The 71789-nt window shown below is 29.8% G+C and overlaps 5 protein-coding genes, 2 long non-coding RNA genes and 1 pseudogene across 10 annotated transcripts; 2 read left to right on the top strand and 6 right to left on the bottom strand.

Annotated features, from left to right (window-relative positions):
- Positions 1 to 4557: 4557 nt before the first annotated feature.
- Positions 4558 to 7017, bottom strand: LOC130944739 (probable WRKY transcription factor 11). Its single transcript, XM_057873235.1, has 3 exons — positions 6174 to 7017; positions 5197 to 5322; positions 4558 to 5106 (listed from the first exon to the last, which is right to left on the bottom strand). Exons 1-3 carry the CDS (start codon positions 6893 to 6895, stop codon positions 4926 to 4928), a joined length of 1029 nt encoding a protein of 342 aa, XP_057729218.1. The 5' UTR covers positions 6896 to 7017; the 3' UTR covers positions 4558 to 4925.
- A 28204-nt stretch (positions 7018 to 35221) lies between these two features.
- On the bottom strand, positions 35222 to 37104 carry LOC130943855 (probable sarcosine oxidase). The gene is made up of 2 exons (XM_057871904.1): positions 36997 to 37104; positions 35222 to 36741 (listed from the first exon to the last, which is right to left on the bottom strand). The coding sequence occupies exon 2, from the start codon at positions 36728 to 36730 to the stop codon at positions 35531 to 35533; it is 1200 nt and encodes a 399-aa protein (XP_057727887.1). The 5' UTR covers positions 36731 to 36741; positions 36997 to 37104; the 3' UTR covers positions 35222 to 35530.
- Positions 37105 to 38063: 959 nt separating this feature from the next.
- Positions 38064 to 40003, top strand: LOC130943924 (molybdopterin synthase catalytic subunit). 3 transcript variants are annotated; one of them, XM_057872015.1, is made up of 3 exons: positions 38086 to 38260; positions 38360 to 38400; positions 38903 to 40003. In XM_057872015.1, exon 3 carries the CDS (start codon positions 39089 to 39091, stop codon positions 39656 to 39658), a length of 570 nt encoding a protein of 189 aa, XP_057727998.1. In that variant the 5' UTR covers positions 38086 to 38260; positions 38360 to 38400; positions 38903 to 39088; the 3' UTR covers positions 39659 to 40003. The 3 variants fall into 3 exon arrangements, with proteins under 3 accessions (XP_057727997.1, XP_057727998.1, XP_057727996.1); XM_057872013.1 differs by having other exon boundaries at positions 38342 to 38400; XM_057872014.1 differs by lacking the exon at positions 38360 to 38400 and having other exon boundaries at positions 38064 to 38260; positions 38903 to 39998.
- An 805-nt stretch (positions 40004 to 40808) lies between these two features.
- LOC130943296 (probable aminotransferase TAT2) lies at positions 40809 to 51516 on the bottom strand. Its single transcript, XM_057871107.1, has 7 exons — positions 51260 to 51516; positions 43564 to 43903; positions 42962 to 43180; positions 42556 to 42615; positions 41438 to 41593; positions 41227 to 41320; positions 40809 to 41001 (listed from the first exon to the last, which is right to left on the bottom strand). The coding sequence occupies exons 1-7, from the start codon at positions 51514 to 51516 to the stop codon at positions 40883 to 40885; spliced, it is 1245 nt and encodes a 414-aa protein (XP_057727090.1). The 3' UTR covers positions 40809 to 40882.
- A 1162-nt stretch (positions 51517 to 52678) lies between these two features.
- On the bottom strand, positions 52679 to 53706 carry LOC130943337 (uncharacterized). The gene is made up of 3 exons (XR_009071779.1): positions 53509 to 53706; positions 52919 to 53012; positions 52679 to 52791 (listed from the first exon to the last, which is right to left on the bottom strand). It is a non-coding gene; the product is annotated as an uncharacterized LOC130943337 (long non-coding RNA).
- A 288-nt stretch (positions 53707 to 53994) lies between these two features.
- Positions 53995 to 55792, top strand: LOC130946511 (molybdopterin synthase catalytic subunit-like; annotated as a pseudogene).
- Positions 55793 to 56001: 209 nt separating this feature from the next.
- On the bottom strand, positions 56002 to 59720 carry LOC130943552 (uncharacterized). 2 transcript variants are annotated; one of them, XR_009071840.1, is made up of 4 exons: positions 59476 to 59720; positions 59072 to 59135; positions 56443 to 56536; positions 56002 to 56203 (listed from the first exon to the last, which is right to left on the bottom strand). It is a non-coding gene; the product is annotated as an uncharacterized LOC130943552 (long non-coding RNA). The 2 variants fall into 2 exon arrangements; XR_009071839.1 differs by lacking the exon at positions 59476 to 59720 and having other exon boundaries at positions 59072 to 59159.
- Positions 59721 to 67027: 7307 nt separating this feature from the next.
- LOC130945157 (probable xyloglucan glycosyltransferase 5) lies at positions 67028 to 71016 on the bottom strand. The gene is made up of 5 exons (XM_057873852.1): positions 69968 to 71016; positions 69102 to 69410; positions 68711 to 69001; positions 68222 to 68335; positions 67028 to 68096 (listed from the first exon to the last, which is right to left on the bottom strand). Exons 1-5 carry the CDS (start codon positions 70706 to 70708, stop codon positions 67452 to 67454), a joined length of 2100 nt encoding a protein of 699 aa, XP_057729835.1. The 5' UTR covers positions 70709 to 71016; the 3' UTR covers positions 67028 to 67451.
- Positions 71017 to 71789: the final 773 nt, after the last annotated feature.

Here is a 71789-nt window from a genome sequence, read left to right as displayed (position 1 = left end):
AACTCTACAAAATAGCAATGGATATGAAATTTGAACTCACTTAAAATAGACTGATAGATCTTTAAAATCCTTTTGAAAGAAACTCAAAATTTCAAACAAATCGAAAGTTATAGCAGTTGGAAGTTGGTATTGCAGAATCAAAAAAACCGGAAAATTCTGCAGCAACCACTAAACTTCAAAAATTCATATCTTCCAAACCACTTGGCCAAATTTCCTAAAATTTTTATGGAGTAATCTTAACTCATTGAAGTTTGATAGAAAAATAGGTTGGCTCCAAAATCATGTTCGGATTTCTCCCAAAGGGAAAAAGAGAAAAAGGATCTTATTGTCGTTCGTTGTGTCAATCATTGTATCTTAAACTTGAATGTTCGAAAGTTTTTGTAGTGGCTTATTCTTCTAGTTGCTCGGTAGTTTATTTTCCTTTAACTATAGCTGAGGAGGTCGCAAGAAAAGATGATTTATCCATTTTTGTGTAATAGAGGAAATAAATTAGGATTTTGAGAGAAGTTTGTTTAAGGAAATTGGAAAAGAAGAAATGTATAAAATAAAGCATTTAAGATAAAGTAGAAACTTACCAGGATAAGTGAAGAAATATGAAGAAGTTGGGAGTTTGAAATTGCTTGCAATGACTATGTTAGAGGAAGAGCGCGAAATAGAGTGGTAAAACTCTTTTAAAGCTTTGTTTGAAGATGATGGCTTTTGGATTTAAAGTTATAATTTTCTTAAAAAAGTAAAGTTGGAAGAGAGAGAAGATGGTAATTAATGAGAAAAATCCTTAATTAATTTTAACATTTAAGAAATTTCTTTCATTTAGGGTTAAGCGTTTTATCTTTAGAATTGTTTTCGGTTGACGCGTTTATTTTAATAAGGCAATTTGTTAGTTGAATAAAATTAATTATAAATTGAAGATGGTGCAATTAACATTGAAGATTGTACATGATAAATCATGTCAAGCGTGATGAGTTTTTGTCAAAATAAGGTTATCGATAGGAGAAAGGTATTTAGTTCAATGAGGTTTGTCTTGAAGTGAAATAGAGCAGTTATAACGGTGTTAGGATCGATGGTCAAGAGAGCTGGATATGGTTACACAATACATGTATCTGGCCGATACAGTTACTTTTTAGGTTTTGCATATGAAACATGTGATGAAATTTGATTGGTTGAAGAATTCTGTAAATATACAAGATTCATAAGAAACATGGATTGAAATTCGTCTTCACAAAACACTCTCGCATACTTATATCTTCCGTGATTTTTTGAGTCTGCCAAGAGCTTTTTTTCTATAGGATTCCTTCCATATTTTTACTTTTCATTTAAAATTCCTTGTAGTTTTTCCTTTTCTCAATTTACTTTTTTATTGCAAAGTCTTTTCCTTTTCTTTAAAATTTTGCATTGACTTTGGATTCAAAGTCCTTCAACTATGTCGGAGGCATTTTATTGCTTTCTTTAAATTCGAAGTCATTTAATTCGTTAGCTGTACTTTTCATTTCAAGCAATTTAATCTTACTTTATTTGAATAAAAATGAAATCTTTGGTGCACGTTTGAAAATTAGTACTTGTTTAAAAGAGAAATAGATTTTGTTCCCAAATTATTAGATATTGAACTATTCGGTAACTCGGGGTACCGGATGGGTCGGGTTGGTCCTTTATGAGTTGGTGGGGAAGAGCCTGAATCTGGGTTGGATGTGCGGCCGGACGATCTCCCGAGCACTTCGTGTGTTGAGGGGGGTGCTACCTGCGAAGACACTCCGATGCTCAAGTCAGAAGATGCACAGGTGGTATGGGAGTAAAAGATGTGGTGACGTACCTTGGGGGAGGGGTAGGACCCTTCCTTTATATATCCTGTCAGTAGGGCGGATCCCACAGAGGGTCCTCCTTTCATGAAGTTTTCTTCCTCACAACTGTCGGGCAGCTAACAATAAAGGCGCGTGTCCAGGCCGCAAACCGGATAACGGAAGCCAACCCGAACGCAAATCAGGTCGTCCTTGAGTCGGATCGATGAACAAACCAGCTGGACTGGACCGTAACACGAAGCAACCAAAATTTACTAACAATCTGCCAGTTACTCTTTTTATTTGTGCTAACAAAAAAAAATAAAAATCATTCTTGCGACTTAAAACTGGCCTATTACATCGACTTAAAATCAAGGAGGGTAGGTAAATTTAGAATACTAGCACATCATGGAAAAAAATAAAGTACATAATGTTACAACTACATCGATAGAAGCCTACAAAAAAACACACAGAACATTAAGACTCAAAAACCTCTTTAAACAATAAAACACACATTATCAATTTTGCTTTCACCTTATAGAAAACTCTGACTTCCGCGGAACCTCTTCATCTTCAAAGATAAATGGCTCTGATCTGAGAAAATTTTGGCTCAGGCGGGATCTCTCAGGTAAAAATCATGAGCATTGTAGACCCACATTTTTCTTTCCTTTAAGCTTTACTCTTCTCTTCTTGTCGATTGTAATCGCTCTTTGAAAAAAACATCTTTTTTTCTTGACTTATTGTAGTGTGTTGTCTAATTGGAGGCCACTATTATTTATTTTCTATCAATAAAATAAAGCCTTTTTTGTTTAAAAAAAAAAAAAACACAGACAACAAAATCAATGAGAAAGTACGTCCGCAAAGTAAGTTTTGCAAAAAACGAAATATATATTATTTAATTAACGATTGACTTTCTAAGTCTTCCAATTCCACTTTTTTATTTTTTATATTGGAAAGAAGATGAAGTATCACATGAGTATGAGAGAATATGGTGCTTTACGTAAGTGTGATGGTTTGGAAATCGCTGGGTCCGATTTTATGACTTGTAAAATTTTTTCTCATCTAGCAAAGAAATTGCTGGGTCCGATTTCTTTGGACCCAAAAAAATTTGAATGTAAAGCATGAAATCGGTGGGTTCGATTTCCATGCACTGCCTTTCATAAACCACAAATCGGACGTCCGATTTGTGTCCCATTTCAACTGCAATAAATCGGACCGTCCGATTTCTTCCCTTCACCTGAACGCCGTCACAACAATGTAAAACTCTCCCAAGTTCCATAACCCAGCATTACACCAAACTTGGTCTCATATAAAAAAAATTAGCCTTCCAATTCATTGATAAACAAATTTGATTAAACACATTTTTGACGTTAATATACTAAAATCAGGCGTAACAATAAAATATATATTAGAATATAAAATATACATTAAAAATTAATTAAATTATATATATATTTATACATAAATATATAATAACTGATTTTGATTTTAGTGTTCAAATAGTATTTTTTATAAAATATTGGCCGTGGAAGAAATGTCCATAAGCAAGGACAATAATTGAATCAAGTTTAATATCATAAATCTACTGAATGGATGAATGGTTTTCAAACTTTCGTAATGAGGTATTGGTTGTTATGGTGGTTTTAATATTCGAGAATATGCTGCAAATTAAAAGAATAATAGTGATATTTTGACCTTACTAACGTTTAGAAAATTAAACACGCTTAAAAGTCAAGAAATATAAGGTTGAATAACATACACGTTTTGGTCATCTTTATTTTTATTAATAATAATGTTTGTGGAATAATATCTCGTCACTCATGAATTGTGAAGAAAGAATTGTCAACCAGTTTGGAAAATGAACCAAATACCTGGTTTTGAAAGGCCATAGAGATTTTCACAAGGAGATTTAAAGTTTCATTATATAATTCATAATATGAAAGTATTTTAGGTTTTGCTTTTTTTAAAAAAAATATCTTTTAAAAATAACAAGTATAAATATATAGTTTTTATTTATTTATTTATCAAACACACATGAAAAGTGCAAGCACATAAATTTTTTTTATCAAACTAAGACTTTAAATATTTTATTTTTTAACAAATTTTTATTTTATAAAAATCTCCAAAAAAAAAATTCTGTCGGTATATTGGTTCCAAAAGATTATCATTATAAACTAATTAATCCCTTTACAACAACAACGGAGTCTATCTATCCAATAAAAACAATTTTTAAAGATTTTTAGAAAATGAAAATTTGTTAAGGATCCTGTCTTATAAAAAAAATGTTATTAATAATCCGCAGACACAAATGTAGACGCACAAATGCTCTAGTTTCTCTAAATTTGTGTTCTAGGCATTGGACTATATATAAAATTCAGAAATGAATTTTTTTTATTTTTTGTTTTAATTAAAAAAAATAAAATGTGATTTTTAACTCTTATATTTTTTTTGTTCCACTTATAAAATTAACCGTAAAACATCATATTTTATCCTCTTAAATACAAAATATTGAGATGATCCATCCCATAAAATTCAGAATCGTTCTAACATTAATTTGTCCTTGAAGTGGAAAAAACTAATTTCAAAGATGAACCAATTTGTAATGAATTTAAAAACCTGCAAAACCAATACATTATGGTAATTAATTTTTATGTAAAAAATTAACATATTATTTACAAAAATTAATTCAAAAATAACATAAATTATAAATTATTATTATTATAAATTTTGACAGCCAAATTAAACTAATTATAATTTTAAAAATTAATTTAAATCCAACCTCAAATTTTAAGATTCAAATTGAATATCAACTCGATTTTTTAACCATATTTTATAGCCCCCACAAAACCATTGAGAAACCTTTTCTACTACCTCCAAGACTTTCAATTTTTCCCCCTCCATCATAGTGTAATAGGTAAGACTTTTTAGTGGAGAAGCTAAAGATTCCATTCTTCCACCACCACCTTATAATAATAATTTTATAATCTTATAATAACAATAATCATTCCAGTCAGAAGAAATTTACATTCAAACCCCGCCACAATTGAGATTCTTTCTCTCTCTTTTTTTCTAACAAAAAGAAGCCTCACCACTACCACCTAGTCTTTTTTTTTTTCTTTTTCTTTTTCTTTTTCTTTTTCTAATAATCGAACCTTACGTTGACCCGAATACCAAACCCACTCCCGCAGAAGAAATGTTATCCTGCATCGCGGTCTGAATCGAGTGACGGTGCTCCCCTTCGTACGTCACGATCAGCATAGATGGATCATCTGGTGCGCGCTCCACGTGTTTCCTCGCCGGACACCCTCTCACAGTACTGCATTTATAATAACCCCTGACCCACAAAAATTGAATCAATGTCAGTTACTCACCCTTTGACAAAAGTCAACTCAATCAACGGTCTCAAATGATTCATGATATTCACCTTGGGTACGGCGACCCTTTGATCGGTTTCTGACCGTACTTCCTCCATGAGTACTCGTCCGCCGGAATATCAGCTATCTTTGAACTAATTGCCGGCACTCTTATCGTCTTCTTAACCCTATTTTTCCTGAAAAAACAAATCAAAGAATTTCGTTAGCAAAACATGTTTAAATTTAGTTAAATATATACGCTTATAATATAATAGAAATAGAAATTTAAACTCGTTATACCAGTGATAGAAAGATTCGAACTCGAATATAAAAAAACTATTTCATTTGAATTATACAATAGAAATTTAATCTATACACTTTTTAACATACTCTCTCACATTCTTAATTCAATTGCCGACATTTTTTTTTTAAAAAATATAATATTTTTACGTCCATAAATACCGTAGTCTTCAAGAATAAGACAACTCTTAAGTTAAAGGAATCCTTAAAGAAAAAGTTATTGTGTACTAACACAAAAATAATCTGTTATGATAATGCGCTAGAGTTTGATAAAACGAAACGGGGCGATGGTCAAAGAGTCAAAAAGAGAGAAATAATAAAAAAGATAAAGTCTACGAGGGTTAACGGGTAGTAACGACAAAGTAGAATCAGGGCTGTGTTTGGTTGAGGTTCCGTTTTCTTTGTCTTGTTAGGGGACAGCGTTTCTCAAAAATCGGCAATTGACAAACGCGGTACATGACAAGAACCCTATCTTGTCACTCTCATCACGCGTGCCACTGTCACAAAATTTAATACTAGTGCTACTTCCTTTAACTGCACCACTACCGAAATCGTTGACTTCTTGAAATTAATTCTAACTCGTTCGTTTCGCACTGAGTCACACCAACCGAGTCATAATCATCACTTTCTCAACTCAAACTCGTACTCGTAACCGTAACCGAAACGGTAAAAAAATTGAAATAATAATAATAATCATCATAATAAATAAATAAATAAAAGAAATTATAAGCTGCATCGCGGCTGTTACCTTCGCTTGATGCAGTGGCACTTGCTGGAAGAAGCGGAGACCTTGCCAGATACATCGTCGGAGTGGTGGTCGTGACACCTTTTCTTGACCGGAGCCGGAGCCGGCGCCGAAGACGAGAGAGGCAATTTCCCGGCAGGGTTGAGGAAGATCGAGGTTCCGAGCTTGCCGTTGGAGACGCTGCCGTCGCCGGTGATGGCGGAGGACATAAACGACGAGTTCGACGAGACGCTAAACGTCGTCGTATCCTTCGAGAACTCCAGCTCCATGGATTTGGCTCCGGCGTTGTTGGATATGTTGGTGAGGAAGCTGTTGTTAGGTTTGGTGAAGTCAAGAGTGAGAGTCTGCGGCGGAAGAAGAGGAGAAGGGTGGTGGACGGTGACCGGAGCAACCGCAAGCGGCTGTGGCTGTGGCAGTGGCTGTGGCTGCGAGTGCGGCGGCGGCGGGGGAGGAGTGAAGGTCGCCGGAGAGAAGGTTAAAGAGTCTGAGGAATTTGAAATTGGTGCACGGCGAAAGCGGGCGCGGCCGGTGCGGTTAAGTAAGGAAATGAGTTTGCGGAACTTGGAAACGGTGACGTTTGTGAGGTCAGTGGTGTCGTTTTGCGAAGGGTTTGAAAGAAGGCGAACGAGGTGCTCCATTCCCTTTATGCCCTCGGATGCTGCTTCTTGTATGGCTTTGTTATTTGGGTCATCCATTTTTGGGAATCCCATTAACTCCACTGCCATTCTTCTTTACCAGTGAAGATGAAACTAGGGACAAAATGGTAAAAAGAAATAGAAAGAAAGAACGAAGAGTCAAAATGGTGGGTTTGTGTTTTTGGGAAGAGGAAAAGAAAAGAGTAAGGGAATGCGGTGGGGATGGCGTATTATATACAGTCGTTGAGGGGGGTTACTGGTTGAATGGGTAAGAAGAGAGAGAAAGTGAGTGTTGAGTTGTTCTTGGGTTGGGTTTGGGTCAATTTTTAAGAGGGAAATATCTTTGTATAGATACTGTCATTTCTACATTTCATATTCTTTAATTTAGTTTTATTTTATAATATTCCTTTTTTTTTTAAAAGAAATAGTATTGAGATATCAATTATACCCATACTGTATAAAATTAACAAAAAATGTCTATGTCTATGAAGTATGAACACTTCAATTATTTTTTAGATTAATTATTATATATTTATGTATAAAAATATATGTTAGTTAGTATGTTTTTCTAATAAAGTGATCCATTACTAAAATAATTAAACATTCTACAGGTGAATAATCAAATATTTTATAGCAGACTGATTAAAATTTTTTTACGGTAGCAATTTGATTCTATAATTATGAAATTAATTATAAATAATATGAATTAAGTCTGACAATATTTCATATAAATTTTGTTTATAAATATGAATCTAAGTTGAATATAAATTTGAACATGAGATTACTCCATTTTTCACCCATATATATTATTGGTTATAGGTCAATTTTTTGCGTGTAATATAGGATTTGTTAGATAGATAATAATTTTTGTAAATAGTAGGAATAATATATTTTAAAATTGGCTTAATAAAATAAAAATATATTATTATACTCCTAAAATATCAACTTAAATTTTAATATTAGAATAATTATCCGCACACCTAAAAAATTGAACATCTGATTATTCACATTATTTAATATTTTTATTGTCTACCTATACTTTTTCTACTATAAATTACACCGTATGTTAATCCATTAAAATTTTTAAAATTGTTCTCTTATAAATTTAAAATGTTTTAGTAATATTATCTTTAATTATTCTAGCTTTCAAGATTCTTAATAATGATGCTGTCAAAAAAATGACAGATAAAAGGAAATAGAAAAATAATATATTAATCCATATATTTTTTTTGGTGACATATTAATCCATATATGAGTTTAACAGCATATATTTTCACTTTTTTCTCTCGTTTTTTTTCTTTCATTCTCTTTTTAATTTTCTTAGTTCTTATATTTTATAAATTTCAAAGTAATGTTAAATTCATAAATGAGTTTTCTATCATTACATTAATAAATACATATTTTACACGTATTTATTACATATGAAAATTATATTAATTATCAAAATTTATAGAACTAATAAAATGGCTTACCGCTTATGCATATACTTACAAAGATTAAAGTGAACCTTAAGAAAATGTGAGATGGCCATCGTATTATATATGAGTTAATTAGATATTAACAAATTTATATTTTCTTTAACTTACTTTTTACATTATAAAAGATCTCAAGTTCACAAATATAAATTTACGTTTCGATTTTATATAAATAAGTATAAATGACACATCTATTTTCAAAAATAAAAAATAAAAAACCTATATATTCAAATATATTGAAATAAAAAATGTATCAAAAATTTAAAATTATAAATAAAAAATCATGCAGTATTAATTTTGGTAATATTATTATTAATTGGAATTTAATGTTGAAATAATAGATAACTTTAATGACAGGTTAGGAGGGCCTGGAGGGGTGTTGCATGGTGTGAGGTGTGCGTGAGACAACACAATGCTTAACGTTGAAAATGGGTAACTCCTAAGGCTTCTAGAATAATTAAATTAATTAATAATTTTGATCATGACTAAAAAGAATAAATTACTTTTTAATCTATATATTACTTAATTTTAAAGAAAATTAAATAGATGTACGTTAAAGTACCTTATTAAAAAAAACTAAATATATGCACATTAATCTTGTGAAAAAAGATTGCATTATGTATAACGTGTAGTCACTCATTATTTGTTAATTAAACCTTTCTTTTTTTACGGTATTAATTTCGTTTCTTAGATGTATCTCTTAATAATGTTGAAATTAATTTCAAATCAAATCTAATATAACATTTAACGGACTAAAATTTTATAATATTTTTTTTAAAAGACCAAGTATCAGCAATTTTGTTTTTTAAAAGATAATGATATATTAAAAGTTTAATTATTTTATTGGTTTATATAGTTTTAATAAAACTCCGCCTATGTTACACTTGCGGTACATAGCCGGTCCCAAGCCCGGATAAAGGAGGAGGGCTGTGTTAGGTCTTTGGCAACCAACTTAAAAATATAGTCGAACCCCCATGACATGAATCAAAGACATTATTGCGCTAAAGCTAGGTCGTTGCCCGGAAGCAACGCGCCGTATGGCTCGAGTACGGTGTCGAAGCAAGAGCCGCTGCATCGGTGCCCGGATGTAGTGTTAAATGAGTAAGGGTTCTCGCGTTTTCGTGAACGGACGAGGGTAAATAAGCTAGTTCACAAAGGAAAAGGTAAAGGTCAAAGCGACAGAAGGTTGAGATTTGGGACATGGAACATAGGCACTCTAACAGGAAAATCCATGGAGGTAGTGGACACCATGACAAGGAGGAAGATTAACATTATGTGCCTACAAGAAACAAAATGGGTTGGTGCAAAGGCTAGGGAGTTGGATACTTCTGGTTTCAAACTTTGGTATACAGGAAAGATGAAGAATAGGAATGGGGTTGGAATAATTGTGGATAAGCAGTGGAAGAAGGACGTAGTGGATGTCAAGAGGGTGGGAGATCGGATCATCTCTATCAAACTTGTGGTGGAAGGAGGTGCTTTCCATGTGATTAGCGCCTATGCACCGCAAGTGGGTTCGGACGAACAACACAAGATAAGGTTTTGGGAGGATCTAGAGAGCTTGGTTCAAGGCATACCTTTGGGAGATAAGATTTTCTTAGGAGGAGATTTAAATGGCCATGTTGGGAGAGAAGTGACTGGATATGGGAGTATTCACGGAGGCCATGGTTTCGGGGTGATCAATGCCGAGGGTAAAACTATTTTGGACTTTTCCTCAACTTTTGATCTTCTCATCGCAAATACATGTTTTAAAAAGAGAGACGAACATCTTATAACCTATAAGAGTGGCATGACAAGCTCTCAAATCGACTTCTTCTTGTTGAGGAGAGTCGACCAGAAATTTTGCATTAACTGTAAAATTATCCCGGGAGAGAGTTTGACAACACAACATAGGGTGCTCGTCATGGATTTTCGCGTTGAGCAAAAGTTGAGGAAAAGACATCATACGAAGAACCCAAGGACGAGGTGGTGGCGGATGAAAGGTGAGGAACAAAGAAGCTTCCTAAGACGGGTAGGAGAAGAGGCAAAGTGGGATGGGAATGGAAGCGCGGAAGAGACGTGGAGGGAGATGGCAGAAGTTATTAGAAGAACAGCAAAAGAAAGTTTTGGTGAATCTAAAGGAATAGGACCAAGAGACAAGGAGTCCTGGTGGTGGAATGCGAGTATACAATAAAAGATAAAGATAAAAAGGGAATGCTTTAAAGAGTGGTCTTTATGCCGCAATGCAGATAACTGGGAAAAATATAAAGCGGCTAAGAAAGAGACAAAAGTGGCTGTAAGTGAAGCAAGGACAAGAGCATATGAGGGTCTCTACCAGTCTTTGGGCACGAAAGAAGGAGAAAAATGTATCTATAGAATCGCAAAGAGTCGGGAAAGAAGAACGAGAGATTTGGATCAGGTTAAGTGCATAAAGGATAAGGATGGAGAGGTGTTGGCTCAAGAGGAGAAGATTAATGAAAGGTGGAAAAGCTACTTCTACGAGTTATTTAATGAGGGACAGAAGACTCTTCCGAGCCTTGGTCGATTATGCACAAGGGAAGAAGATCAAAACTTTGACTACTATCGAAGGATTCGAGACTTCGAGGTAAAAGAGGCTCTAAATCTGATGAAAAATGGCAGGGCAGTAGGACTTGATAATATCCCGATTGAGGTTTGGAAGGGTCTTGGAGGAAAAGGCATCAACTGGTTAACCAAGCTTTTTAATGAGATTTTAAGGTCAAAGAAGATTCCTGATGAGTGGAGAAAGAGCACCTTGGTACCTATCTACAAGAATAAGGGGGATATACAAAGTTGCGAAAACTATAGAGGAATTAAGCTTATGAGTCATACTATGAAGTTATGGGAAAGGGTGATAGAACGGAGGTTGAGAAAAGAGACACAAGTAGCAGAGAACCAATTTGGATTTATGCCAGGCAGATCTACCACTGAAGCGATATACCTATTAAGAAGGATGATGGAGAGGTATCGTAGTAATAAAAGGGATCTGCACATGGTATTTATTGATTTGGAAAAAGCGTATGATAGGGTACCAAGGGAGGTCTTATAGAAGGTTTTAGAAAAGAGGAGAGTAAGGATCGCATATATTCGGGCAATTAAAGACATGTATGATGGGGCCACAACTAGTGTGAAGACTCAAGGTGGTGTGACAGAGGAATTCCCTATTGGTATAGGATTACACCAAGGATCATCCTTAAGTCCATACATTTTCACATTAGTCTTGGAAGTACTCACAGAGCACATCCAAGAGCCTGTGCCATGGTGCATGCTTTTTGCCGATGATATCGTCCTTATGGGAGAGTCAAGGGAATACCTAAATAAGAAGTTGGAGTTATGGAGAGAAGCTCTAGAAGTGTATGGTCTGCGCATAAGCCGTAACAAGACGGAATATATGGAATGTAAGTTCAGTCTGAGAAGGGAAAACTCCAATATAGAGGTGAAGATTGGAGAAAACATCCTACGAAAAGTTAAAAATTTTAAGTATCTTGGGTGCATCATACAGGATAATGGAGAGATTGAATAGGATGTAAATCATAGGATCCAAGCAGGTTGGTTAAAATGGCGGAGTGCATCTAGTTTTATAAGCGAGAAAAAAGTGCCTTTAAAACTTAAAGGTAAATTCTATCGCACCGCTATAAGACCGGCTATGCTGTATGATACGGAGTGTTGGGCGGCTAAAGGGGAGCACGAACATAAGCTGAGTGTGGCAGAGATGAAGATGTTGAGATGGATGAGTGGTCATACGCGATTGGATAAAATAAGGAATGAAGATATAAGGGAGAGAGTTGGAGTAGCACCCATTGTGGAAAAGATGGTTGAATCGCGTCTTAGGTGGTTTGGACATGTGGGAAGAAGACCGATAGAACATCCAGTCAGGAGGGTGGATGAGATGGAAGATGGACAAAGAGCGAAAGGCAGAGGAAGACCTAAGAAGACCATCCGTGAGGTGGTCAAACGAGATCTACATGTAAACGGTCTCTCTGTAGACATGATACATGACAGAGCACAATGGCGTCGTTTGATTCATGTAGCCGACCCCACTTAGTGGGACAAGGCTTTGTTGTTGTTGTATATAGTTTTAATAAATTTATATTTAGGTCTTTATATTTTTTTATCAATTAAATTTTTACACTATTTTGAATTTTGTAATTAGATCCTGTTAAAAAAGTTAAAATTAACGGAATATTTTTTTTAAAAAATATATGATAAAAGATCTAATTAGATTCTTATGTATAGATACTTTTAATTTGTGAAAAAATATTCAATTAATATTTAATTCTAATATTTTTTACATTAAAAAAGATTTAGTTATGAAATTAAAAGTATTATAGAAATTCAAATAAAAAAAATATAAAGATCTAATTAAAAATTCATAAAATTATAAAAACCAACAGAATAGTTAAGCCTATATTAAATTATAAAATTATAGACTTAGACCTAGTTTAGGTAAACTTCTTAGATAAGTTCTTTTGAAGAAAGAGCTTAAAATATAAGACTTTTATTAGTAGGAACTTATAAATAAGTTATTTTGTATTCGAATTTTTAGTTATAGAAGTATTTAACTACTTATTTTAAAGTTGTAGCATTTGTATAAATGACTCAAAAAATACAATTTTTGTTACACAAAGAGAATGGATATTAAAATAACTATGATAATAAATACCTTTTAATATTGAATGTTGATTTTACATAACTTAATTTCTGAGATTTTATACCACACACAATATTAAATACAAATTTAATAATAAAAATAGAGTGGTAGAATAATATAAAAAAAATCTTGGAAGAAAATATATACAGTAGGTGGTTCAGCTGAAACATTGCGTGAAAAATAATGGTGAAAGACCAATACTTCGAATATTACGTAAAAATGATAGTTGAGGGTCAATATTTTTAGCAAAAACAGAAAATATTTTTTCACATAACTAAAAAAAATAGCACAATGATTTTTTTATTTTAAAATCAATTGATAAAATAATTTCTAAAAACGAAAAAGTCATATTTTTCTATTTTTTTAAAATTTTCAATTAACTTTTTAAAAAATTAAAAATGTTTCTCAAAAATAATACACGATTTTTTTTTATTTTAAAGTCAAATTTTTTTAATAAAAATGATAAAATAATTTTTATAAAAAAATCATTTTTTTATTTTTTTAATTCTCAATTAATTTTTAAAAAATTAAAAATATTTTTAAAAAATAATACTAAATACGCGTAATATCATTTTTCATAATTCAAAAATCAAAAAAATATTTTGCTACTCTCCAAACATACGCTTAATCTTTGTTTACTTTACATACATTTTTTAGTAGTAAAAATACCACTCCACCAAAGAACAGAGTGTTCATAATCTCTAAAGAGGATTTGAATTTTCCACGGCTACTATAATAAGATCATGTATCTCCATCTAACATTAAATGTTATCAAACTATCCATGCAAATCGTGTAGTTACATGTTTCTAGACTCCACTGGTTTATATTTTATGCACTTCAAAAGAAAAATGCCCAATTTTTTTATTTCTCTGTGGATAAGTTATGAGTTGCAATAGTTGACGAATCTCACAGAACTCGTGAAAAGTGTGAATATGCTTGTGATCCACGGTGTATTTTTTATTTTTTATTTTTTAATTTCCTGGTGGGTGATTCTTTTCTATTTTTCTTATACAATGATAATCTTCACTTAAAAATTCGTTATTATTTTCCAGAAACTGTTAATTGATAATAGTACTAGTAACATAGCACGCAGCTTACTAGGAGAAAAAATATTGTTCACTTAGATTTTTTATTAAATATTTTTTAAACAAAATAAAAACGAAATCCCACAATTGACACAATCTAAGTTGTTGGCCCAAAATGCAGAACTCTAAGTCGAGGTTCAAAGAATGGTCGAGCTATTAGCTCAGTAACAGAATGAAAAACACGGTACAAGAGATTTTAAGAATGTAAATCCGAACGACGTGCAATTGCGGGATATCTATTCTGAGGAGGTGACACCTCTGAAAGAAAGAAAGACGATATCCAATCCCTTCTCGGAGTAAAATATACTCAGTTCAATACCAAAAGAAAATATATCATCAAAGAAATCCTTATTGCTAAGATCTTCAAGCCACCAAATAAGGCCGAAACATACCAAGACCAAAAGTACATAGACAAGTCCAAGCATTGTGCTTTCCATCAGAAATTTGGTCACACTATAGACAAATGTATAATTGCGAAAGATATACTGGAAAGACTAGCTAAATAGGGACTACTGGACAAATACATAGACAGTCGAATCCAACAAGGACAGTCGAGAATAGGTGGCAACCAATCAAAAAATACAACGAGTGCACAGAAAAAAGCAATAAAGCACCAACCACCCCATATGAGAGGTGTAATTAATTGCATTTTTGAAGAATTCGCAGCTGGGGGACTCACCAGCTCGGCAAGGAAGATAACACACCAAGCAATGCTGGTAGTGGAAGGCACACTTCCGAGGTTGCACCTATGTCATGAGTACCAACCATCACCTTTAAGCATTTCGATTACCAGGCTAGAGCAATGAATTTGGATGACCCCATCGATATTTCCATCCAGACCGGAGACCTCTTAGTACGGAAGGTCCTTATCGACCCTAGCAATAATGCCAATAGAAAATGAAGCTAAGCGAAACGGCAATAAAATAATCCTCTGGCAAGTTAGTGGGATTTTCGGGAGAACGAGTACCTATACTTGGGTACATGTGGCAAAAAAAAAAAAAAAAAACACTGGTCGAGCATCCACTATCTAAAACATTGGATATTTAATTCTTAGTGGTCGATTGCATATTCCTTACAATATCATCCTCGATAGACCTTTTTTAAATTATTTTGGTGCTATAGTATCCACTGTTCATTTGTGTGTCAAGGTTCATGTGTATGATAACCAGGTGGTAACGATTCATTCTAATCAAAAGGAAGCGTGACACTGCAATAATACAAGTCTCAAAGTAATACCAGAACAATCACCAAAGTTTGAACACACTCAAGCTATATATAACATCACTGACATACCTAAGATGGCTAAGCTCGACCCCAGAGAAAACATCCACGAGAGACCTTCACCAACAGATGATCTCGAAAAGGTAAGTTTTAATAACAATCCTAAGAAATTTACTTATATCGAGTACTCCCTCTCTATAGAGGACAAATGTCAAATCATCGACATCCTCTGAGAAAACATGAATCTTTTCACTTGGACTCCCACAGTTATGTCAGGTATCAATCCCAGATTCATATGTCACAAGCTGCAAATCAACCTAACTGTCCAACCTATAGCTTAAATGAAACGGGACCTGGGTGAGGACAAGAAAGCAGTCTCTTTAGAAGAAACTCAAAAGCTCCTCGCAGCAGGATTCATCCAAGAGCTTCATTTCACAACGTGGCTATCCAATGTTGTTTTGGTAAGGAAGGCCTTAGGTAAGTGGCGCATGTGTGTAGACTTCACAAACTTAAATAAAGCTTGTCCAAAAAATGATTATCCTTTCCCATGCATTGATAAATTGGTAGATAATGCATCAGGGTTTGGTCTTTTAAGCTTCATGGATGCTTACTTTGGTTATAACTAGATTTTAATGCACCCCCAAGATCAAGATAAAACAACCTTTATAACTGAATATGGCAATTATTGTTACAAATCCATGCCTTTTGGACTAAAGAATCCAGGTGCTACTTACCAGCGCTTAATGGATAAAGTTTTTGCTAAACAAATAGGCAAAAACATCGAGGTATATATCGACGATATGGTGGTTAAGACAACACAAGAAAAATCCTACAGCACCAACCTCAAAGAGATCTTTGCTTAGCTACGACATCATAGTATGCGATTTAATCCCGAGATTTCTAGGTTTCATGCTAATCTCTAGAGGCATTGAAGCAAATCTCAAGAAATGCTGAGCTATTTTAGACATGCATAGTCCACGAACAATTAAAGATGTCCAACAGCTTACAGGGCGACTGGCAGCTCTATTAAGGTTTCTACCAGCTATCTCCAGTCATTCCTACCATTTCTTCAAAACGTTGGGAAAGCAACAAACCTTCAATTGGAACTTGGACTGTGAGGAAGCTCTCTAAACTTCAAAAAAGGCATTATCTTCTCCTCCAATTTTACAGAGACCCACCCCAGGTATGCCCTTATTTGTTTATTTATCAGTCTTTACTAATGCTGTCAGTTCTATTTTAGTGATAGAAATAAAACATAAGTAGCCAGTATAATTTGTTAGTAAAATATTGCAACATGCCGAACTAAGATACTCAAACATGGAAAAGTTAGCATATGCCTTAATCACCACGACAGGGAGACTAAGGCATCATTTTCATAGCAACAAAATTATTGTTAGAACAGACCAATCTTTGCGGCATATCTTAACAAGACCTAAAGTATCTGGAAGACTTCTGAAATGGTCAGTCGAGCTATCTGAGTTCGACATTCATTATGAGCCTCGAATGACACTGAAGGCACAGGCTCTTTTCGACTTTGTATCCGAGTTCACCACAAAATTAGAATACATCAACACTTGGCATTTATACGTTGATGGAGCCGCTAACATAGAGGGTTTAGAAGCACCAATAATCATGATCTATGTACAGAGTATGAAACACTACAGGCTAGCCTCTAGTTAGCAAAATCCTTAAACATTACACACTTACAAGTATATCGCGACTCATTGCTAGTAGTTCAATAGATAATAGGTAATTTCCAAGTCCGAGATCAATTGCTAGATAGATACTTCATGTTAGTAAAAAGTCTTATTTCACAATTTATTTCATTCCAAATATCACAATATCCCAAAAATACAATACCCAAGCTGACACCTTATCTAACCTATCAACAAGTAGAAAATATATGAATGAATATATTGTTTGTCAACTAACCCTTGCTGACCCTAGCATCAGCAACAAAACAGTTTTGCGTCTTTCACAGATATAGGATTGGAGAGAACCTTACAAACAATTCATACAAACAAGAAAAATATCAATTGAAACAACCAATTCGAACTTATTTAAAAGAAGAGCAAATCTATTTACAATGATCGGGGACGAATTATACAAACGTGGATTCTCACAATCCCTACTATGTTGCCTTGGAAAAGATGATAGTAACCTCGCAATGGCAGAAGTCCACGAGGGAGTGTGCGGCAACCACATCAGTGGAATTAACCTGGCATCTAAGATTTTGAAGTTTTCGAGATAAGAGTGATTAATGAGAAAGTAAATGAAGTAGTGAATGTGATTTAAATAAGAAGAATCTAAAATGTTTGGGACAACCATTTGAAAGAACCTCAAAATTTTCTCAAAATAAAAAACACACACACAAATAGGTTCATTAAAAAATAATAAAAACATATTGAGATGCTTGGACTGAGGATGAATTCAGAAAGTCTTTCTTAGAAGGAAAACTTACAGAATTTGGAGTACTATTTTGGATTAAGCCCAAACTCAAGAGAAACCAAATTTGAGAGCTCAAAATCATTAAACAACAATATTTTTTTTGTTAAATTTAAAAACCACACTTAAATGCCTTAAAATCACAATGAGCTACTGGAGGCTAAAGGAAGGTGAAGGTTCGCCAAACCTCAGATTCTACAAACTATTTTTGCCATTACCATTGCTATCACTCGCCGCCTCCATCTTCCACCACCTCGTCCACTAGCTGTGCCTCCACCACATCTCTTACCTCCCTCAAGTCATGTGAGCCTTCTTCTATCACTATTGTTGCCTCTACTACCACCAATCAAGCACTATTGCTGCCGTCTCGATGCCTCAAAGCTCTGTTGCCACCAACTTCCACTGCTATCATCGATCAACGATTTTTGATAGAAGGGTGGATAGAAAGGAAATAGACAATGTTGAATTGGAGGAACAAGAATATTCTACTTATTTTTTTTTTTATTTTTACTGCATCATAAATCACAATGAATGTACACTTTTAATTTTTAAAAACATAAATTATAAAGGTCATTTTTAGTATGTCTATGTTATAGTGGTTACAATGACTATAGTATTTTAAAAAATATTTTAAAATTAAAATAATATTTTAATAATATTTTTAAAAGTTATTACTAAAAAAATATTATTAAAATATAAAAATATCATTTTAATTTTAACAACACTTCATAATCACTATAACTATATATATATCATAAATAGAGATATATTAAAATTCACCAAATTAATATCAGATCAGAAAAAATTACTTTATTAGTTTTTTTTGCTGTTTTTATTTAGGTAAAAAACCAAAAAAAAAAAGACAAATGAGCCATGATGTATATTTCTAGAAGAACAATTTTTAAATTATCCAAAACCCTTGAATTACATTATAAACCTTAAGATCATAGGGGCTGATTGATTAATATATATTATATTTGCCCAGCATATGGTTTGACTTTGTGCTTGTGATATCTAGGTAGGAGAAGAAATCTAGCAAATCTCTCCCAACAAGCCTTTATGATCTGTCTTTCATGGCGAACAATTTTTATTTTATTTTTTTCCGGTTGGTGCCACTTCTTTCAAATATTAAATTTATTACCATTCTCATATATATAAGTTGATCAATATATTAATTTACATGATATATATATAATCCCCACGCATTGTTAGAGGCATAGCCAAATAAAATAAGCCAACCTTATCGTGAGGTTTATGCTTTTTGCAAGTGTGTCTACTTTTAAAAGAGAATGATTTTTTTTTTTTTTTGCTTTTTTTCTTATTATCACATGGATATATGTTAACCTGAATACAACCATTTAATAAACAATAAATGTCAACAATAGAGAACAAATATTTTATTTGTTCAACTGGTATGAAAGCTATATTTTTTAATAGAATTTATTTTCAACACTTATAGTAAAAAAAGAACTTTAGTTAATAACGTTTTCAAAATTACTCTCCTAATAATTAACTTGATCTAATAAAAGGTAAAATAATTGAAATATTTGTAGGATATTAAAACTAAATAAGTTTTAAAAGATTTAAAAATATGTCAAAATTAATTAAAAATGATTTTTTACAAGTAGAAACTAATTTTGTTGGCAAATGATTACTGCATGTGATCTAAATTTTTATGAGAATATTTTGATAACTATTTAAAAGACATATGCAAAATATTATAACAAAATTTGATTGCTATGCCTTTTTTTTCGTTTTTCTAAAAATAATTTTGGCCACTCACACAAAAAATCACAAAGCAATTTACTTGTTATAAAATCACTAAATTTTAAAAATAAAATTTTTGTATTTTTGTAAACATACTTACATAAAAAATTATCAAAATCTAATGTTTAAAATCTTACTTAAAATATGTATCTAATACCGTTACTCACCCTCAAAATGTTTACAATACATTAGAAGATTCTTTCTAGATTTTTCCTATGCTAAAGCAAAAACGCATAGCACATCCGATGAACAATTTTCCATTTTATGTTTTATTTAATTTGATGGCCTAGTTAGCCTCTACTATATAAATATGTTTGATTGCTTCTTGTGTTAATTCCTAACACGGAAAAACAAATTAATTAAAGGATATGGGTGAGGATTTGATTCCTAAATACATATAATTTAAGTGATAAAACAATTTGGACATTCTCTCGATCTGCTGTATAAGAGGACCCCTATATTATTTATATGTTATTTCTAAGTTATCTTTTGACGTTTTCAATATTCTAGAAAACAGACCAGAATATATTAAACACAACGTCTGACTTATATTTATTTATTTGTCTTATTTTATTAACCAATAGTCTGCATTATTATATTCGTTTGTCCACCGTCAACATAAAAGTATATATCTTTGAAATTATTCTAAGACCTTGACCTACATTATATATTAAACAATAACCAAGGAGCACTTTGTGTTCTGCACTTGCAAAATAATTAGTGTTGAACCTTTCGCAAGTTTACTTCATATCAAAACAAAAACAAATTGCACTGTTGTACTGTGTTAACTATTATTTCCTTAGTTCATTTTTTTGACAATTATTTATTTATTATATTATATGTTATAATGACAAGTTAGAAAACTTTTACAACCATTAAAAGAATTTTACCGACGATTGTTATAAATATCAGTAAAATTATTATAAAATAACTAATATTTAATTATTAATAAGTGTATTAGTAGTTATTTTATTATTGTGAAAAATAAAATAAATTATACCTAAAAATTAATTTTTTTTGCAATATATATATATATATATATATATATATATATATATATCTTAATTTATTTGTGGTAAATGGCTTTTGTTATACATTTTGGATATTAGTTTTGTTAGGTACACAATGACTTGTGTGAATAATGGATTTTATAATTGATTTAATAAAGTAAAAAAAATACTTCATCCTAAAATTATTTTTTAAATCCTAACATTAAGATAAATATCTGTATGTATATCTATTGAATTGAACATCAAATATATTCGTTATTCATATTGTTTAGTATTTTTATTGTCTCCTTAAACTTTTTCTCTAGATATTTGAAAATTTGGAAAGGAGGATATTAGTTAGGATGAAGACACCAAAAACGTTGTTAAATAAAGATATTTTATCTTGTTCATTAAATAAGGTTTTAGGTATATTAGATTTTTAATGTGTGGTGTGATTCAAAAAGCATTGTTTTTGTAAAGTATTACAATATCTTTAGAATCGTTATTTTGGTTCTGTTATCAATTTTTGTTATTCTGTTTAAAATTTATATTTTATGCTAAAATTTTTTATTAAAGAACCTTTTTACTCTTTTATCATTTTTGTAAATTTTATAATACTATTAAAACTGACATTAGTTAAAATTATTAATTTTTTATCTATTAATTTAAATAATTTAGATATTTCTTCCTTTAAATTTTTAATTGACTTGTTACTTCAATTTTATCTATAATTATATTTTTATTACTAATTCACTCTTTTAGGAATATATTTTTTAAATGTGACTAAATTAAAATCTTTTAAAAAAATATATTTTTGGCATCTTTATTTAAATAGTGACCATTTAGAATACTCCACATTAAATTTTAAAGAGCCAGATTGTATTTGTAAAAATGTTCAATGTATAATAAGACTCAACACATTATTTGGATGAATGATGAAAAATAAAAAAAAAAAGATGAGAGGAAAAAAAATAAGAGAAAAAATAAAAGAAAAAGTAAAATTTTTTAGATATTTGAACGAAGAAAACATTAATAGAAAAAAATAGAGTAAAATTTTTCTGTTATTTGGATAAAGAAAAGAATAAAAAATGAGAAAATCATAACAGAATAAAATTATATTAATATCCTTAGATATTTTGTTTTGTTTATTAATCACAGGATAGAATTATAATTTTACCAACTTTTATCCATTTTCCTCTTATTTTCATTTTATTTTTGAAGAAAAAAATTTATTTGAAACTCATACTATATTTTTTTTCCACCTAATTTTTACTTCTCATTCAAACAAAAAAAATTCATTTTTTTATTTTTTTTCTTTTTTCACATTTTTTCTCCCATATTTTCTATAAATCCAAACAACTCCTAAGTTAATAATAAAAAAAATGTGAATAATTATGAAATAACTCATATATATAGACAATGGCGGAACTTAAAACAAAATTTTTGAGGGGTCAGATAGAAGATAATTGTCAAAATACTTTTGAAATGGACCTCATTTAAGATAAGCTCGTTTAACCTCATCTCTCTGATTTGGGTGATATTGCCAAATTTAAAGCCGTTTTTCAGGGTCTCATTCAAAAAAATTAAGGTCAAACTCATCAGATGTAACTTTTGAAGGTTGTATCTCACTTTTTTCATGATTCATTAAAATAGAAGAACTATCTACAGGTGTTGATATTGTAAAAGTTATATATTCTCCTTCTTAAATATTAGCCTTCCTCTTAAAAAATGCATAAATTCTTTAATTTTTTATTATTATTTTATATAAAAATTTGAATATATATCCTATAGAATATGTAAAGAAGTTAGAAAGACAAATATTAAAATTTATAATATTTATTGAATTTTTTTATCAATTTATACAAATATAATAATATTAATACTTATTGAATATTCTATTATTTTTTATTATATAAAAAATTAAATAAAATAAATAATAAAATATTAAATAATATTAAATTAAATTAATAAAAAATATCTAATTTTTTATATTTGAATTTAAAGGTAGAGACTAGAGAGAGTATTGTTTATTAAACTTATTGAATACTTTAAGTCATAATAAAGTATTTAAACTAATTGAATTATTTTTTATTTTTTAAAAAAATATTATTAAATTTTTTATAAAAAATTTGGGGGCATAACTCCCTTGTCTCAACTAAGCTCTGCCATTGTATATGGGTATTTATATAGGTAGATGGAGAAAACTAATTTATTGGGAGATTAAATCACTCCATTATTCTACTGACTAAAATTTGATCAATATCACAAGAGATTACCACTTAGCAATTTAGAGACTAATATATAAGGGGGTGGTCATGTATGAGGAGTTTGTCTTGTTTAGAAGAATTTTCAACTTAATAGCTTTGTTTACTCAAGGTATTGAATAGATCTACCTGATTCAACTCAAATGGCTAATGTTTTTTTTTTTTTTTTTTTTTTTTTTGTCATACACACCCCTCGTTTACTCACACACACACATTATTATAACTCAGGGGCTAAGATATGTAGAAGATGTGAAATGTAAAAATGATTTGGTAGGGGTATCTTACTTAGATGGTTTTATATATCTATAATGTTCGTTATAATATTAAATAGAAATCCAATCTATTATAAATAATATAAAAAAATAATATATAAAATTTAAACAAAAAAAGACAATTAAGGGTTCGAATTGATTATAAAAATATAAATTTAATTAGTCGATTTATTAGTGAACAAAAAAATATATTATTTATTACAATTTTTAAATTATTATCTAATTTTCAATTTATATATCAGCAAACAAAAAAATTTCATAAAATATAAAAGTAAAAAAAAATTAAAGAAATAGAGATATGTCTAGATACTTTTTTCTATATTACTAGAAATCGAACCGGAATATATAGTATTTTAAAAAACAAATAACTACTATAGTTATTAAAATCGAATCATACTAACCGATTCGATCAAAAAATTGATGAATTAATAATCTAGCCAATTCTAATTGAAAAAAAAAATGTTTTTGTAATTGAATTAATCAACAATGGTCAAATTGGTTAAAAATTGGTCAATTCAAAAAGAACCGTAAAGATTTAGGACATGTGAAAGTATTATTTTGAGGGTCATGTGAAAGTATTGTTTTGAGATTAATTTCAAAAACAAATAGAGCGGGGCTTAATCCTGGGACATCTAGGTTAGCATAAATGACTTGAACTATTAGACTAACTTATTTGTTGTGTTATTATGTGCTAATTAATATACATGATATAATATCTTTGATAAAATTGTTTATATTTGTTCATTTTAATGTTGATTTTAGTTTTCGGCTCAACTTTTCTCAAATTAATAATATTTTGATTATATATAATTTTTTAAATAAACATTAAATTTTATGAAATATTTATAAATTAAGAAAGAAGACTTATATCATTTTATGAATCTGAATATATTTTTTTAATAAATACTTAAAGTATATAATAGACATAAACTAATTAATAAATTATAAAAATAAAAAAATAAAAGTTAAGTTAATACAAAAATAAAATTAAAAAGAAAATACTTATTATGAAAAGAACGAAATAATATAATTATATCCGAATAAATGATTCAACTAATAACTTAGCAGTTAAACTAGTAATCCAATATTAGTATTTTAATTGAGTCAATTACCGATTTGATTCTAATAATGATGCAAATAATTTTGTTATTAGTACACAAGCTTCGTTAATCCTGTTCTATTATTTTCTTTATATAACTTTGGGTGTTCTGATTCTCATTATTCAAAAGATGCTTTTACAATTTGATATTTTGTTTGTTTAGAGTGAAAAAAGATAAAAGTTTATTTTAATAAGAAGTTACTCTTTAAAAAAAAGTTGAAGAAACTTTTTATTTTATAAAATTTATAAGAACATGTGAAAAAAGTTTTTTTTTTTCTTTGTAATTAAGAAAGCTGCTTTTTTTCCCTCTAGAAAGCAAAGAAAAGCACCATTTCTATAGCACCCCACAATTTATCAATATAATAATTTTATTATTTATTTTTTTTTTTTGGTAATGATTTTATTATGGGTTCTAACCTTGGAACTAGCATATATATATTTTGCATGATATTGCACATCTTTACGGTCTTTACCTAACTTATGTGACACCATATTTTAGGTCCAATGAATTTGTCTATTTCGTTATCCCTCATCCTTTTTTTCCTGTATTATGTTTTTTGGACAGGCCTTCTTACGGGTTCATAAAAACTCTAATTCAGTGCTCATGGCCCAACATAAACATATATTCCAACAAATACTGTTGACAGTGTACAAAAATCACTCGGCCCATTTTAGTGATCTCTTTTTCTGCTTGTTTCAAAATTAGAAAAAGAATTCTATTAGCATGCCCTAGTTTTCATTTTTTTTAGATTTTCCCCCAAATGTAGGAAGGAAATAGATTCTTTCAATTTTTTTTTTATTTGAGAAAGTAAAGTATGATTTTTAACTCTATGTATGATAAAATATCATATTTTATCTTTTCAAATAAAACAAGAATTTGAGAAAATCTATATCCGAAATACTAGATGATGATATGAGAGGGGTTATGTTATCGTGTTAAATTTTTTTCATTTTTAGTTGGATAGATTGGATATTCTCAAATCTTAAGCATCACACACTCACATACACATTTAAGGGTTTTATCTATTATTTGGCCACCGTTAAGATTTGAATTCGGATACAATATATTAAGAAGTAATATATTTAGGCAAAGTTTTTGGTATAGATGATGGGGACAAATCTACATGTATAGATTTATAGTGGCAGCCTATTATTACAACAGGTGGCATAGACGAAGACATGATGTGAAGCTTAGCAGAAGCGTTGTAGAAAAAACTGAATGCAATACGTGAGAAGGTTGGTAATTTGGTTTGATAATGATATATTATGTTGATTAATTAATTTAGGTTGATTACGGGCCTAAATTTTGCTCTTTTCTAATTTTTGGACAAAAAGTGAATTTTGTGTTTCAGGCTATAAAATATAAAGAAAGAATACCATAAGTTTACATTCTTGTTACCTATTACTCAACAAATAAAAAATATCAATGCAACTATAATTACCCAAAAAAAAGAGCACCCCTGCATAAACCAAGAATTGGTTATCAAGTGGGTTCGGTTGATCGCATAAACCAGTTTGCAATAAATCGATTAAAAAATTGGTCGAACTAGTGGTTAACAAATGAACCAATTGAACCGATCGATTTTTAAAAAAAATTTCAGTTTGACAACAAACTTCAAAACGGCAGCATTTGACATAAAAAAAAAAAAGAAAACCCTAAATCAAACTATCCATTATCCCAATGTACTGCAGCTCCCATTTCTTTTTTCGGCTTATACTATGTGTATAATACGGTGTTCTAATAGTATCTAATAATATAAACAATTTGTAATTCTATAAGAAAAGAATTAATTTTTTTGCAAGTATTGCATACTTGAGTGTTTTTATATATCCAAATAAATATAAAACAAATCAAACTTTTTTAATTTAATTAGTCACCAAAAACTTTTTTATTTGATTTACTATTATATATTTCTTATTTTAATTTAAAATAATTTATTAAATTAATATAACTAAAATTAACTATAAACTATTTTATATAGCGCATGCGGATTCAATGAAATATTGCTTAAATTTATTTTTAATTATTATTATTATTATTATTATTAGAATTACATACCTATTTGTTTTAATATCAACTTTCTGCATATAGATGATGATGATTGTATAAAAGTTCAACATTGGAACGCCTTAGAAGTTGCAGGGGTGCTTTTTTTTGGGTAATTATAATTGCATTGACATTTTTTATTTGTTGAGTAATAGGTAGCAAGAATGTAAATTTATGGTATTCTTTTTTTTTATATTTTTTGGCTTGCAACACAACCCATTTTTGTCCAAAAATTAGAAAAGATCAAGATTTGGGCCCGTAATCAACCTAAATTTATTAATCAACATAACATATCATTATCAAATCAAATTTACCAGCCTCTTCAAATGTTGCATTCAACTTTCTGTGCAACGCTTCTGCCAAACTTCATATCATGTCTCCTGCTATACCACATTACCACCTGTTGTAATAATAGGCTGCCATTATAAATCTACTCATGTAGATACTAATATACTATCTACATAATATAATTTGCCATGTATTTAACTACTAAACCAAAACTTCAGTTAATTGTCCCAAATTACCTAGGAGTTGTAATTTCTCTTTGGACTAATATCCCCGATTATCAACAAAAAAAAAAGAATTATAACAAAAAAAAATACATTAAAAGAAAAAGAGTAAACATGATTTTTTTTTAATGGACAGATTTTCATAATTTAACCACTCAATTTTCATTACTCTAAATTCTAACTTGGCTTGTAAGCTAAACTAGGCCTTATCTCAATTCTGAACCATCCTTTTTGGTTTTGGATTTATAAATACTAAATCAGACAACTTTTTTTTTTTTGTTAGATTTACTGCTATTTATATTCTTGTTTATCTTGATGACACTGAGCAGATATTCTAACAAAGTATTTGGCACAAGCAAACTTTTATGTGTTTAATTAGGGACAAACTCATACTCTTCTCTAGAGCTTCCTTGAGCTAGCTTGAGGGGCTGTAAAAATATCAGAAATAAAAACCAACAACTACTTTATTTCAGAAACTGCTCAGTCGATCTTTTATATTAACCCGACCTACAAGTACAAACCAATTAAATAACTCTGCTCGAGGGGGTATTAGTCCTTTCCAGATTCCATTTGTGAACTTATAGCTGAGGATATCTTCCGTCATAGTCTATACCTGCAGAACCTGCACAAATGAGTTACTAGTATAAATGCCTTTCTTATTAAATTTCTACACCGCTCTATCTTATGCGCCTTCTATCAATCTCATAGCATGCAAGATATATAGAAGATGGTTCAAACTGTCAGCCTTCCATTGGTGGAGTTTCCTCCTCCACTAAAAGTTCCATACCTACTCTATCCCATCCCAAAACCCAGTCTCCGATCATGGATCCTTTTTTATTTGAAATCAAATAGAGCCTTGAAAAAGAGTCTTTTACCTTTTTCGACTGTAACCATGTATCTTTTCAAAATCTGGTTGATCTGCCATCACCTATTTCCATAGAACAATATTTGTGTATTGTGAAAAAAAAAAAGATGTTGAATATATTCACTACTTGTTTCTTAGTTACGATTTTACTTGGCAGGTGTAGTGCGCATGGTTATCTGATTTTGGAAGACTATGTTCCATCCCAGACACATTAAAAAATATTTTGAGAGTTGAATAGGTGTTCACAAGAAGGAGATACATAAAAAATGGTTGGTGTGCTTCTTTACAATTATCTATAACATTTGGATGAAAAGGAATAAATGGATATTTCATAACAAAGAATCAGGAGTGGACGAACTTATGAACAACTCGTTCTAGAGCTACAAGGAGTAGAATGGCGTGGCGTGGATCTCTTTTGTGGTTGATAACAATGCCAAAGATGACAATGAAATAACTTTAATTTTTTTTTGTGATACGTGTTTCAAATGTTCGTGATATGAAGAGTTAAAGTATTATTTAGAAGATATTAGTTTATATTTTTAGAATGTTTTAATTTAATTTGATGTATTTTGATTTTGTTTATTTAATTATTAGATTGGGCCTTATGTTTATGGATTTTAGAGTTTTCTTTGTTTTAACTTAATAAGAGATTATAAATACCTCATAAACTAGGATAGTCATAGTATAAAATGATTTAGAGGTTTTAAAACCGTTTTTGGGTTTCATGATAAAATCATGATGTGGACAATTGAGGTTGAGGAGTCAATCTCTTGTTGCATCAGGGAATTGGATAGAAGGTTGAGGAGTCCCTTCGATTCAATTCCCAAACTATGGCGTTGATAGGATAGGTAGAGGAGTCCCTTTCTTGTTGCGTCGATAAATTGGATAGAAAGTAGAGTGATTCTCTTTGAACTCAATTTCAATCTATCCTTTTATTTCTATTCAATTTCAATGTATTTTTTTATTCAATTTGAATTCTTATCTTCTTATTTATTTCTTAATTCTTTATCATTTGGTATCAGAACTCAAGAACTTTTATCATAAGAAAAGAGTCCGGTGTCTGTTGTGAATTTTTTTAAGTTCTTGGTTCTTATTTTTCGTTTGCGTTTTATTATTGTTAAAAAAATAAAAAAATCATAAAGTGCAAAAAAAAGGTAAAAAAATACAAAAAAGAAAGAAGAAAAAAATAAAAAAATTATCTTCCTTGTAATTATTGTCCTTTTCATATACTATTTTATTCCACCTACAAGATTCGAGGACGAATCTTTTTCGAAGAGGAGGAAAATGAAACGTGATTCAAATGTTTGTGATATGAAGAGTTCAAATGTTATTTAGAAGATATTAGTTTATATTTTTAGAATGTTTTAATTTAATTTGATGTATTTTGATTTTGTTTATTTAATTATTAGATTGGACCTTATGTTTATGAGTTTTAGGGTTTTCTTTGTTTTAATTTAATAAGATGTTATAAATACCTTATAAACTAGGATATTCACAGTATAGAATGATTTAGAGGTTTCAAAATCCCTTTTTTGGTTTCGTGATGAAACCATGATGTGGACAATTAAAGTTGAGAAGTCCCTCTCTTGTTGCATCGGAAAATTGAGTAGAAGGTTGAGAAGTCCCTTCGATTCAATTCCCAATCTATGGCGTTAACAGTTTAGGTAGAGAATTCCCTTTCTTTTTGCGTCGATAAATTAGATAGAAATTAAAGTGATTCTCTTTGTATGCAATTTTAATCTATCTTTTTAATTTCTATTCAATTTTAATGTATCTTTCTTTATTCAGTTTGAATTTTTATCTTCTTATTTATTTCTTATGTCTTTATCATTTTATTTTTATGTTCTATTTGTTTTGTCCGCTTTTAATAAGCCACTTTACTTTGTTGAACCCCATGTTAAAAAAACAATTAAAATAAAATTGGTGGCGTAGAACAGATGAAGGAATAAACTAAAATTTTACTTACTCATTTGTTTTGAATGCGTGTTTACTAAGGTTATGTTTGTAAGAAAAATTAAAATTAAGAGATAGAAATTAAGAGACAAAAATTTATTGTATTTGATATAAAATATATAAAATAGAGTTATGTCTCAATATCTTATAAAAAAATAAAATTAAATTTAAAATTTAAAAAATTAAATAAAAATCATTTTAAAAATAAATATTATTAAAGTTTTAATTTCTGTTCTAAAAAATTTCAATCCCATATAATTTTTTTTGTGAAAATATTAAAAAGACTCAAATTTTATATCTAAAACTAAAATTTTAATTTTAATACTTAATTATCAAATAGACTATTATATACTACTTGTACATTAAAATTAACTAGTTACTAATATAAAATATATATTAAAATATAAATATATATTAAAAATAAATTAAATTATATATATATATTTATACGTAAATAATTTAATAACTGATTTTAATAACTAATTTTAATATACAAATAATATTTTTATTATAAAATATAATACTAGGTCTGCAGTTTTAATCCAAATCCCAATTTGATTTCTATTTACAAACACTACCTAAAAAATGGGGGATTTTACAATAATAAATAATATGGAAACCAATTTTATCAGAATGTACAAAATAAAAAATGGATATCTAAATGCATTTTTTTCATAATCTATATAAACTGCGACAGGGATCCCATAATTTACGAATACACGTAATCTGCTATAGGGTGTCACGGATTACGTGCTAGGACAAATAAGTATAAACCGCGACAGGGGTGCCGCGGTTTACGTGTGGATGAATAATGTGCATAACCCGCGAGAGGGGGGTGTCGCAGTTTATGCGTTAGTGAGCAATTTGCATAAACACAAAATAAAGTGTGTCTATGGTTAACAAAAACATACATTACACACACATAATTCAATGGAAATAAACTAGGTACAAACTACAAACACATATAATACAAAAGTACATGACAAATCCGACATACATAGGTATCATCAATGAAGACATAAAATAGTAAGCTACGGCTCCTCGTCAGAGTCATGTCCAAATGCGCCCAGGAGATGCGACCCTGTACCACACATCGAGCGGCTTGTCTCACTTTCGCTGGCCTCTGGCACTGCTGTGCTGGAGGATCGACCGGCATGCCCACGCCATATGCAGATGCAGGCGTCCCTCCCATGCCCAACCAACTGTCATACGGGTTGCCAGCAGGCTCATTCAGGTCTACATGTAGCTAGGGCTGGAATCCATGAGGGTTAGACATCTGCGTCTGGTACCGTTGCATATCTTTCATATCTGGGCGGTACCCCTATGTAACGTCCATCTGGGGTTGGGTCTCAGGCACTTGATCCTGTGGAGTCTACTGCTGAAAATGCAGAGGGTCGTCATCTCGGATGAGATATGTAAAGTCGGAATAGAACTGTGAACTCTCAACCTCGTGGTCCATATCCATCATGAAAGTCGGTCCCACCAGCTCATCATACATCTAGCCATGGATCTCATGGTATATCTGGGAGCTCGAAACATGTGTAAGAGGTACCTCCTGGGTCTCCGCCCCTGCATGCTCAGCGGGTCTATCACCAGTACCACCAGATGCGACCCCTGATGAACCATCCCGACACTGAGGACGGCCACGCCAGACACGGTGATCAGCATGTCTCACTCCGTCGCCACCAGATCTGTCATCCTGAATCATGTCATCCAGCCATCGCCATTCCCGGTCTGTAGTCCGGGTACCAACGCGTCGTCGCCGCTCGACGCGCCTGTTATCTGGCACATCTGGCTTCGGTACCCTAGAAGGCGCCTGTGATGACCCTCTCTGAACAACATCCTGATCTCCTCGACCCAAGGATCAGCAATCAAGGAATCCGGCGACAGAAACCTATGGGCCACTCTGTACCACCATCGGAGAAAGTCTGTGGACGGCCCGGGATCAGGCACCTGGGGGATACTCAGGACAGCATCAACCTTGTTCTGACAACTAAGGTGTCATACCTGATAGTAGTTTGGGAATCATCTGTTCCCAGCCCTCCCATCCTTGGCATGGAGCCAGTCTATATTTGAAGTCAGCTCAAGCTCATGCTAAACGCCACCCAACTGTGGCAGCACCCTATCCACCTGGTGCCACTCAATGACGGCGAAGTATATCAAACAAGTACATGCACGCCACAACAGACTGTGCTCTTCTGTGAGAATCTCTAGATGAACAACAGCCATCACATCGAGTGAAGCATAAGGCTCCCAAACAATCTACATATGTTTATAGAATACATTTATTAGTCCATTAACTAACAAATATATAGTTAAGAACTAGATAAAAATTGAAACAAAATGAATAAACTTACATCTCGATTGCCTAATCGGTCCAACGCTAGGCGACACTGGACGGCTCTCTCCTCCTTGCGGTCAGATATCGGCAAGTAGGTGACCCACCTGAACGAATACAATGTTATACAATGTTAACAGGTAGAACCATAATAAAAAAAAGTTACAGTTCAAGTCTAATTGTACAGATATGTGTACTTGGAAGCCAATGGGAAGGAATATGTGTCGAATTCCCACGGTCTAAGGCTAGGAAAACGCCAGAAAATCTATGACTGCAGTAGCTGCAGGGGACCTGCCAAGTTCGTCACGTTTCTGTTGGCCACCCGACACATGCAACGATATAGCCAGGCCAACACTGCCGACCCCCAACTATAACTGCTCATATCATCAAGTCTCGCCACAAAGAGCAACCACCGTATATGAACCCGGTTTCCACTCTTGTCACCGAACAACTGAGTGGAAAGCAGCATCATAATATAAACCCGTGCATATATGCGTACGGTCTCCTCCGTAGCATCATCTGGCAGCACCCTGAACCTCTCATGAAACCAGCTGAAGTGGACCGTATACTGCTTGACCTTATTCTGTGGTGGAAGCTCGCCAAACAGTTCCTGAAACCACTCCCACGCCGGTTTGCTTTCTTCCATAAACTTCTCAAAATCTTTAAGGCACCCGGATACAGGTAAACCATCCGCAGGCAGCTCCAACTGGTATGCTACATCCTGTAGTGTGATAGTGCACTCTCCAAAGGGCATATGAAAAGTATGCGTCTCAGGACGCCACCTCTAAATGAAAGCGCTGACTAAGGGCTCGTCCAACCAAAACCACTTGGCGTTAAGCCTTGCCAGGTGGTACAAATCGGCCCTCTCTAGATACGGTACGATCCTGTCATGCAGAAGCATGTTCTGCTGCGTCCGGACACTATAAATAAACCCAGTCGATTGGAGCATGTAACAGAAGAAACCAAACATATAAAAAAACCAACACTAATTTAAAGTAATCTAATACAAAAAAATATAATATTAAAATTTAAACAGGTAACGTACAGTTCCTATTTTCTAATCACAAAATTCAATGAAAGGCATAAACGACTCAAGACCTTAATCTAAATTAATTAAACACTACATTTTATGATTAAAAATAATAATTTAAATCTAAATTTAAATACCTAAATCACAGTCATACGAAAAATATTATACAAAATACATTAACTAAAAATAACCAAACTAACCTCTTCGTTTATGCTGCCAGCAACGTGCGCAACACCGTTAAGCCTTTAAAGACTGCGTGCCTCCGCCATGGTCCCGGCTTCGAGCTCAACTCAACTCAACCACACTTTTCTCTATTTTTCTCTCTCTAAAAAACCTCTCATTCTCTCTCTAAAATTTTTTATCTCCAACACAAATGTAATCCGCGAGACTCCTTCAACATATTTATACTTACGCATAAACCGCGACACTTCTTTTGCGGTTTGTACACATTATTCATCCACATGTAAACAGCGACACTCATGCCGCAATTTATAATTATTTGTCTTAGCACGTAATCTGCGACACCTCTATAACGAATTACGTGTATTCGTTTACGTGTATTCTTTAATCGCGAGACCCCTGTCGCAGTTTACATAAATTATAAAAAAAAAACGTTTTAGTATCCATTTTTCATTTTATGGATTCTAGTAAATTTGGATCCTATATTATTTATTTAATATAGTAAATTGACCCAAAAAAATGTGACACATGATCGAACTTCAGTCAAAGACAATGAGCAATTCATTTAAGTTGCGGCCTATCTAAAACTAAAAGTATAGATACATATACACTTTTGTGAATAGATGCTGACTCACCATATCCAACCGAGGGGCCTGCCAGTGCCAGCCACCATTGCATGACTGGGAAATATTCACCTTACTCCATTAGAAATTTAGAATAATAACAAATTTGTAAAAAATTAATTTTCTATATTTCCAAAGCAAATTCTTGTGAATAATGTATTATAATTGAATTAATAAATTAATTTTTCAATTAATATCAACTAATTTTTTAAAATTATTATTTTATTTTAAATTATATATATAAATTCTAATATTAAACCTTGAAATTTTTAAACCATAAAAATTAAAAAATACTTTTAATAATATAATAAAAAATTTGCTAAAATGAATTCATTAAAAATGTTAATTTCTATATTTATTTAAAGAAAAATACAAAGTAATCAAATTTTATTATTTTTGGCTATCATTTAATTATTAACTCAATTTTTTTAATATATTTTTTTTATTCTAATAATCTAACATCATACTTTATCTCATACTTTTAAATAGAATAATACTACACATCTAGATATTTTTATTAACCAAATTCAACCAAATTAGTCTCATATAACAAAAATCAGTTATGTCTAATATTATTCTAAATCTTATTGTTTAAATTAGTTAGACTTAATTTATAAAAAAAATTTAAATATATAATATTACACCTTTTAAATATTGATGATTAACTAATATAAAAAAAATAATAAATGTTGATGATATTCTATGCTTCTTCTCATTTAAAATTTAATTGAGTAATTATTCAAATTAGTCCCCAAAAATTTTAAAAATGGACATTTTTGTTCTCAAAGAAAATTAATACACAGATCAATCCCAACATTTTTCTCTGTCAGACATAACAGTTTCTTGTCCTTTTTACTTTTACTATATGTCGAACTTTATTATTATTAACTTAGCTTTGTATATATGGATGATGACATTAAGGTATTAATACACTCTTTTCGTTAGAAACAAGTAAGGTGAATAATGATGTTTTGAAGTTTGAAATCTAAATTAAAATATTTTTTTAATACAAACTGTTTTTTAAAATAGGATATTTTTTAATTATATTAAATACAAAAATATCAAATAATTTTAATTTTAAATTTTTTATAGAATAATATCTAATAATTTTATTAATTATTATTATTATTATTGAGTGATTATATATATATATATATACACTTTTGATATTATAAATACATACATAAGAATTTAATGAATAAATTTATTATTATTTTTGTCTAAAAAATACAAAAAAATTATGGTACAATATTAATAATAATAATAATAATAATAATTTATTTTTTTTGGACGAAATACTATTATGTTTGATGAAGAAAAATGTTAGGGATTGATTTGTGTATTAATTTTTTTTAGAGACTAAAATGTCCCTTTTTAAAATTCTTAAAAACTGATCTAGGTAATTAATCTGTTGAAAAATATACTAAAAATTAATTTGTCTGTTAGAATAAAATTTTAGAAATTAATTTATATATTAATTTTTTTAGACTAAAATATACATTTTTAAAATATTTGGAGGTGACTTGGATAATTATTGGTATTAATAAAAATGTGCCTCTAAAATTAGAATATCACGAGGTCAAAAGAGACAACAAAAGAAGGACAAAATCACAAAAGCTTCCCTACCAAATTATTATTATATTTCAATTTTCAATCTCCATTCACATGCCTTTATTGCAACTTGGCCAGACAAGACGGCACAACCAGCTACCACTACAACTTAAAGAACAAAACAAACAACACATCACAAAGAACCAAGCATAGGTACGACTAATACATTATTAGTACATGAAAATGGAAAGGAGAATATTAACGTATGGCAAATGCTATTTTGATCATGCAATCTCACAACTCAACTCCACAGATTCACAGTCTAATTTTGCATGGGCCGTTCACATAAACATCAATTTTGTCAAATCAAATCCTAGAATTCATGCTAAACCTTGAAATCCTGAAGGGTTTGATGTCAACCCCACTTGCAACCCCATCAACAGCAAGCTCAGTTAAAACCCTTCCAATAACCGGGGCCATCTTGAACCCGTGACCCGAAAACCCGCCACCCACTACCACATCCTTCCCAAACTCCCCACCCAAGAAATCCACAATAAAATCTTCATCTGGCGTCATAGAATACATGCAGGCCTGCTTCACCACGGGCTCGCTCGAATCGACCAAGCCCATGAACGTATGTTGAATCCACTTCTTTAAATCTTGAACTCTATACCCTGAACCCCAAGGTCTCTTATCCGGGTCACACGGATTTCCACCGTGGACTGCGACCTTAACCAAACCCGGGAACTCCAATGATGGTGTTCCGTACACGTAAATCCCTCCTTCCCCTGTACAGCTAGCAAAGGTAGGAAAATCACCCCCTACTGCGAAATCCCCTTCGTGCCCCTCCTTCACCCTCCAGTAAAACACATGAGTCTCTAGTGGCTGAATCGGTAATTCAACTCCAATCACTTTCTTCACAAGCTTGTTAACCCATGCTCCTACCGTTACAACACACTTCCTTCCGCGATAACTTTCGCCGTTAGATGTAAAAACAACGACGCCGTTTTCTCCCTCTTTTTTAACGTCGATTACTTCAGCTTTGTCCTTTAAAACTGCACCGTTTTTGTGCGCTAGCGATTGGAACATCGCAACCGCCTTCGTCGGCTTTATGATGCCGCCCAGGCGGTTGAATATTCCGATCCAATCGTCCGGCATGTCGATGCGGCCCGGGAACTTCGCCGCCAGCTGGCGGCGGTTGAGGATCTCGTGCGGCATGGCGTGCCGGCGGCAATTGTCGATGACGGCGCGGAGGATTGGTTCTTGAGCTGGGCCGATATCGAGATGGTGGGCCGGGAAGTAGACAGTGTAGCCGATTTGGGCCTGGGCCTGCTGCCAGAGCGTGTAAGATTCCATGACGAGTGGGTAGTAATGGTGCTGTGGGTACGTTGCGCGGATTGTGCGGGACTCGCCGTGGGAGGAGCCACGGTGGTGGAGGAAGTCGAATTGCTCGAGGAGGAGTGTCCGGAGACCCCTCTTTGCAGCGTGGTACGCGGTGGCGCTTCCCATTACACCGCCGCCGACGATGATCACGTCGAAAACCTCGTTACCACGCCCGCTCTGCATATTTTCTTTATCTACAGAATCAGAAAAAGGATATACTGTTATAAATTTGACTGTAATATTCAACTATTTAATGATATATAAAAGCAGTAGGGGTGTGTATTTTTTTTTATTTTTTGGTTTCAAGTGGTTAAATAAGAATATCGTAATCACAGGTTGGTGGAGAGAATCATGAATGCAGAATATTCCGGAATCGTAGATAGGTAGGCTTCAGATGGTGAAAAAATATAAGCTCAACGAACAAATAGATTAAGGAGTGAGAGAGAGACCTGACTGAGTGTTAGAAGATGGAGACGAGAGTGCTTGAATGAGTGAGGGAGTGAGCCAGCCTTTAGCCTTCCTGTAAATATGAGTTGTTACTTCGTTAGTGACAGGATGATGAGGGAAAATAGATATTTATGGTGTTCAAGTTGGCACTGGATTAAGATGAATGATACATTTAATAAGGTGAAAATTGAGGTGAAGTCAACTTCATGTTAAATTGATATACGAGGATCGTTAGATAAAAATTTAGTCAAATCAATTAAATTATTTAACGATTCTCAGGTATTAACTTTACGTGAAAAAGACTGCACCTGAGTTTCTACCCTTTAATAAATATTGTATTTTCAATGTTTTTTAAAATTGTAAAAGATATACAAATCGGAGTATCAATTTTTTATACTTTAAATATTTTAATATTTTTATCTTTTAGTTGATTGTACCTTTTTTTGTAATGTATTTTTTATGTCGCTTTATCTTAATGTGTTGGGATTTTTTTGTGAAAAAAAATTAAAAATAAAAAGATATCATTTTTGTGCTCTACAAATATGATGATTCAATTTCTATGTTTTCAAAACTAAACCTTTTTAATTTATGTACTCTAAATTAAATAATATCATATATCATATTTAAAATTAATACCCCAATCATCTATATTTCAGAAAAAATACTATTATTAAACTAATATAAAAAAAATAAAGTGTAGCACTCCACACTATTAAAGTTCATAATAATAGTTTATTTTGCTCACATTTTTATCTCCTCTAATTTATTTTTTTCAAAAATGTTATATGATATATATTTTGTTTTATTAAAATAATTAAAAAAATAAATAATAAAAATATTTTTTAATTATTTAATTATAAATTGTTCGCATACAATTGAATAAGAGTATAAATCATTTTTATATTATATTATTATTATTATTTGTAATTAATTTAACAATTGATTTAGTAAATTTAAATATCTTAAATTTTATTTTTTTTATTTGAGAGAATAAAATGTGATAATTTATTATTTATTTTATATTTGCATTGAGATATATATCAAGAATTAATATACTTCCAAATATACATATCAATCAATCTTCAAATAAAACAGAGAAGTTGGGTTGGTTTTCGTTGAAAACAAAAAAAAGAGGGATTTTTAATCCCGTGACCCAATGAAGCCACCTTAGCTTAGATGGCACTTAGGAGTACGCGTGTAACTTGTTTCCTTCAACCTTCGTCCCCAATTTGCTCCGAAGAAGAGGCGTCACTATTCTTGATTAAGGTGAGTGTTCTTTCCGTTTGATTTCAATTCTATATTTTTACTATCATTCAATTCTTATGTGATTTCAATTTCCTGATTTAGATTCACTCCACTTTCTAGGGTTTCTCAAACTCAAACACTCTTATAGATGCTACATAGTGGTATGCTCTTTTTTTTTCTCTTATGCTGAAATTAAATTACTAAGTGGATAGTATGTTTTTGTGATTCATGATTGAGATTCTAGTCTTCCAGAAGGAAAAAACTTCCTTGATGCTAAAATTGTTATTTAATGGGTTCATGAGTACATTTTCGAGATTGTCTTTTTGATTTATAATCCAAGTAGTTTTCTTTTTCTTTCTTTTTTTTACTGAGTTTATATGGAATATCCAATTTAAAAATGAATGCATTGCGGCAGAACATGTTGTAAGGCTGACACTTATATTTGATTGAAGGCAACTTAAGTGGTGGAGATTCGCATACAGATGTGAAGTTGATAATTGAAATCCGTTATATGCTAAATTGTCATCTGAGTAGAATTTTGCTAATGAATTGTTATAGTTTGATGAATCACTAATGCTTAAATTAGGTGAAAGGCGTCATCCATATTCAAGGGCCTAAGCATATTATTTCTATGCTTGACCTTGTTTTTCTTTGTTTTTATAGGTTATTTGATGCCTTTGTTTTAAGTTGGTATTGCATCAGCTTCACCATGTCTCGTATGAAATGCTTTGATCAATTTGAAGAACATGTTACTGGACTTTGCCTACTCCAATAAATGTGAGAACAGAAAAGGACCAAGCAATAACTGAATTTTGTTGCATTAGCGTGTTATTTGAAGTTCTAGTAGATATGGCTGCTGAAGATGATAAGAATCTTGTCGAAATCTCAGAGAATACGATAGACATTGCTAAATATATGAACTATGTCAGCGCTCCACAAGCTGGTGCGATAGCAACTTTTGCAGGCACCACACGCGACACTTTCGAAAATAAGACGGTTTTAGAGTTGAGGTATGAAGCTTATATTCCAATGGCAATACGTTGTATCAAGTCTGTCTGTTCATCTGCAAGAGTGTCATGGAATCTACATTCCATTGCTGTTGCACATCGCCTAGGCACGGTCCCTGTAGGAGAAACAAGTATCTTCATCGCCGTGTCATCTGTTCACAGGGCTGATGCACTGGAGGCATGTAGATTTATAATAGATGAAGTAAAAGCTACAGTTCCTATTTGGAAGAAGGAGGTTTATTCAAACGGAGAAGTTTGGAAAGAAAACTCCGAATTCTTGGAGCGGAGGAGTGATCTTGGTAACAAAGATGTAGATTGCAGTGTGAAAATGGCAGAAAGTATGGAGAGCAGCAACAAAAAGCCTTGCTGTGGGACTAAGGTTAAGGTTGATGATGAAGTAAGCCAGAAATAATGCTAGTGTTGGGCGATCAAAAAACATTAGGTAGCATTAATTTTGCTCCCTTTAATCAAATAATGCTAATAATGGTTTGCAGAATATCTTCATTTCCAAATCTCTGCAAAAAGATTGCAAAATTCTATGAAATATACTGCAATGATATTAATATATTTCATTTGATAAAGATGATGCCACACTGGCATTGCAATGAGGGAATTTTTTCTATTGTAAAATAAAAAAATATATATTTCCTAAAGAAAATTATTCAAATTTTAATTCTCCGAATCCAACTCTTTTTTGGTGGGGTCAAATTCGTCTACCCAGACGTACTTTATAAAATAAGAAAGTTTAGAGAGCCAATACTTTTATTAAAATTTAGTCAGTATTTAACCATAAAAAAAGAGTAATTCTACATTATTAGATGTCATCTCCAACCATTAAAAACACTTATAACGACTAATTGATGACTACATATCACAAAAAAATATATACTCTTCAACATTTTTTGTGCTTCTAATTTAAAAAAATATATATATACTATGATCAAAATTCTTCATTTTGCAAAAACTTAGTTTGTTTAATTTAGTTTCCTTCTCACCCAAATTAAACCAAATTATTTTTTTTTTCAAAATTAAGGTGGTGGTATTCCTACTACGCACCATTGTTAAATACAACTTATTATTGTGTATTCTTTTGTATTCCTATGTATTTTTAGAAACATAATAATAATTGTTCGGTATTTAACTTTTCAACTTTTCTTCTCACTCAATCTGATATTTATGGAGAGAGACGAAATGAAATTTACGGACGATTAGGTAAAGCTTACAAAAATGTCCAACAAAAAAATCGTATTTCAAAAATTAAAATCTCATTAATTTTTTTTAAAAATAGTGATTTTTTTAGTTTATATAAGAAGCTAATCCCTACAATGAGGATCTAATTTCCACTGTATATATGCTACATGGCAAATTAAATAGTTGATGTTTGATTTAAATCTAAAGCAGTAACATTAATCTTTAGGAAGGTATCACATGTAACAGGAACTTAGGAACTTTGGAACTAGTGCTTTTAGTTATTGATCTTTATTATAAAAATCCATACATAATACATGGTTAGATCAATAACTAAAATTATTAGAGCACTATTGTTCTTGAAACACCTGAAAATTTAGTAGCCATAATATATTTAGTAGCCATAACATATTTAGTAGCCATTTTGTTTCCTGGATTTAACATTGCTTCAGCCATTTTTTGCATGTCTTTGGCAGAAAACTTTGACCCTTTTCAAACCTTCTACAAGGGCAGATGGATCGGCGGCGAAAGTAACGCGAAGCCAATCTTTTAATCCAACTGTTGTTCCTGAAAAGAAATGTCATTTTTGTTTGTTAACTAAATTCAACAGCAAAAGAATCCAAATTAAATTATGAGAGCATTTGAGAGTTTTGGTTATATCAAAAAATAAAAGAAGATTTAAATATTAGCTTTGCAGATCAATAATTTAGTTAGACACATAAATTTTCAAATTGTCTAAGTTGCTTCTATAATAGTGACTTAGAAGTGAAGTTTTGCTCTGCACAATTGTACCTGGAAGAATGATAACAGATTCCTCCTTTGCAAGTTTGAAACAAAAATCAATATCATCGCTAATATCTTCTAGAAGCAAAAGGTTTAGTTTCACCTGCATTTCATTAATTACAAAGACATTTGAAAGAGAAGCCATTATAAAAGACTTTACAAAGCTTATGCTGTTCTCAAAGAAATAGCATTAACTGTAATTTTATTCTCAGCTTCTTACTATCATAGTCATTGACCCTTCCGGTTTATGAGGGCAAAACATGCATGGAATCTCTTCTATCTCCTTGAAGCATATATCTGAGTTAAGTCTTAAATCATCAATAGTTTTTTTGAAAAAAGACTCTTCAGTTTGATTAAGTATGCGCGGTACAGCCGCCTGCCAAATTCGAAGCATCATCAATAAACTAAAATAATTATAAATAAGCAATATATAAATCATTAGGTTAAAACTATCGTACAATTATTTTCATATGAAGTTAATAGTCGAGAACCGTTAAATAATCATGGGTCAAACATGTATAACACATCATGTTTCTTCCGTTACTAATTTTTTGAAGAAATATATAAATATGAGATATGTGATTGATAAAATAAAAAATATTTAGTGATTTTATATGTAATTATTTTTAATAATGTAATAATTTTAAGATTTAATTATTTTTTTCACTGATATTTTTACTTAATCAATTTTATATTGTGTGCTTTTTTAAATTAATTTCTATATACTTATTTCTATAAATATGATTACTTACATTATTTTGTTTTAATAATTATATCGTCTACTTTAGACATTTTTTTCTTGTAAAAAATACCAAATTTTCTTTTAAACTTATATTGTTAAAAAAAAACTTTTATTAATTTTTCATAATAACTTATTTCAACTATAATTTTATTTTTTGAGAATTGTATTTTATATTCTATAAGAGTCCCAGTACTTTAGAAATAATTAATAATTTATAAATTATTTTCAAGTTTTCGAAACTTTTAAAAGAACTATCTTAATTAAAAAGATATGTAGTCACAAAAAAAATTAAAAAGATATGTAACAACTTCTTAACTAAATATACTATAAAAATACTAGTATCTTATAATTTTATAGAGTACTGTAGAGTACTATGTAATTCTTATTTTAAAAATAAAATTATTGAAATTTTTTATATATTTTGATATATATTGCTTTAAAAAAGAATAATTCACTAATTACATATAGTCACAAAAAAATTCACTAATTACATATCATGAATAAATTATTTATATAATAAAAAAATAATTAAAAAATTGTATAAAATTAGGCCACCACATATCAAATTTTTAGATCCGTAAAAAAAATGTAAAGACCTGAATGAAAGTGGCTGGACCTCCCAAAAGATCAAAATACTTTCTAATGCGCTCAACTACCTGCGTATAAAGAAAAGCATATAGTCTTTCATATTGCAAAAGGATTTTGAATATAGAATTGTACAATAAACAAAAATAAAATAAATAAACATACAAATAAAACATTTTTAGAAATTATATAAAAATAACTGTCAAACATAGACAAAACTTGTTAATTGATTCACTTGTTTAGAATAATTAGACAATAATACATTAGTAGTTAGAGAAGTTGAGAATCACTTAGACTGACTCACGGAGTTAGTTACCAACCGTGGTTTTTCAAAAATCATAGGGCCAATGAATTTAGCATTAAAATTAACAATAAAAGGGATACTAAAAAAATGCTTGGAGAGGGAATATATATGACCTTGGGATTTTTGAATGTGCCACTAGGATCAGTTGTCACAAACCAACCAAGCCTCCAACCAGGTACTATCCATCTCTTGGACAAGGACCCAAGAGTGATAACAGGAACAATAACCCCAAAGACACCCATTGGAACAAAAGGGTTGCTCCCAAATGCAAGATGGCCATAAACTTCGTCAGCAATCACAATTGTTCCAATTTGTTTTGCAGTTTCCGCAATCTAAATTACAATACATAAGATAAAGGTGAAAATTCACATCCGGTTGTTGATAATTTAATATATTTGACTAAATTATTATCTAATAATTATTGACTACTAACTTAATCTAAAATATACTTTTATTAAAAAATAATTTTTTTTAATTAACAATACCTTGCTTTAAAGAAAACAAAAACAAAAGACGTTTTTAATTCTTAAAAATATTTTGAAAAAATTTATTTACATATAAAATAATTTTTGTCTGTTAAAAAAAAAATTTATAAAAAAAATTAAGTGATTCTTTTAAAAGCCAATCCATCTGCCTAATAAAATGGTTTTTAAGTAAGAAAAAAAAACAAAAAATGACAAGAAGAATTAACAGGATCGTGGTTCATTGAAGTAACCTTCTCCAAGTGATTATAAGAGTAGACATTTCCACAGGGATTTCCAGGGTTTATGATGACGAGTGCAACAGTGTTGTGATCTGCAAGAGCCTTAACTGAATCAAGATCAACCTCCCAGCCTTTTTCAAGAAGCAAATCATAATGCCTCACTTCAACTTGTCTAAATGCGGCATACAGTTCGTAGATTGGGAAGCCTGGTCTCGGCAGTAGTATGTTTGCACCGCCTCGTGCAAGAATCGCCACCGAGACGTCGATGGCCTGCGTGCACCCGCACGTGATGAAAACATCATGTGATGATAGTTTGTATGGCAGATCACGTGATAGATATTCAGCAATTGCTCTGTCATAGAGATTCAAGCAATTAGTTTTTTCCAAAAGGTTATATACAATGATACGAGAATATGAGCAATTTTTGAATTTTAAAGTGTAAATCTTAATTTTTAAATTTTAAATATAAATTATTGATATAAAATATGATAAATAAAGAATTAAAATTTATTTAATTTATATAGAGTATAATGTTCGTTATTTACTAAAAACGTTTAACACAAATTATAAGTAAATAACTATGTTACCAATTGTAGCCAATAAATTATAATTTAAATAATATAATTTTTTTGTATTTATTTAAAAGTTTACTCTTAATTTAAGAAAATATATATATTACTAATTTTAAAAGGAGAGATTTGTGTCACGAGAGGAATGAAGAGGATGATAAGGAAGAAGTTTGGGCGACCCACGGATGGAGAAAACGTGGCGGTTAATATTTAAAAAGAATGAAATAAATCATATTTACTTTATTTAGAGGTGTGGTTACAGATAAAAAAAAGTTCATACTACGCATCTATGTAATTTTGTATTTAAAATCATTAAATTAGTTTGGGCGACCCACGGATGGAGAAAACGTTTCTTCTTTTTTTTTCTCTTCTCCTCCACTTCTTCTTCTTCTTAACGCTTCTTCTCTTCTTCTTCTCTTCTCCCGACGCTTCTTCTTCTCATGCTCGTTTATACACGGAGCGTCTTTTTTTGTGTTCCTTCTCATTCTCATTCTCCTCTTTCTTTTTCGCGTTCCTTCTTCTTCATGTGTTTTCTACTTATCATATTGCTGTTGTATTTTTTTTATCTTTTCCTCCTTCTCTTTGGTGAAGAAGCATTAGAAGGTGAGGGGGAATAAAATTAGCAATTACATTCTGTTGAATTCGATTGAAAATTGAATAATTCAAACATTGATTCGTTTCGGAAGAATAATTCAAGTCGCTCTCATTCAATTGATTTGAAATTGATTTATTCTTTGTTTCAATTTAAAAGTCCAGATCAAAGAAGAAAAAAAAAAGAACGATGGAGCTTATTACGTTGAAGTCAATCCAGATCCATCACGAAGAACGCGAGCAGAAAAGAAGAACAAGAACAAGAAAGAAAACTCGACCAGAGGAGAACGACGAAGTCTATAACGCGAGCAGAAAAGAAGAAGAAGGTTTACGTTATATGTAGCGTGTGAATCACAAACAATTTGGAGATTAGAGGAGGCGCGGATAGCAAAAAAAACTTAGATAACATCCATGTATTTTTTATATGAATGTGGAGTATTATTGTAAAAAAAAATTAGAGTACATACTTAAATTAATTTTCAACAAAATTTTGATCCGATATATTAGTTTTTTTTTATTATTTTATTCTTTAAATGTGTTAAAAGAATAAAATTTTGTTAGAATTTTTTGATGATGAATTTCAGTCAAAAAGTTATTAATATATGTATTTTTCATATTTTTTTTGTCGTTATTATTAAATTTAATAGTTAAGTTTTTAAAATTTTAATTTGTTTCACAGATTTTTAAAATTGAGATTTTTTATTTTTTTCAGAATTTTAATAATATTATTACAAAAATAAATTTAATTTTTTAACCAAGTTTTAAATAATATATGTTAACACATTATAATAAAATTAATAACTATATTAGTATATTTTCATGTTAATTAATTAAATAAGTAGGAATACAATCAGAATCAAAATTTGACTTTTTTATTAGAAAAAAAGAGAAACATATTTAATTTCTCTTTACTATTTATATTACAAAAGAAGATGTAGACATGTAGAACTGTTTTTTAGAATAAAATTTATTTTTGATTTTTTTTAATTTAAAAAATTTACACTTTAACAATTGAAAAATGATAATTCATTTTTTATTTTTCTTTTTCCTTAGACGTATGAGCCTTTCTGTAAGAATCTCAGGTAAAAAGTGGCAGAAAGTACTTACGTATGACGTTAGCTTAAGACCTTCACTTGTCCTACATGAGGATGATAAGTATCTGATTGAAATTGCTTATTACCTATACAGTAATCAAAACAACGCTATAGGGGAATGGATTATCTCAATTTTTTTTAACAATTGAGGGAGTAAAGTGTGATCTCTTACTAATAATTTTATAAGTAAGACAAAAAATAAACACGAGAGAGAGAATAATAAAAGATTAAAGATCACACTTTACACTCTTAATTTTTTTTTAACAATGGAGAGAATCTATTCCCACGTTAGAGAGATATAAGTGATATAACCATTTAATTGGGATATTATTTTAATGATTATGTAGGAGCTACACTGCTCCAATCAAATGATTATCATTCATTGGATTGATGAAGTTCAAGTCATACAAATTACATTCCACGTAATCATTTTTCGTTATCCTTTGTCAAAAATTTTTACAGAAGGACTCATACATGGATAAGAACTCGTGTTTAATGAGAAGAAAGGATAAGAGATGGATTGTCATTTTTCAATTATTAAGGTGCGAATTGTCTAAATTGAAAAAGATAAGGGTCGAAAAATAATTTTACTATATTTTTTATGATAATAAGTAGGTAAAAATTTACATGCAATTGTCTTTATATAAAATTGTTTGTTAAAAATAGTGGTGTTCAAATTCAAACCAATCTAAATTAAACAGTTTATCCAATCTAATCCAAACTAAAAACCGATTAAAACCGCACTAATTCGGATTTGATTGGATTCTATTTTTTGTAAACCGCTGGATCGGATCAGATTCTGATGTACTTTTCATAACCAATCTAATCAAATCTAATCCAAACCGCATAATGTGCTATAATATTATTATTTTATTATTATATTTATAATAAGGTGAAGGCTACCATGCTTTCTCTAAAATAAAGGGTAAATTACCCCTGTGATATATATAGTGCTTATAATTATATTCAGCTTGTTACACATGGCAACATTTGTGCTACCGAGGTGCGGAGAATCTCTGCTACATAAGCGCCACTCCTTCCCAATCTCAACTTACTTCCACTGTGCATCCTCCGCCCTTTTCTGTATGGTGATAATATCCTCGGAGTTCACTATCCGCAAAACTTTTGTCCCATGAAAGTGATTAAATTCTTGTGCATAATTGTCACCTTATCTTGTAAATCCTATTGTCTGCAATTGAATTTGACTTGATCTCCACCTCATCGACAACAATATCTTTAATCTCATGAGGATCTGAATGTACCATCTCTTGAAACTTGTATTTGACATCATCAACAACAATGTCTTTAACTGTGTTTATGACTTGAGAATTTGAAAAATCTTTTCAAATGTCGTTATGACTTCTATCATCACAGACCATAAACTCTCCTCTACCTTCAAATGCATCAATTGTATTCGTAAAGATATCTTCCATTTCATGAAACTCATCTGTTAAATCACTTTCAATATATATATCACAAAGGGTAATTTACCCTTTATTTTAGAGAGGGTACGATAGAATTTACCTTATAATTATATTTATAACATGTTCAATTTGATATATATTTTTATATTATTCACGTATTATTATTATTTAATAAATATTTTATATTCAAAATGTGATTTATTTATTTATTTTAACTAACCTATAATTTTATTTCTAATGTTATGTTATCGTTGGTTTTTAAGATATTGTTAAGACTTGTTATGTCATTATTGGTTATTTAAAATTTGATGTTGGGACTTGTTATATATATTTATTTTTTTAATTTACAAAACGCAAATCCAATCCAATCTAGACTGCTTAAAGTTGGATCGAATCATATTTTTTTAAAAATCATCCAATCTAAACCGTACCGAATCATATTTTTTTAAAAATCATCCAATCTAAACCGTACCGCAAGTAAAATTAGTGTACGTTTGGATTACAGTTTGTAAACGGTGGTTTGTATAAAATTAAGTTTGCAAAATTGATTTTGATTAAAAGTGAGTTAGTATTAACGTGATTTATGTTTGGTAATTCTCATTCAAGATGGATTATAGTAAACTAAATATTGTTTGAATTACATTATTTAAAATCACTTTTAGATGAAAAATTACAAAAAAAATATAAATTTAAATAATTATTTTATGTTATCTTGTAATTTTATTTTAGATATCTAAATAAATTTTAATTTTTTTAGTATTTTCAGTATTCTTTACTCTAATAGGATTAATATAATTATAATACAAAGCAAAAAAATATTCTATAAAAAAAACAACAATAACAGTTAAAAAATTCATATAAACAAAAAATAATAATAGTTTTATAAAAGATAATAATATTAATATGCATGAAAGAGTATTGAAAAAAAAAATATTATAAAACAAATAACAAATATATGAATAATAAAGGACATAATTGGTATATAAAATTTTTTTTCAGTCCAACGTGAAAAAGTGAACGAACGGAAAAGCAAGAATTTGTAGCTTCTGAGAAACGTGGATTAAAAAGTAGAATCACTTCTTACGTTCAGATGATAACAAATTACCAAACATATAAATAGAGCGTTCAAGAGATTCAAACGTACTTCTCTCTTCTCTCTTCTCTAACGCGTTTGCCAAACACACCTTTAGTGTTCCGATCGGATGAATTTTTTACTCAAAACCATAGTAGCTAGAATCTCGATTTAACTCTTAAAATCTTCCGATATTACGATTTTAAATGAGTTTATCGATTTTACGAAATTTGTACTAAGTCTGACGATTTTACGATTTAAATCTTGTTAAAATTTTACGTTTTACATTTTTTATTTACTTTTCCGATTTCACGTAAAATCTCGATTTTCTCTACCTTGCTCAAAACTGATCCAAACCGTATCGCGAACACCTCTAGTTAAAAACTGTTAAATAATAATTCAGTTAAAAATATCAAATAATCTAACAATTTTTAACTAACAATTTAAAATAAAAATAACTACATTTAAATTTTCATCTAATAAATAGGCTAAAAATATACATACAAGAGTCTAATAAATAGGCTAAATAGGTGTCATTTATGACTCAGAATATGTAATATTTTTTTCTTAGTTACACAGTCACAAAGATTCATAACTTAAAACAAAAACCACCTAAAGCTAATTAGGGCAGCTGAGTGGGAGATTTTACTTAAGGAAAAAATGAATTTTTTTTGTGAGATGTCTAAATGACATGATTTATTTTTATTTTTAAAATATGTATTCTCATTTTAAACAAAATACACTTTGGTTATATTTTATTTGGTTTTGAAAACAGAATTATATATAACACTAAAAATTAGATACAAAAATTATTTTTATATTTTGTTAGGTGATAAATTAAATATGAGATAGAATAAACAATAAAAAATCAATTTATCTTTATTTTTTCTTACATGCAAATTAGAAAAAAATAAAATGATAAAAAAATTATCAAAATTTGATAATGACAATAATAAAAAAAGATAAAATAAATTGTATCTTTATTCAGTATTTTTGTATTTTATTTGATAAAAAATACTTTTTTGTCAGAAAAATACAAATTATATTAATTCAATATTTAAAAATAGATGCAATATTTTTATCCATGTCTTATTTGCCAAACACACATTTATTTGTGTATCTGTATCTATATTTTAATGTTCTCTACCTATGAACAAACATAGTCTTCAATCTATTTTACTAAAATACTTTTTAATAATAATTATAATCATATATAAATTAGTGGTAATTATTTAATTAATTTAAAAAAATAATAATATAAAACATATATTTATTATTATGGTAATAAATCTCATTCATTTTTATTATTTTAAGTTGTTAGAAGAATATTTATTTTTTTTATATATTTAACGATTAATGATAAAATATTAAAAAAATAAAATATATTACATTAAAAATAAATAGGTATTTTATATTATTATTGATTTTAGTATAACAATAAAAAGTACTAATATAAAATCTATTTATCATTAATAATGGAATTTATAAAAAAAATAAATTAAGTATTTCTATAACAAATTAAAATATTTTATATTATGTAATAATAATAATATAGAACATGTATTTATTTATAAATTAATAAATTTTTATTTATTTTTAATATTTATCATTACTCATGACAAACATAAAAAATTTAAATTATATATTTTTATATCAATTTAAAATATTATAAATAATCAATTATTACAATAATAATAAATATATATTTTATATTATTATTATTATTATTATTTATCATTGTCTGATCAAAAATATTTTTTAGATTTTTTTATTTATATAAAATAAGAAAAATTTAAAATGATCAGAATATTTTAAATTAATTTTTGTTACATAAATATTATTTTTTTATTATTATATAAATCATCCGAAAACTTTATGATTTAGCTTAATTAGTAAAATATCACTAGGTTGAGACTATTTATGTTTAAACTTCATCTAAAAGCATATAAATAATGGTCTCATATATCATGTATTTTCTTGAATGACTATAAGCAGGGTATAAAAAATAACGAATAAAAGTTGAAAACACAAATTTAAAACTATTTATGTCTTAAAAGTAATCATCAAAACCTGAGACGATTTAAGTGCGTGATAAACTCAAGATCCTAAGACGATCTATGAAATAGTAAAAATTTTGGGGAAAGATGGTTTAAATTAAAAACTAATTTAAAATTATAAATAGTAATTTTTTTATTATTTTAAATTGTACTATATTTTTATTATTCTAGTACTCATTAAGTACATTTTAAAAGTTTGATTTATTATTTTATTTGTTATTATCTCTTACCCACCTCCTTTTTTTTTAAATAAATTGATATAATGTAAATCGATATAGTTTGTTACAATGAATTGATATAATATAAATTGCAGATAAAACTTATTTAATAGTACTCTAGGATTATGTATGCTTGAATTTTATTTAAAAAAATAACATAAATTGTCTCAAAATATTGATATAAAAATACTTAAATTCATTGTTCATATATATTTTTTTAATCATCTTTAATCGCTAAATATTGAAATAAATTTTACTCCTAAATATCACAGACTATTATGATTTACGTGTGTTCTTAACACAAATTAATCCAAGATAATTTATCTTTATTTTTGGTTAAAATTTTAATTCATAAATTATTATCTTAGAATATGATAATTTACGTTCTAATTTAAAACTAAATATTCTAGAACGATATATAAATATTAAAAAAGGACTTTTGTGTATTTGATTTTCTTTAGAAAAATTACTTAATATTAATTCCCCTTTAATTTATATACGAAAAAACCTTTTTTCTATCACTGATAATTAACAGTCATTTTTTTATTTTTTAATAACAATTCAAATCTTTAATCGTTGCTCATTTACTAATTTAGTAGTTGGTTAAGAGTAAAAATGATTTCAATAAAGTGATGAGAAAAAGAGGAACAAAGCTAAGTGAATATAAAGACATTATTACTCACTGTCTGGTCTGAGGGAGGCCAGCGGTGGGAGCATAGCCATGAAAGTTGTGAGAGAGAAGCGTGTCGGCAACAGCTTCTTCGGAGACAGATGTGGTTTGAAAACATGAAAACAGTGTTGGGTCACCCAAGCCAAGAGAAATCACTCTCTTATTTTTATTCTCCACAGTGCTTTGGATTAGAAGGCTTAGAATACCCTTTATGGTCATAGTTGAAGTTTCCTTTGATTCATAGTTCACACTATTTCCACCATTCTCCATCCTATCTCTCTCTCTGTATATATCTTCTTGGAGGCAATTAAAGAATATGCCAGACGCGATGTTTATATAGAAAAAAAAATAATAATTAGGTTTAAAAGTTTTTTTATTTTAGATTAATTAATTAAAAAATATTAATTTGTTCATTTACATAATAAACCATGAACATATTATATTTTTTTTATCAATTCATCACATTAAAATTTACAGTGATACTTATATGTATCATTTTTTGTGACTAATTATATGTATTAGTTATTATTATGACGTGTCTATTTATAAAATATATAACAATTTTTAAAACAAAATCTTACATGTTTTAATAATATTTATAGTAATTAAATAAAAAATAATTGATAAAAATTATAAAAAAATTCAAATATAATAATATTTTACTGTTCAAAATTATATTATTTTATATTCATGTTATAGCAATGAGACATTTATTATTGTAGATATTAAAATACATAAATAACTTCATTTTGTTTCATCTTATCTATGAGAATTTAATTATTATCTTATTTCATAAAAAATTATATATGGAGCTGTATTTATTATTGGAGAAAAATTTTAAACTTTTTAATAAATATATTAAAAAATTAATTTTTTCGTATTTTAATTTATAATTTTAATATATGTCCTAAGAATATAAAATACATCAATTAAAAAATATTATAAATATTATAATGTAAAATATGATTACTATTTCTTTGTTTATTTGTAGCAATTTTTTCTTTTATTTGTAGAGGTTTATAATTTCCACCAAATGGTTTGTGGGAATTTTTAAAACTTCCGAAATTTGAAGTGCCACGAGATCTTTTGTGAGGATTTTTAAAAATCTCCACAATCTATTTAGGGAGGAGAGGGTTTACGTGTGTTTAGGAAAGGTTTTATATTAAATTTTTGTGACGATTTGAAATCTCTTTTGTGACAATTTAAAACTCCCACAAATTAATTTTTTAATTTGACAAAAATTAATTATTTTGTGAACTTTTCAAACTTTCACAAACTCTATAATTATTTATTTATTTTTAATTTTAAATCATTCATTAATCTAATCTCATATACATACTCTCAAATTAAAAATTTATTTTTTAATATTAAAATTTAAAAATTAAATCTTTTATAACACACTTTCTCAATATAAGACATAAATCTATATAACAAAAAAAATTCTCAATATCAATAATTCCAAATATAATTACATATGATATTGTTTTACATAATTACAAGTGAATAGAGTGATCCTCGTCCCATTCAAGGTAGTGCCCTGCCATCCTAATAACACAACAAATACACTATTGAAACTCAATGAAAAAATACAAAAAAAGCAAAACAGAATGCGGTGCAAAAAAACAAAAACAAACTGAAAGCTTTGAATGAATGAATGAATAATCCCTCGAACCTTGTTAATAGATTGAGAGTGTCCACATGTCTTGGTGTGCTGTTCTCCATAATCAACTTGGCCACCCTTCAAATAATACAACAATTTTCGTGTCCTAAAATAAAAATAAATAAATGAATAAACAAGTAATCAGAATTAAAAAAAAAATTTGTTGAAAAATTACACGCAAACCGATTAAGAGGAAAATACATGAAAGAACATCGAACATAAATTATTTTTTTTCTTTAAGTCTTAAAACCTCACCTATTATGGACGCTGGTTAAAGACCCCAAATTCAAAACTAGAACCCTTTCATCTTTTTTTCCGCTCTAGTAAAATATGACAAAGCACTCAATTTCTAAAAGAAAAAACAACAATTATGTATAATAAAAATCTAGCAAAAACATTAAAATAAAATTATATTATTAATTTATCATAATATTATTTATTGGAAGATAGAAAAACTTAGTCTAACCCAACAAAAGCTAAAAAAAAGTGTAACTTTGAAGCAGAAAAAGAAAAGGAGATTGATACTTGGTACTTGATCAATTTTATCCCTTTGCCAAATCCAAAAATTTCATAAACAACAACAATAGGAGGAAGATCATCACCATTGGTAGAAGTAGCATTGTTTCCTTCATCAGCAGAAATTATTCTCTTCTCATTGATCTTATTGACGACATCAACAATCTTCTTAGGCTTTTAATGCAGAATTTTATTGAACGACTAAGATAAATCTCCAATAACAACTGAGCTGAAAATCTAGAATTTATAAAACAAATGAACCAAAGAACTCACAAACAGTTCCATCAGCTTCAGATACCCCATCTATAACTTTAACATTTTATCAAACACCTTATCTATAAGAAAATGGAGAAGAAAAAGAAGGACCAACAACATTATTATTATTATTAGCCAATAATAAAGCGACATAGTGCAGTTATGCAATAATACAATAATGTATACACACAACCATTATTGCTTAAAGGTTTTGGCGTTTAGTTAAACAAATGTAAAAAAAAAAAAACATTCAAGAGTGACGTGAAAAAACATAGATCCAAATTTTAGTGTATATAGATTGTTGATATTTCTATATTCACACAAGAATTAATATGCTTCCAAATATATATCAATTTTCAAATAAAACAGAGGTTGGATTGGTTCACGTTGAAAACAAAAAGAGGGATCGGATTGTTAATCCCGTGACCCAATTATTAGATGGCATTTAGGAGTACGCGTGCAACTTGTTTCCTTCAACCGGATAAGAGGCTTCACTGTTCTTGATTAAGGTGAGTATTCTTTTCGTCAGATTTCAATTCCTGACTTAGATTCACTTCACTTCCTAGGGTTTCTCAAACTCAAACACTCTTATAGATGCTACAGTGGTATGTTTTTTTTTCCACTTATGCCGATATTAAATTACTAAGTGGATAGTAAGCTTTTGTGATTCATGATTGCGATTCTAGTCTTTTAGAAGGAAAAAACTTCCTTGATACCAAAATTTTTATTTAATGGGTTCATATTTTACCCAATAGTGCATTTTCGAGAGTGTTTTTTTGGATTTATAATCCAAGTGGTTTTTTGTCTTTCTTAGAAATGAATGCACTGGAGCAGAACATGTTGTAGGGCTGACACTTACATTTGATTGAAGGCAACTTAAGTGGTGGAGACTCGCATGCAGATGTGAAGTTGATAATTGAGATCCATGACATGCTAAATCGACGTCTAATGGTTTTTAATTTTCAATGCAAGAAGACCGTGTGAATTTCTTCCAACATAAATTATACTAATATGAACTTTGGACGTAATTATCATCCGAGTAGAATTTTGCTAATGAATTGTTATAGTCTGATGAATCACTAATGCTTAAGTTAGGTGAAGGTCGCCATCCATATTCAAGGGCCTAAGCATATTATTTCTATGCTTGACCTTATTTTTCTCTATTTTTATAGGTTATTTGATGCCTTTGTTTTAAGTTGATATTACATCAGCTTCACCATGTCTTGTATGAAATGCTTTGATCAATTTGAAGAACATGTTACTGGACTTTGCCTACTCCAATAAATGTGAGAACAGAGAAGGATAAGCAATAACTGATTTGTTGCATATCTCAAGTTCTAGTAGATATGGCTGCTGAAAATGATAAGAATCTTGTCAAAATCTCAGAGCACAGGATAGACATTGCAAAATATATGAACTATGTCAGTGCTATAGCTACTTTTGCAGGCACTACACGCGACACTTTCGAAAGCAAGACAGTTTTAGAGTTGAGGTATGAAGCTTATGTTTCAATGGCAATACGTTGTATCAAGTCTATCTGTCTGTTCATCTGCAAGAGTGTCATGGAATCTACATTCGCCTAGGCACAGTCCCGTAGGAGAAACAAGTATCTTCATCGCCATGATGCCATCTCATCTGTTCACAGGGCTGATGCACTGGAGGCATGTAGATTTATAATATATGAAGTAAAAGCTACCGTTCCTATTTGGAAGAAGGAGGTTTATTCAAACGGAGAAGTTTGGAAAGAAAACTCTTAGTTCTTGGAGCGGAGGAACGATCTTAGTAACAAAGATGTAGATTACAGTGCGAAAATGGCAGAAAGCAGTAAAGCACAGAGCACAGCAATAAAAAGCCTTGCTGTGGGATTAAAGTTAAGGTTGATGATGAAGTAAGCCAGAAATAATGCTAGTGTTGGGGATCAAAAGACGTTAGGAGCATTAATTAATTTTTCTCCTTTTAATCAAATAATGCAATAAGGTGGGTTGTAAAATGTTTACAATAGTTTGCAGAATATCTTCATTTCCAAATCTCTGAAAAAAGATTGTAAACTTCTATGAAATATACTGCAATGAAATTAATATATTTCATTTGATAAAGATGATGCCACATTGGCAATGCAACGAGGATTTGATCTCCACTGTATATATGCTGCAATGGCAAATTAAATAGTTGATGTTTGATCTAAATTCAAAGCAGTGTCATTAATCTTTAGGAAGGTTATCACATGTACCAGAAACTTTGGTACTAGTGCTTTTAGTTATTGATCTTTATTATAAAAATACATATATAATACATGGGTAGATCAATAACTAAAGTTATTAGAACCCCAATGTTTTTGAAACACCTGAAAATTTAGTAGCCATCACATATTTAGTAGCCATTTTATATTCTGGATTCAACATTGCTTCAGCCATTTTCTGGCATGTCTTTGTCAAAAAACTTTGACCCTTTTCAAACCTTTTGTAAGGGCAGATGCATCGGCAGCTAAAGTAATGCAAAGCAAATCTTTTAGTCCAACCGTTGTTCCTGGGAACAAATGTCATTTTTGTTTGTTAACTAAATTCAACAGCAAAAGAATCCAAATTAAATTATGAGAGCATTTGAGAGTTTTAGTTATATCAATAAATAAAAGAGGACTTAAATATTAGCTTTGCAGTTTTTCAATCTCTCACAATAATTTAGTTAGGCACATAAAATTTCCAAATTGTCTGAGTTGCTCTTATAATGGTGACTTAGAAGTGAAATCATGCTCTGCACAATTGTACCTGGAAGAATGACAATAGATTCCTCCTTTGCAAGTTTGAAACAAAAATCAATATCATCGCTAAAATCTTCTAGACGCAATAGGTTTAGTTTCACCTGCATTTCATTAATTACAAAGATAGTGGAAAGAGAAGCCATTATAAAAGACTTTACAGAGCTTATGTTGTTCTCAAAGAAATAGTATCAACTGTAGTTTTATTCTCAGCTTCTTACCATCATAGTTATGGACCTTCCGATTTATGAGGGCAAAACATGCATGGAATCTCTTCTAAAATAATTATAAATAAGCAATGTATAAATCATTAGGTGGAAACTAGACTAAATCTCCGTAATGGTCCCAAGATTGACGCCGTGCAATAAAATTGTCCCTGAGATTCCAATTGTACAAATTACGTCCCTGAAATTGGAAAAATTGCACCATAGTGGTCCTGACCCGTTTTCCGTTAACGGCGCGCTGACGTGGCTTGATGACGTGGATTTTTGGTGACACGTGTCACCTCATGGTTTGGCCACGTGTAACAGTATGATGATGTGTCGGTCAACGACACGTGGCACGCCGACGTGGATGGGTATGCCACGTGTCACAATGCTATTTTGCCACGTGTCAGATTATGCCACGTGTCGCAATGGTATTTGTCCACGTGTCATCCACTATGTCATAGTTACATGTGCACCAAATTGGTCCCTTACTTTGCATCTAATGACTCATTTTAGTTCCTAAAATTGAATGTCGTGCACCAAATTAGTTCCTTCATCAATTTTTTCTCATTTTTTTTATAAATTTAAAATTCTCATTATATATTTGAAGAATACACTAATTTTAATTTTATCTTTTCACAAGTTATTTAAATACAAGTATTTTTATAAAATATTTTTAAAATATTAGTTTTAATTATACAATTTTTTCTACAATATTTTATTAAAAGAATTATGTGACATATTGATATTGATTTAATAAAGAGTGTAAGTTAAGAGTATAATAATATGGTATCTACTCCAATGAAGATTTAATGATTATCTTCATGTGAAGATACATCATTTTGACCATTGGATGATAGATTGTAGGGCTTGATTTTATTTGAAGTAAAAGTGTTACCTTTATTTAAAGTGTTGCTAAATAAATAAGTTACATTTTTTAAACAAGGATCATCATGAGAAGATGTTTTTGGCATTTTCATGGGAGTAGTTGCCTAATAATATTCCTTAATACAATTTTTTTAATATTTAACACTTTAATAAATATTTTAGGAATATTTGATAAGACACTTATTAACTAATATAAATTTATTATTCCCATCCATTTTAAGAATGTCCGATTTCCTATATAATTAACTTCTCACTAAATTAATAAGATAGATTTATACTGTCGATTATAATAATTCATTTTATCTATAACTTGTTAGGTGGCTTTTTCATATATACACTATTAATTAATATAAGTACTTATTATAACTATGACTTGAACAATATTAAAACAGATACAAATAAACACAAGAGGCAATAATAAAGTTTTGGTTTTAGTTAACATGTACACCAATGATACAAGTTAACATTATTAATTAAAAAATTTATTATAAAATATGTATAATAGAAAATATAATTAAAATTAGTGTATAAAAAATATTAAAAATTTTAAATTTATAAAAAAATGAGAAAAAATTGATGAAGGGACTAATTTGGTGCATGATATTCAATTTTAGGGACTAAAATGAGTCATTAGATGCAAATAAGGGACCAATTTGGTGCACATGTAACGATGACATCGTGGATGACACGTGGACAAATAGCATTGCGACACGTGGCATAATCTGACACGTGGCAAAATAGCATTGTGACACGTGGTATACCCATTTACGTCGGCGTGCCACGTGTCGTTGACCGACACATCATCATACCGTTACACGTGGCCAAACCATGAGGTGACACGTGTCACCAAAAATCCATGTCATCAAGCCACGTCAGCGCGCCGTTAACGGAAAACGGGTCAGGGACCACTATGGTGCAATTTTTCCAATCTCAGGGACGTAATTGGTGCAATTGGAATTTCAGGGACAATTTTGTTGCACGGCGTCAATCTCGGGGACCATTATGGGGATTTAGTCTGAAAACTAACATCATTTATTTTCATATGAAATTGATAGTTGAGAATCGTTAAATGATAATTAGTCAAATTTGTTAGATTATCTAACATTTTTCAACTATCAACTTCATATGAAGACATTGGCATGTTAGTCTTCACCAAATCATCATGATTGAAGTTCATTAAATTGTAAGGGCGACGTTAGTTAAACTGAAACCAACAATTTCCTTATAGTAATGTTTAATGAAGCACCATTGTAAGCGCATAGAAAAATGAATTTACTAAAATTAGGTAATTAGAGAAAGAAACTAATAGAATTCATTAGGTAGAAGAAAATTTCAGAAAGAGATGTTTAAGACATTTCACAATTTTCATATTCACTCTGTTATTATGGCTAATACCGCTATTTATATTCTATTTCTATTAATTGGGCCAAGTTCAATTATACTTGTTATAGCATCATGTTTCTTCCTGGATATTTTTGGTTCTTCAACTACAAGCATTGTTGCTATGAAAAGAGGACAGAATGTTAGAGAGGAAAATGTGAAAACCTGAATGATGGTCCGTGGCTGGACCTCCCAAAAGATCAAAATACTTTGTAATGCGCTCAACTACCTGCATACAAAAAAAAGCGTATAGTCTTTTTGAATATAGAATTGTACAATAAACGAGAATAAAATAAATAAATAAATAAATATACAAATAAAGCATTTTTGGAAATTATATAGAAACAACTGTCAAACATAGACAAGAGTTGTTAATTAATTCACTTGTTTAGAATAATAAATGAACGGTAATTTATCAGTAGTTAGAGAAGTTGAGAATCACCTAAGATTGACTAATGGAGTTAGTTACCAACAGTGGCTTTTCAAGAACCATAGGGTCAATGAATTTAACATTAAGATTAACAATAAAAAGAATACTAAAAAATGCTAAAAGAGGGAATATATATGACCTTGGGATTTTTGAAAGTGCCACTAGGAGTCACAAACCAACCAAGCCTCCAACCAGGTACCATTCATCTCTTGGACAAGGACCCAAGAGTGATAACAGGAACAATAAACCCAAAGACACCCATTGGAACAAAAGGGTTGCTCCCAAATGCAAGATGGCCATAAACTTGGGCTTCTTTGGCGACCGTGAAGTCACCGGATGAATTGCCGAGTAGATAGATCAGATCCGGACCGTCAACAATCACAATTGTTCCAATCCGTTTTGCAGTTTCGGCAATCTAAATTACAATACATAACATAAAAGGTGAAAATTCACTTGTTGATAATTAAGAAAAGTCAAATAATTTAATATATTTGACTAAATTATTTTCTAATAGTTATCAATTATTAACTTCACATAAAAATAACTGTACGTGACTTTCTGTCTAACAAAAAATAAGTAAAAACTCACTAGTATTGTCTTTAATTAGAATTAATAGTTGATAATTATTAAATAATATAATATCTTTGACTAAATTGTGTAGTCAAATATTATGTGCTAGTTTAGATCGGTTTTTTTAGTGAAAAAAGTATTTTTTTTAATAAAATACTTATTCAATTTAAAATCTATTTACATGTCTTTTTTTAAGAGTACTTTTATTAAAAAAATAGATTATTTATTTTTTTAAAAATTAATAATATTTTATTTTAAAAAAATAAAAACAAAAGATATTTTTAATATTTAAAAACTCTTTTTAAAAAATTATACAAATATAAAATAATTTTTTTAAAATATAAAAAAAATATTTTCTTAAAAATCAATTCAAACCGATAGTTTTTGAGTAAGAAAAATAAAAAAGCAAAAAATTGGCAAGAAGAATTAACAGACTTGTAATATATATCTTTAGAATATAAAATAAATAAACTAAAAAAGTTATAAATATTACAATGTAAAATATGAGTATTATTTCTATTAAATTAATGAATTTTGTTAAGAAATTAATTAAAAATAAAATTAATTCAAGTCAACTATTTGAAAAACAATTTATTAAAAAAATAATCTTTTATTGTTTTAATTTTTTACAATTTAAAATTAAAAATAAAAAAATTAATTTATATTATAATTAATTCTTTAAATTTTTTAAATTAATTTTTAAAATATCAATGTTTCTACACGCTTAGTGTGGTCCAAACTCCAAATTCCTCAAATCAAATACATAGCAAAATTTAATCTTAGGTTCCCTCCCTGTAAGAGTATTTTATGTGTTGGATTTTCAATGGTCGCATCAGAATCTCTCATATAAATATACAAGAGTTCCTCAACGAAAGTCTTATTAGAGAGCCAATTGAATATTTATACAATATATATAATAGATTATTTATTTAGTCTAATATGAGTTAAAAAATGAACATCACTTATATTATCTAGAATAACTATCCACATACTATGGATAATAAATATTTCATGTCATAAAATCACTTATCCCAAAAATTTAAGCTAATTTTGGGGTTCACCAAAGATCGAACTCTTTAGAATTTAAAATTTTGATACCATATCATGAAATCACTCCTCCCAAAAGCTTAAGCTGATGAAAAAAGATAACACTAAAAGTATGTGTGGTTGAAAAAATTATAAACAATTCCTAAGAATTTTAAGATGGGAATATTATATGTTCATATTTGGTTCAAAGTTTAAAAAACTATTTTCAAGTAAGTTTGATTCCAGGGAATCAAAATACCATCATTTCAATTCCCACCTTCCCCTTGAGTATATGTGATTCTCATGAGAATGGAATCTTTGTAACAAAGTAATACTTGAACCACACACACCCTAATGGTTATATCTCTAATACTGAATTGGACATTTCTAAATTTTCATTGTACACATTATACAAATATTTTATTGGCTCCTTATACTTCATCAATGAATAATTGTCGATAAACTAGGGCTCAAATGATATATACAATATGTTTATTTTATTTGTATATTTTTAACACATAAAATAATTTTATATTTACTCAATTCAATACATATTAAAGTTTGGATGATAAATTTTTGAAATACGCATTAAATATATTTTAAAATTATGCAAATACTTTTAAAATTTTACAATCTTATAAAAATGAAAATGATTTAATAAGTTAGTTATTTAGAGTGTAGTTTGAATAATATAATACCCTATATTCACTAAAATGTTTAAAAAATTATTTGATGTATTACATACGTGTACAATTAGTTTCTTATGAGATAATATATAAGAAAATGTAATTTATTCTCAGAGTCCCAAAGTAATTGCCATGACAATATCTAACTTAGAATGGAGAATTAACTAACTTAATTGAAGGATACTAATTAGTATATTCTGAAGCTTTTTCCATATTGAACAATCATAATAAAAGACAATTTAACTTTGAAGAGACTAGTTGATTTTATTTTTCTATGAAATTAAATTGAGAGTAGTAATTGTGTCAACTAATTGATATTATGGTATGAATTTCATAGAATTTGGAGTTATTTTGTTGCAAGAAAGAATTGAGTTTGGTTTTGGATTTTATGTTGTTTGTCGCAAGAAAGCATTATTTAGGAAAAAAAAAAAACTAATGGTCTAAAAATTCTACCCACCTCATTTTTTTGGTAGGCTAGCCACAATAAAATTTGTTTTACTTTTGAAAAGTGAAAAATAATTATAAAGTTAATTAGAGAAAAAACTTAATAAATAATTAACTATAAAAAATACCTGATATAATTTATAACTTTAAAAAAATAAATTTAAAATATAAAAATATTTAATTTTTTTCTCTTTTATATTAAAATAAATACAAAAAGAAAAAATTTCACTACCCCACCAAAGTCTACAGAAAAGCAAGGTGAGTTTGGCAAGCATTTTGTTTTTTGGAGTCTCAATTTTCAAGCTTGATCCACTTTTTTTTTTATAAACTAAATGGATCATCCCAACATGTTTGGACTCATTTGCCACCCTTGACATTTTCTCTGATTCCAACAAGTTCTGCTCGCGCATTGCAAGGCTTGGTCTAGTGGTGTTTGTGTATGCTTTGCTAGAGAGTGTATCCGGATTCAAATTCTAACTATGACTAGAAAGAAATTCATGGAGAGAAAAATGTATTTTATTAATATTTTTATGTTTTTTTAATTGAATATTTTTAAAAATATTATCTTTATTCATATTTTATATGTCAAATATAATTTTGTATCTATGCATTTTTATTTTAATATGCTATAACTATAAATAAATGTAGCTTAATTGTCTATTTAAGTCCTTATTTTTTTGTTCATTTCATAGTTAGAAAGCGTATTTTCTTTTTTTGAGTAATTAAACAAAAATACATATAAAAGATTTTTTAGGTCACAAAAATATACACAGCAAAATCAAAATTTCAATATACAGGCTAAAAATGACTACAAATAATACTTACTTGCTTCGACAAAAGGATAAAAGACGACAATAATATTTGTGAAAAGTGACGCATAAATTCTTTTAGGATTAATTTATTCGCTTTTTTTGGGATTATACTTTAAAACAAGGGCACTCTACCTTTTAATAATAATTTTTTGCTAATTTTAAAATAAGAAAATTTATTATTTCCCACATTAGATACCTTAAATAATAATAATAATAATAATAATAATAATAATAATAATAATAATAAAAAAGAGCGTCATATCACTGTTTTATTGGTCACATATATCCTCTAACAGCATGTTACTTTTGTCCATCGTTACTCATCTTTAGTGTGTATTATTCTGTCGTGTATATTTTTGTAACCCAAAAAATTTTTTATGTGATTTTTTTTTTTTTTTTTTTTTTTTTTTACATACCGTTCTTGCAACATCCAGAAGGAGGGCCATGGAATCAATTTTGTTTATAGTGCATGACTATGCAAATGTCTTTGGGGAATCCGTGCATATGAAAGAAGAAAAATTAATTCAAAACTAAACCTAAATCTTAAGTGCAACAAAATAACTCCAAAACAAATTCACATCTAAGGAAATACAAAAAGGTGACACCAATGTCTCTAGCACATGTACAACAACATATTTTAAATCACAACCCTAAAGAAATATGAAATAGAAAATCATATTGGTATTTACTTTCGTTTCAAGGAATCGAGATTATTAGTACCTCCTTAACATTATATTCTCAAATTTTGTCCTTTTATATATAATATATGAAGTTTTAACATTTTTTACTAATGGAAAGGAGGAGGGAGAGTAGGAAAAAGAGGAGAAGCAGAAAGAAAATGAAGAAGGGGAGCAGAAAGAGCTGAAAAATTTTAAATAAAGATTGAAGGAAACAAAGATAAATAAGAGAAAAAGAACAATTTTTTTATAATTTATGATGAGGAGGGTAAAATAGAATTTTTATCAGAATATATTTTATATCAAATATTTTTTCTATATATTTGGTCATAAAATATTGTAGTTATTAATTATTAACTATATTTGTTGTTGAATTTTTTTTAATAAGAATATAAGAATAGTTGGTATATAAATTCCTTTTTAAAACTTAACTTCAGAGCCTTTTTAGTATAAAATACTTATTATATTAATTAATAGCATATTGGTTGATATTATTATTGATTTGACCAATAAAGATATAGATTAACAGATATTTAGCTAACATCTATTAGGTATTTGTTTTACTCAGATTAACTCTATGTGAAATTGATAGCTAATGTCTGAGAGCTATAAAAATTTAATCAAATTATTTAAATTATTTAATGATTATTAATTATCGATTAACTCTATGTGAAATTGATAGTTGATATCTGACAGCTATAAAAATTTAATCAAATTATTTAAATTATTTAACGATTATTAATTATCAATTTCATATGAAATTGACTGTACCTGAATTTTTACTAAAATAAATAGTATCAATTGATAGTGCAAATTGATACTTAATACGTCATCTAATTGATAAATTTATGTAATTATAATTTCGACATCTCTAATATTGCTGGCCATATTTTTTGATATTATTGACTAACTATAAATTAAAAATAATAAATTATACTAACTTTTTAATATATTTTTTATTATAATACTAATGTAATTTTTTAATTTATATACAATTATTTTTATATAAAATTAATAATTAAAAATTATTAAATAATTTACTATATTTAATTAAATTATCTATCATTTCTCAATTATTAATTTTACATTAAAACATCTCTCCACAGTATTTTATTTTTGGAAATTAAAAGTTTGGTTTTTCCCGGACCACACGTTATGTCGTTGTCCTTGCATGAAACACGTGTTTTCTAGTTCTTCAGAAACTACAAAACATTACCTTCCATTGTTGTCTTAAGAAATCTTTGGGACTTGTGTCACCAATGGAGCCTCACAATCGGCTATTTATTTTTTTTTTTTTTGTAATAGATTGAAAGAGTGTATTATGTATAGTTATAAAAAGTTGATATAGTTATATAACAAAAAAAAGTTGATATATTTTTTATGGATATAGAGACAATTTATTTTTAATTACAAATTATAAATGGAAAGTTTAAATTTTAGTCGGAGTAGAAAATTGAGGGTCACATTTTAGGTGAGCTAAAAACTCAGGATCAGTTTTGGATAAAAAAAAATAGAAAATCCAAACTGAAGGTACGATTTAATTGTTCAAAAAAAATTTCAATGTTAAAAATACAAATTTAACCCTCAGATTTATAAATTGTTTAAAAAAAGAATAAAAATTATAAATCTAATTCTCAAATTTATAATATCCATACAAAATAAAAATATATTAAATTTTCACATAATTAAAAAAACACTATTTGTACTACAATACAAAAAATAAAAACCCCCCTCACAATCTTTGGCTAGGTAAAATTTGATAAATGATGTTTATTATGGATTATTGTAATTTAATTAATCATTAGATTAATAAAATATATTCTATTAAGTATTAAAAATTAAACTACGCTTTATCAATTATTGTTAAAAAATTCAAGTCGAATTAAAATCTTTGGTATATTCAAGATTCTTTAAAATGAGTTAAAAACTTTGACTTGATTCAAGTATATACAACTTAAAGAATCTAAAAATATAAAGAAACAAAAGTAAAATTAATTGAAATTAAGAACTTTTATGTTATTACAAGTGAATCATCCAAACTACTAGTAGATGATGCAAGTTGCCAACTTGTAATAATACTAAAATCTTATAGAGATATTAGTTGGAGTTGATTAAGAATATTTTTTTGATTAAGAAATTTATACATATTTAAGTCTATAAATAGACATCATTTAAGTGAAGTATATACATGAGGAATATGGCTTAGATTGAGAATTTTTCATTTTTTTTCTGTTAAAAAAGTTAATAAATAATATAAATATGTATTATTGATGTAGTGTTATTTTTCTTCCTAGTATAATATTATGCTATCGCTGAAAAAAACAGAAATTGAGATTATGTTATATTATTGTTGAGTCATTTATGATTTATGTGAAAAATTGATCCTTGGACTAATCAAATATAGATATTAAACTCACATCAAATTTTATAACGGTAACATTTTTCTAAATGGTCATTATATTTTTATTTAATCATAACTAAATTATAATAAGTATACAAATTAAGAATATAAGAATAGTTTGGTATATAAATTCCTTTTTTAAACTTAAATTCAAACCTTTAAAGTACAAAATACTTATTATATTAATTAATAGAATATTTTTATTATTATTGATAATTGACAAATAAAGACATAGATTAATAAAAACAAGCTAATATCTATTAATTATTTGTTTCGATACGGTAACTAATTTATATGTTTCAATATGATAAAAAAAAATAAACGAATAAAAAATCGTAATGTAAATTATATTTTCTTAGTTAGCATCTAATTTTTTTAAAATTTAAATCAATATATATACCAAAATATCCGCATAAATTAATGAGTGTCCAATAATTGAATTTTTTTTTTTTTTGGACATACACACTCACACACACTATACTCGGTTATTGCTGAGAATCCATCCTGAATGCAGCTTGATGAGAGGCATACAAATCCTCTATCTGTGCCAAGCCTCAACTGCAATATTCTCCATGCATTTGAACTACATAGTCTCTTCAACATGACATATCAGACCTTAATGTCATTCTTTAACATCCACTTTAGAGGCAGTACAATATCATATGACCAGCACAGACATTAAAACAAATGGGCCTATTCCGTACAATGTTGCAGTAAACTGTGGCATCAAGCACAATCAGCAACATGCCTTGCCTGCTATATTAATGGTGCTCATCCAAAACAACCCCTCAACTTAAATTCATTGGGTTAGGTACAGCTCACTGAGATTCTATGAACATACATGGATCTGCTAGAGGGACCACATTAGAAGATTCAAAACAAAATTATCAAGCTTGTATGTTTACTTTTTCTGCCGACACAATGTATATGATGCTAGAAGTGGTAAGAGTGTCAGCAGAGTAAAATGATATAGATGGTCAAGAAATATTTTCCATATATTTAACTCGTCTCCAAGCAGGAATATCTTGATGCTCACCCAGAAAACACAAGCAAAAGTTGGAGAAAAGGGTTGACAGAATAAAAATTATTGATTACATTAGATAACAATGAATTTACAGAAAGATTTGTTGCTTTGCATACCCCTTTTACCAAGAAGGCACCTATGAATCTATGAATCAACTATCAATGAAGATGCACTCCACTAAGACATGTGGAGTGGTAAAACAAGAAAACTCAAATCATAACTCCCAATCCCAAATACAACTCAAGAACACAATGAAAATAACTGAAGATTTTACATTGAATACTTGGAATCAATCAGTGTGAAAAAGAAAATGGATATAGTTGAACAACAAAGAAATCCTTTGGTAAAAAAAAAAAAAAACAAAGATTGTACTTTCCCTTACTGCATTGCTCATTTTGCTGCTTGATAGCAACTTGATCAATAAATCCGGAACGGTGTTTTCACACTCTCTTCTCAGCTGCATTGAAAATGAAAACTAGCTCATTTGCTCTCCAATCAAGTCGAGACCGACTAGGAGGAAGGTCACCCCTTGGAAAAGCAGAAAGTAGAAGTGAACTCCTTGTGCTGATAATAGACTCCGGACAGAAGCAGTGAGGAGGAGGAATGCCAAAGTCAACTCTTTCTTGTAAATCTTATTAGCTTTCTTGATAGGTGTTGGAGCAGATTCTTTTTGTTCCTTAAAGTGGTGTAACTCAACAAGTTCGCTCTCAGAAGCTCCTTTATGGATCTTTTGATGCTCTATCGACTTGGCTTCCCTTTGTTCGGCTTCCAACAAATCAGAATCAGATGACCTTCCGGCCTTCTTTGTCACAATCCATTCATAAGAGCTCTCTAATTGGAAGAGTCCAGATACCATTGCATTGAATTTGGTGACGGACATGGTGTTTTCAAAAAGAAGGTAAGGAACAATAAAAGGAAAAGATTTTGGGGCAGGGAGGATGTTAAGGAATGACATGAAAACCGGCACATAGCAAATCACCCACAACGGAAGCTCAGCCTCAGGCACGAACATGGTTAAAGGAAGAATTATACAGAACAGGGTGAAGGAATAAAGGGGAAGAATTAGTTTCCTTAAAAGAAAAAAGAGGAGTATTAAGTTTGCTTTCTTCCATGTTGACACCTGCAGTTATAGAAGATTTTAAGGCCCCTATTAGATAGTGCAAAATATAAGCAATACTTGAAAGTTTCTTTTATTTCTCTTCACCACTATTCTATTTATTGCATCAAGCTGAGTATCTGACATACCTTAGATCTAACAATTGCAGGGAGGCACAATCTAAAAAGTTGCATAGGACCTGAATGCCAACGGTGTTGCTGCTTCCTATAAGCTTCATATGACTCAGGAACTTCACAAAGCACCTGAAAATTTGTAAATTTGAGGAAATTCAAGTGTGTCAGAGACCTGAGTCGAAAAATTATGGTTTTAACTCCCTGCAGATCATAAAACTGTTTATGTGCAATTATTCAATTAGACACGCTGAGTTATTAACCGATGACAAAAAGGCCATTGGTTAATTTTTTCTTCCAAAATTACTCATCTAATAAAGGAAAATGTTGTCAATAAAATGCATCATATGAATGGTAAGTACGGAAGGACAGTTAATAAAAGTCCTTTTGCGCTATTTGATAGTTTCGGTGCGTCAAATTGCACAGTTTGAAAGGTAAACTAATAATATTACTCTACTAGTACACTATGAATGGATAGTGATGAATAAATAACTCATTTCTAATCACCTTAACATCATTTAGGAAGATAAACTTCCATCCATTGAGATGAGCTCGGACTGCAATGTCCATATCTTCTACCGTTGTCCTCTCAAGCCAGCCTCCAGATTCTTCAAGGGCTTTGATCCTCCAAACACCAGCAGTTCCATTAAAACCAAAAAAATTGAGAAATAGTCCATTGACCTGTTGTTCTACCTCGAAGTGGAAGCATAAGTTAATGTTTTGGAGACGAGTCAACAAGTTCTCATCCTTGTTCACAAAAGACCATCTAGCTTGGACCAAACCTAGTTCAGGATTGTCCTGCAACAGAAAGCATATAGAGATACTAACATATATAAAGCATGCTTTTAGCAATATTCATTAATTTGTTACTGAGCCTGATTCATTCTCTTCTCTTAACCTTGAAATGTGGCACAGTTTGTTTAAGAAAATCAGGATTTGGTTGAAAGTCTGCATCGAAAATTGCAACAAACTCGTAGCCCTTCACATAGTCGCAGCTCATTGCAGATTTGAGATTCCCAGCTTTATATCCAGTCCTGTTTAACCGATGCCTATAGATTATGTTGACTCCCTTTCGACTCCATTTGGAGACCTCGGTCTTAATTAAGCACTGTATGCTCTCATCATCAGAATCATCGAGTACTTGAATCAGTAAACAATCCCTAGGCCAATCAATTTGGCAGACCGCTGAAATAGACTGCTCATACACCTGCATAAAGCCAGTGCAGACAAAGCTGATAAAATAAGTTTTCATCCATTGAAATTTCAAGTTTGTCAACAATTGTTTAAAACTTCTTGTGGAAACCCCTCCAGATGTAGTCAAGGCAAAAACTTAATATTATCTATTCAAACTTGCTGTGCATTACAGAAATCAAAAGTAAGAAACTTATTACCCAATATTGTTCATCAAGCTTTATCACTGCATGAAAACATCAATGCTTTCAGTTCTAGAAGGTGGCATACAATTCCTAACTTCTATATGAGAAACTTTACCATATAATGTATATTCTCCTTCTTTTCTACTTCTTTATTTATTTATTTATTGTTTTTTTGTTATTTCATGAGCAATTTTCTAAGACAATGCATAAAAGGTAATCTGAATCTTTTATCTGTCACTATGAAAATTTAGTGCATCATTTGATCAATGTATCTGATAGCCAAATTAATATAAGGGAATGGAAGGATTAGTTTTCTGCTAGCATAAGTAATAAAAACTTTAGTCAACAAATAAGCTTCAAATAGAGTGAAGCAAACATGGTGTCATACCTCTCTCTCATTACACATTGGAATCTGAATCAGAACCATGGGGTAATGGCTTGCAGATCCTTCAACATCATCAACCTTGAAGGGATCCCCAGCAAACCTTGGCTTAACATTCTTGTATCTAATCCAAAAGCATCCCATGCAAAGAACCATACGATCCAGGGATTGGATAAGAAACAAAACAACACAGAACTTCGAGAGTACTTGTACAGGCGGCGCGATGTATTCAACACGAAACCTCAGCCAACCAACATACGCCATGTGGAGTAACCCCTCAAAATCCAAGGCATTCGGAAGAATATGCAAATTTGGGTTCCTGAATTGCCATCCTTGAAGGTAAGCAACAATTTCAAATGCAAGAACAGCCAATGAAACCACCAAGAACACTCTAATGACTCTAAACAACAACTTCCCTCTCTCCAACTTGTCACTCTCGCCCTCCATAGCAACACCCTGTCCATGAACTATCCTTTTCTTGATGGCTCCAAGCAATGTCCACATTACACTGGCAAGCCAAGCAATGCAGCCGACGGCACGGTGAGCCTTGAGAAGCAGAACCCATGTGACTTGTTTCGCATTCTTGCCGCGGCTCTTCTCCACCGGCCGGAATGCAGCATCTGCACCATTAATCTCCACAACAGAGAAAGTGGGATTCTCAATTTTCACCACCACTGGTGTTGTTGTTGTTCCTTTATCATGTGTGTCCTTACTCCACCAATTGGGAAAATCCAATCTTGGAGCCATAACTATAAAAGCACTTTAGCTCTCAAACAGACCAAAACACAAACACCTTATATGCACAAAGCAATAACTTACTTCATCAATCACTTGTATAGTACACTACAACAACACATTCATTTGATAAAGAGTAAAGGATCAGATCTAAAACAAAAAGAGACAAAGCTCCAAAGCTGTTATTGGAGCATTGATGTTGAAGGCTCTTGTTATTCATTCAGCATTTGAAGGTGTTTTGTGCTGTGAAGGAAGCGAAGAAATCCTAACATGAGAAAGCCACATTTTGAGGGAAGGTATCTCTGTAGCTGTAAGCACTGAAACACTGAACGTCTTTTTTGGGGAAACAAAAGTCTGAAATTAACATATATATATATATATATATATATATATAAGTCACCCACCTATTTGTGGAGAAATGTATGTATAGTTTAATTTATTTTAAATATGTATTTATATTTTAACATATATTTTATACTAATTACTTACTTTAACATACAATTTAGTTAATATAGACATAAGATAAACTTATTATTAATGAAAGATTTTAAATTTTTTTTAATAAATACAAAATAGGGGTGTTGAAGATTCGGTCCGATCCTAAATCCGGCCGAATCCAAAAACATATTTTACTAAATTTGGATTTGTTATTTTTGTGTTGGATTTGGATTATATTTCGAATAACTTGGTTTGGAGATATTTTTTACAATTAAAATATATATAGTTTAGAGTGAAATTAATAATGTTATATTATATTTTTATATTTCAATTATTTTTTTATATTATACGATATTATTTTTATTTTAAAATTATTTATTTTGATATAAACATGATATAATATTTGTTAAATTTAATTTTTAAAAATAAAATTTTATTACTTTAATTTAATATATAAAATTTACAAATTTGTATATACTAATTTTATATCGAATTGATCCGGTTTAATAAGATTTATTTTAGATCACTTTCGAAGTCTGATCAAAATATACCCAATATCTTTTTAAGGGTTAAATTCAGGTCTACTTAACACTAGTCTATGAACACCAATAATACAAAATAAATGTATTAAAAACTTATACTTTTTTAATAAAAA

This window comes from Arachis stenosperma, chromosome 8, assembly GCF_014773155.1.
Source record: "Arachis stenosperma cultivar V10309 chromosome 8, arast.V10309.gnm1.PFL2, whole genome shotgun sequence".
Classification (NCBI taxonomy): Eukaryota; Viridiplantae; Streptophyta; class Magnoliopsida; order Fabales; family Fabaceae; genus Arachis; species Arachis stenosperma.
The sequence above is the reverse complement of the archived record's forward strand: the minus strand, read 5'-3'. Positions and strand labels throughout refer to the sequence as shown.

Coding starts and splice junctions, on each gene's coding strand:
- LOC130944739 (XM_057873235.1), bottom strand. CDS start 6,895: ATGGCAGTGGAGTTAATGGGATTCCCAAAAATGGATGACCCAAATAAC. Junction 5,323..6,173: donor TGCCACTGCATCAAGCGAAG/GTAACAGCCGCG, acceptor TTGTTTTTTCAG/GAAAAATAGGGTTAAGAAGA. Junction 5,107..5,196: donor AAAGGGTCGCCGTACCCAAG/GTGAATATCATG, acceptor TTTGTGGGTCAG/GGGTTATTATAAATGCAGTA.
- LOC130943855 (XM_057871904.1), bottom strand. CDS start 36,730: ATGCAGAGCGGGCGTGGTAACGAGGTTTTCGACGTGATCATCGTCGGC.
- LOC130943924 (XM_057872015.1), top strand. CDS start 39,089: ATGGCTGCTGAAGATGATAAGAATCTTGTCGAAATCTCAGAGAATACG.
- LOC130943296 (XM_057871107.1), bottom strand. CDS start 51,516: ATGGAGAATGGTGGAAATAGTGTGAACTATGAATCAAAGGAAACTTCA. Junction 43,181..43,563: donor CTTATAATCACTTGGAGAAG/GTTACTTCAATG, acceptor ATTGTAATTTAG/ATTGCGGAAACTGCAAAACA. Junction 41,002..41,226: donor ATCTGTTATCATTCTTCCAG/GTACAATTGTGC, acceptor ATTTCTTTTCAG/GAACAACAGTTGGATTAAAA.
- LOC130945157 (XM_057873852.1), bottom strand. CDS start 70,708: ATGGCTCCAAGATTGGATTTTCCCAATTGGTGGAGTAAGGACACACAT. Junction 68,336..68,710: donor TCTTCCTAAATGATGTTAAG/GTGATTAGAAAT, acceptor ACAAATTTTCAG/GTGCTTTGTGAAGTTCCTGA. Junction 68,097..68,221: donor CTGCAATTGTTAGATCTAAG/GTATGTCAGATA, acceptor CTATAACTGCAG/GTGTCAACATGGAAGAAAGC.